The following is a 72,089-nucleotide window of genomic DNA, read 5'->3' as shown; positions in this document are numbered from 1 at the left end:
TAATGTCCAATTGAACCCAATCCAAATTTTATTGCTTTTTTTACCTATTTTGTTCCAATTTTATTAGCCTCTTTTACATTACCATACATTCCTTATTCATTTTTGTCCAAAAGTGATAATTGCGTCCACTAAGTGCAAAATGCGATAAAGAGAAGCGTCAAACAAGAAGTTGTGCTTAACATGAGAGATATGTAATGCCTTGGTAATGAACCTCTGAAGAGATTAAACCATTAAGTATGAAAAGTCTCTTTCTCATACCTTGAGCAACAAACTAGTGTTTAAAACTACTCTTAATCAAAGAAAGCAAAGAAATGAGAGAGGTTACAAAGATGATTATGCAAAGGTGATTGTAGCAACCCTAATTTTCTTAAGTCATTATTTATTATTGTTATTATTACTTTTTTTTTGGCTTTATTAATTGTGTGAATACATGAGAATTTAATGTGATATTTAGTTAATTTAATGTGTTATTTAATTATATATAATTAATCCAAAAATTTATATATTTATATTTGTTATATATATATATATAAAAAAAAGGGTGTTTATATATTGATAAAATATATATCATATTTATATTGTATTTATGTTGTATTTTTATAATATAAATATAATATAATGTTAATAGGTTATCATATATTAAACCTAGGTTATTATAACCATAAAGTGTGTGTGAAGTTTTCCTAGAAGAGCAGCAGCCACGGAAGAGAGTAAGGAAGAAGAGAGAGAGAGAGAGAGAGATTAATCAAACAAAAGAAACAGAGGGTGCACTGTGAGAAATCTGAGAAACACAGAGAAAAGAGAGACGGCAAGAAGAGAGAGGTGGTGAAAAAGGAAGAAAATGGTTAGGGTTTTATTTTGGTGACTTTATTAATTGTTCAGGTGATTCTTTGATCTTCAAAAAAATATTGTGAGTGCAAAATCAACTTCCCTTGATTTATGTTTAATTCGTTGTTTTTGTTTATTTATTTTTATTTATTTGATGTTAGTTTGATTTTGTATTTACATGGAGATGATAGATTGATTTTAATTATTTTGATTAGTTGTGTATGTCAAGTTTAGAATTTTTATATGTATTTATGTTATGGTTGTAATCACACTGATGGTTATGTGAAATTAAAATAAACTTAGAACCCATAGATAAATTCTTTACACTTCACCACAACTCCATGGGTTGTTATTTTATTTGAGTGTTGGTGAGAAAGAGTGTATAAAACCCTCACCATTGATTAGTGCTAATCTATGATTAAACATGTTAAGTGACTGATTGACTGAAAGTCTGAACTAATTGATTGAGTGTATTAGTTTGAATGCAAAACTATCTATTTGACTGCTAAATGATCTGTTCATGTTTTATGTTTTAAACTGCAAATTGAAGGCCTTATCGGCGGCCGAATTCAAAACTGATTAGTGTTTTATACTAATTAGAATTTATGTGATTTTATAGTATGCTTAGTTGAAATTTGATTTGGTATGATTAAATTGGATTAAATAATGTTAAATTACATTGGTTGGCTTATTTACCAAAATGCCATTAAGTGGACTTTGCTAGACCAATAATTTAGTCTTGATTTACATGTGTTGGCATAACATTTCTTCAGCCCTTTTCTTGAGACCCAAAACCGACTAGAGAGAGAGAGAGTTAGGAGAGAATTGTTTTCAACAAGCTTTGGCTAGGAAAATTTGAAGAATTGAAGAGTAGATTGCAAATTGAGCTTCCATTCTTGAAATTGAGGACCTAAGGTAGGAGAATCATCTTCTTGAACTTGTATTTAAGTTGTATCTTGCATGTTTCATGGAAGTTTGGTGATTAGAGTCTAGAATTGGTTCAAAATGTTGAATTGAAGCTTAAATCATGCATGCATGTATACATTGTTGAGTTTTGAGGTTGTTTTCATAGAATCCTCACATGCATGTCCATATTCTAGCTTTGGTCCATGAATTCATCATGTTTTTAGAAGGATTGACTCATTTGTTCTTGTATTAGAAGCTTTGAAGTTGATTAAATTCATGCATGTTGCATGTACATCATGTTCTTAAGGTTTTGTTTGGAAATGGGTTCAATTGAACTACCTTTGGGCTTTGATTTTGCAAATTGATCTTTGAAACATGTCATATTATGAGTTTTAAAGTGTTTTCCAGAAAATTAGCCCAAAAGGATCGAATTTGATGCTTTAAATGTTGAGTTTCATGCTTGGAGACAAATCTGGAAATTCCAGATTTTGGATCCACGCTCAAGCGAAGAACTTCACGCTCGAGCATACACTCTGAGTTCATGCAGTCCGCTCGAGCGGGAAAAGTAACGCTCGAGCATGAAATGCGTGTATCCAGTACTTTGCATGTGTTTACAGTCCGCTCGAGCGAGGGCTTGTGTCTCACGCTCGAGCGGGGGTCGAGCGCCCATCGAGCGTGAATTTCTTGCATTCAGCACTTTTGCACTCCGCTCGAGCGAGGAAAGTCACGCTCGAGCGGAGTTCCTTTCTCTGCATGTCCGCTCGAGTGTAGAAAGTCACGCTCGAGCGAGACCCCTGTTTTTTGAAAATTTTGAAAAGTGTTTTAAAGTACATCTTTACATTATCATTCCATCCTAGGCATTCCTAGGCCTAGTTTAAGGCATCTTAATGAGGTTATTGATGTAGAACCACACCGAGTCAAGTTAGGGACTAAGTTATTGTTTCCCAAACGTGCAACTTAGTGTGTGTTCATCCTGTAACTATGTAGGGTTGGCATCCGAGGACGCTCACTAGCCTATTTGTAACCCAGAACTCTGTAAGTAACAATGTTGTAAAGATATGCTCAATCATGAATATTTTCTGAATGATCTACTGTACTACTTTCTGAAATGATATTTCTTACTAAATGAATGATGTCCTATTGATGAACTGTACTCGTGGTATCCATGGCAACTTACTGTTACTGTACTGTTACTGTACTGCTACTGTCACAGAGATCTCTGTCTGTTCCTATGTTGGAACCACTACTGTTTACTGTTATGATGGTCATCAACTGATTGTTCGGTCTGTTAAGACCCACTGTACTGTTTTTCTATTGGATATACCACTTATAACTGCTATGGTTTCTAAATGACTGTTTAATGACTGAAAGGACATTCATTTTTAACCTCTTTACGCATATGTTATTCACTGGGTTTTAGCTTACTGTTTATATATATATATGTAGATGTCCAGGCACCGGATCGGAGCTAGGAGCGTTGGGTTAAACTCCCTTTTTTTGTCAAGCCAACAACTGTGCCTCACTGAGAGGTTCCAAGTCCTTCAAGCTAGGGCTGCTTCGGGGTGTTTTAGATTCCCCCTTTCTGTCTCTGTTCTGTATAGACTATTTAGACTTGCACCGTACTGTCATGGTAAGGATTTGGTCCCTAACCTGAATGCCTGTATATGATGTATGTACATACTGCTTTTGTTCTGAATGTGAATATGTATGAAAAGTCTTTTTGCATACAGACTGTCACAGCTCATTAGACATCTTTTATTACTGTTTTGGTTTCCACCAGCCCCTGTACCCTGTATTACTGTTATTACTGTTAAGCAGGCCTTCAGTAATCACGGATTACTGGCCGGTTACGGTGTTAAACCCATAAGGGCGGGTTTGGGTCGTAACAAAGGGGCAGTTACTCTTTATGAGATGTGTAATGATTTTGAGATTGATTTTATGGGTAGTCTTGTATGCGGACCTAATTGTGTTAGGGTTTGAGGGGTTTGAAATTATTTTGGATATGGATTGGTTGCGAAAATACTTTGTGACTCTAAATTATGCTGGAAAGACTGCAAATATAGATATTCCTGGTATGCCACGACTTACCCACACTTCTAGCGATGGAGAAGAGTCGGTAATGACAAGTTTTCTGTGCTCGGTAGAAATCCCTATGCAGGATATTAGTGAGGTAGATGTGGTACGTGAGTTTGAAGATGTATTTCAAGAGATACCTGGACCTCCACCTCAATGGGTAGTAGAATTTCGCATTGACCTAGTGCCGAGAACTGCACAAATTTTTAAGGCGGCATACAGAATGGTGCCTAAAGAGCTTGTGGATATGAAGAAGCAGCTGGAAGAGATGCTTCAAAAAGGCTTCATTCATTCAAGTAACTCCCCGTGGGGAGCACTCGCGATCTTTTTCCAAGAAAGATGGCACTCTCCGCATGTGCATAGATTATAGAGAGTTAAACAAGGTGACTATCAAGAACAAGTATCCGCTACCTAGAATTGATGACTTGTTTGATCAATTGAAGGGGGAAACCGTGTTCTCTCAATTTGATCTTAGAACAGGTTACCATCAGATGGGTGTGTTATAGGAAAGTATACCGTTTACTACTTTTCAGACTCGGTATGGGTTGTACGAATTTCCTATAATGCCTTTTGGTTTGACCAATACTCCTGCCTATTTCATAGACTTGATGAACAGAATTTTTCAACCGTATCTAGATAAATTTGTGATTATCTTCATACATGATATCCTAGTGTATTCTAAGAATAAGAAAGAGCACCGAGAACACTTAAAAGTCGTGTTGAAGACTTTGAGGAAGCAGCAGTTATACGGTGAGTTCAGTAAGTGTCACTTTTGGGAGAAACAAGTTTGGTTTTTGGGACATGTTGTGTCCAGTCAGGGGATAGTGGTAGATCCTAAGTTGTTGCGGTCAAAGAATGGAAGCAGCCCACAAACCCTTCAGAGGTGAGGAGTTTTTTTGGACTAGCTGGTTAGTACAGGAGATTTATAGAAAAGTTTTTCACTATTTCAGTACCCATGACCAAGTTGACCCAGAAGAATGTGAAATTCGTATGGACAGATGATTGTGAAAGAGCTTTCCAGGAGTTAAAGCAGCGTTTGACTACTGCCCGGTGTTAACTATACTAGTACAAGGGGAAAAGTTAGTAGTGTTTACTGATGCGACTGGAACTGGGTTGGGATATGTGTTGATGTAGCATCAGAAGGTTGTATCTTATGCTTCTCGACAGTTAAAACCTCATGAGAGACAATACCCTACTCATGACTTAGAGCTGGTAGTAGTTGTTTTTGCGTTGAAAGTGTGGCAACACTACTTGTTTGGGGAGCGTTTTGAGTTATATGCAGATCATAAGAGTCTTAAATATCTTTTTTCTCAAAAAGAGTTAAACATGAGGCTACAGAGGTGTGTTAAATTCATTAGCAGTTATGATTTTGAGATCCTTTACCACCCAAGGAAAGGAAATGTGGTTGCAGATGCACTTAGTCAACCACATGGGATTATAGCTTCTTTGATGATTTAGGAATGGAAGTCCTTGGAGTTAATTTCGATGCATAATGTTCAACCAATAAAGAGTGTTGAGAGGGCATACATTCGTAGCTTGACCGTGCAGCCGATGTTACCAGGTAAAGTTCATTAGATGTAGAATTTAGATGGGTTTCTCATCAGCAAGCTCGATGACGTTGTAGTGGATTTGATCGATGATTGTCCTACTGTTTGGCCTGTGGACTCAGATGGGGGTTTACGATTCAGGGGTAGGTTGTGTGTACCTAACATTGTTGGATTGAGGAAAGAGATTATGGATGATGCTCATAGGTCCCGATATACCATTCACCCTGGTGGGACTAAGATGTATCATGACCTGAAGATGACGTTTTGGTGGGAAGGTATGAAGAAGGATGTAGGAGAGTATGTTTCTTCGATGCTATGTGTGTCAACAGGTTAAGGTGAAACACCAACGAACGTTTGGACTTTTGCAGCCTCTAGAGATCCCTACATGGAAATAGGAGTACATCTTTATGGATTTCGTGGATGGATTGTCGCGGTCTAAGCAAGGTAATGAATCTATTTGGGTGATAGTGGATCGACTCATCAAGTCTGCTCATTTTATTCCTCTCAGTGTTCACTGAACTGCGGATAAACTGGCTAGGTTATATATTCAAGAGGTGGTGCGACTTTATGGCGCACCAGTTTCTATAGTTTCAATCGTGATCCGTTGTTTGTGACAGAGTTTTGGGAGAGTTTTCAGCAAGCTTTGGATGCTAGGTTAGACCTGAGCAGGGCTTATCATCCTTAGACGGATAGGCAAACTAAGCGGGTAAATCAGATCTTGGAGGATATGTTGAGAGCTTTTGTCCTCGATCTTGGTGGTAGTTGGGAAGAACACTTGCCAATGGTGGAGTGTGCTTATAATAATAGCTATCGCACCAATATCAAAATGGCACCTTTTGAGGCTTTGTATGGAAGGCCATGTCGATCACCTACTTATTGGATGGAGGTAGGAGATGCGCCGTTGTTAGGACCAGAGTTGGTGAAAGAGACCACAAAGAAGGTAAACATTATTCGAGAACGTATTAAGACTGCACAGAGTCGTCAGAAGAGTTACGCTGATAGAAAACGTAAAGGGGTTGAGTTAAATGTTGGAGATTTTGTGTCTTTGATGGTCTCACCGATGAAGGGTATCATGCAGTTCAAAAAGAAGGGAAAGTTCACACCTAGATTTGTGGGACCATACGAGATCACTAAGAGGATTGGTAATGTGGCTTACAAATTAGCTCTACCACCTGCTTTAGCTATGATTCACAATGTGTTCCATGTGTCTTTATTGCGGAAGTGTGTGCAAGACCCTTCCCAAATAGTATCACCAGAAGTATTAGAGATTAATGATGATCTCACGTATGTGGTGCGACCGATTACTGTTCTAGACCGGGATGTAAACAAGTTGCAGCGTAAGACAATGAAATTGGTGAAAGTGCAATAGAGCGAGGATGAGAATGATATCACTTGGGAATTGGAAAAGAAAGTTCGGCATATGCACCTGGAACTTTTTGTTTAGTACTCTCTCCTATCGAATCTCGAGACGAGATTCTTTTGAGGTCTGTATATTGTAGCGGCCCTAATTTTCTTAAGTCATTATTTATTATTGTTATTATTACTTTTTTTTAGCTTTATTAATTATGTGGATACATGAGAATTTAATGTGATATTTAGTTAATTTAATGTGATATTTAGTTATATATAATTAATTGGAATATTTATATATTTATATTTGTTATATATATAAAACAAAAGGGTGTTTTTATATTGATAAAATATATATCATATTTATATATATATATATATATATATATATATATATATATATTGTATTTGTGTTGTATTTTTATAATATAAATATGAAAAATGCTTGGGAGCACTAATTAGTGCTCCCACTAATTAGGTGGCAGTGGGTCCCGCCATTAATGATGTGATGTTTTGGTCTTGGAGTTGTATTTTTATTTTTATTTTTTTACTTTTTTAATGCATTAGTGCTATTAGTGGTGATGTTTTTAGTGGGATGAATCATTGTTGTATAAATATAATATAATGTTAATAAGTTATCATATATTAAACCTAGGTTATTATAATCATAAAGTGTGTGTGAAGTTTTCCTAGAAGAGCAATAGTCACGGGAGAGAGTGAAGAAGAAAAGAGAGAGAGAGAGAGATTAATCAAACAAAAGAAAAATAGGGTGCACTGTGAGAAATCTGAGAAACAGAGAGAAAAAGAGACGGCAATGAGAGAGGGAGAGGTGGTGGAAGAGGAATAAAAGGGTTAAGATTTTATTTTGGTGACTTCATTAATTGTTCAAGTGATTCTTTGATCTTCAAAAAAATATTGTGAGTGTAAAACTCACTTCTCTTGATTTATGTTTAATTCATTGTTTTTATTTATTTATTTTTATTTATTTGATGTTAGATTGATTTTAATTATTTTGATTAATTGTGTATGCCAGGTTTAGAATTTTTATATGTATTTATTTTATAGTTGTAATCACACTCATGGTTATATGAAATTAAAATAAACTTAGAACTCATGGATAATTTTCTTACACTCCACCACGACTCCATAGATTGTTTTTTTATTTGATTGTTGGTGAGAAAGAGTGTATAAAAAAAAGGTAAGGATTTTGAGATTTATTTGAATGCCTTAGGCTTGGCATTGTTATGTTTGTTCTCATGAATATATGAGAGATTGTATATATATATATTGTTGCACCGTTCTGAGGAGTAGATGAGTGCTTTGATTTACACGCGTACATATATGCTAACCATCTAGGGAGTGTGGGTTAAACTCGGGACGATATCCCCATGCAAGTTTGGCTTCGGAGCGGTGTTAGGTATACGGGAGGCACATAGGATATATGTATAGGCCGGAAGTGAAGGGTCGAAGTGGTAGAGTTAAGGTACAAAGAATTTCATTATGAGTTTATTAGTATAGTGTGAATTGTATTGATTGTACATGTTGAAAAATAGTAAACAAGTTCAATAAATTACGAAATTTGGGCAGAGCCAAGTATACGTAATTCTAGACAACTTTTGTGTTTTAACTTTTTACTAGAAAGATCGATTAGAACTTGTAATCGGATGATCTTAGTTTTATTTATTTTAGTATTGCAGATTTTAGATGTTGTTTTAACCCACGAAACAAACTCATTTTTATTGGTTTCGCATAAACCGAAGTAAAAAATTATTCTGAACACTTTTCGTGTTTTGAACTTTTCCAAAAAAATCATCTTAGGGTATTTTCTTTTCGTTTTCAACTTTAGATTTTTCGGTTGAATTCCGTCTAGGTTCTTCTATCAAGTTTTTCTCTCAACTTATTCAGTTTATACTAAATTTGCTCACGCATTTTTTTAGGAAATTTGATTCTGTACAACTTTTATTCTTTGAGTTTTGGTCAATTCGAATGATTTAAGTATGAAACCGTGCATTTTTATACTTCTTCAGCAATTTATTTATGAGTAGATTATACTAACTTTATTTTTTGCAGAATGGTGGGTCTTACTAACTTTTTATGTAGGGCTGACCCACCATATTTTTATATTTATTTTGTTTATTAGATACTCAATTTATATTTAATTGTGTACGGGTAAAAAACTAAATGCCACCGTATCTTGAAAAACTATACATTCGTCTCGGTGCGGGTAGAATTACTTGTCTTATCCCGTAACAATAATTAAATGTATTTTTCTTTGTGTCTGGTGGACACGTGGGTGTCAAATCTTGTACTCATACCAGTATACTTGTATACTAACCCGTTTTGTCTCTTGGCAACTCGGGTGCGTTCTGTTTGAGAGCAACCGAGCTTCCTTTGCAGGATTAGTTAGGGCTACGGTGGTGACGAGAAATAACTATAGTTGTCGGACATGTCGTTTGGACTTCTTTTGTTTTCTTAAACTTAGGGTTAATATTAGTTTATGTATTTTTTTTTTTATGACCTTAGTATTTTAACAATTTGGCATGGTTTGTAACTTTACATTATTTAAATTGTTTTGGCTATTTATTGTTACTTCAATGTTGGAGGTATTGGATAGTTATAAATCTATGGTGGATGGTTTGGTTAACGTTTTGTTAGTTTTTTTTTTTTTTTTTTTTTTTATCTCTTGCAATCTTTTGAGCATGGAAATTTACTTAAACCTTATGGAGACGAGAACGTTTAGATTTTGTTTCACCCCTAGGATTTGAATGATGGAATATTGATTGGGGTTGAGTCCTAATTTAATATTTAATTGTCCAAATTTCAGGGTGTGATAGTGATCATGACAAATATGAATATGAGCGAATTACGCTAATGGTCCCTATAGTTTGGGGCTTGTATCACTTTAGTCCCTGACTATTCAATTGTAACATATTTGACCCTGAATTTTGAATCTTGTTCCAAATAAGAACAATCGAAGATACCATTACTTAATTTCAAGGGAAAAATTGTCAATTTGATAAAATGTAAACTAATTTGACAAAAATAAATGTCAAAAAAATATTTTTGAATGTTCAAAAATTATTTCTACCCACTAAAGATAAAATTATGTAAAATTGATATATATATTTTAGACATTTATTTTATTTTTTTTACCAAATTAATTTTTATTATGTGTTTGGATGATAATCATGTAACAGATGGTTGTTTTTATTTTTATTAAATTGGTTTTTATTTTTCCAAATATCAAATATGGCGACAACTTTGATATCATTATTAAACAAATCCATTAAATCAAAAAATCCAAACTAAAAATGTTTTATATATTAAATATATCGATTACACATTAAAATCCTAACAACCACCCATTACATGATCATAATTCAAACACATAACAAAAATTAATTTGGTAAAAAAAAAATGTCTAAAAGATTTATCAATTTTACATAATTTTATCCTTTTTGGTGGGTAAAATTAATTTTAAAATATTTTTTTGGCATTTATTTTGTCAAATTAGCGTATATTTTATCAAATTGACAATTTTGCCCTTGAAATTAAACAATAATTTCTTCAATTGTTCTTATTTGAAATAAGATTTAAAATTTAAGATCAAATGTGTCACAATTGAAAAGTCAGGGACAAAAGTGACACGAGTCTCAAACTATAGGGACTGTTAGTGTAATTCGACAAATGAATATTTACATGGAAATTATGTAAAGAAGGCTATCAAGTCAAATAGATTGGTGTTTATGGCCTAAACCACCAAATTTATAAGGACTTACAACAATACAAGTATGGTATTCAAAGCATAACTAAGTAAACGTACTAAACAGCCCTTACATAGCCCAAAACAGTGTTGAAAATCAATTTGAAAAGCTAGCAAAAGTAAACCAAAAAAAAAAAAAGAACAAAACTAGTAAGCAAGCCTAAAAAAGGGTGGCTAACCCCTTTACTTTTTGGACCTTTAAATCACATATTTTAGCATCTGAAAACTCTGGCAATCAGTAGCTAAAGAAACAAGTGAAAAAACAAGGATATAAGCTATGGGATAAGGTTCAAGAGAGGATGGTCAACCGCCCCACCTTTTTAAATCACAAGTTTCAACAGTTGAAAACAATCCAAAATAGTGTATAAAATGGAAGAAAAAAGTAGTGCAAAGAAAAGAAAAGATGGCAAAAGCTATACCTATTAAAGAGAGGATGTTCTTTGGTTCACAAACCACAAAGTGATTACCCTCAAGAGCTGAAATTTTGGCTCAATAATCTCAGTAAGAAGCCTCAAAATTTTGGTTTAGAAAGTGTATGTATATTGCAAGATAGAGAGGGAGAGTGTTTGGCAAGTTTTTGTCTCTTGGAAAAATTTTCTAACCTAAAACCATGAGGGGTGGTCATCTATTTATAAAAAAACAGGTTTCTCTATCGGAAATATCTGTATTGAGCTAGCTGGTGCAAGGTATGCACATGGGAGAACAGTTGGCAGCAAAATATATGTTGGTCCCTAAACATGGTCGGCCGACCATGAAGAGGGACGGTCGGCCAATAAAAATTGGCCTGTTGGCCATTTTTTGGCTAGTAGGCCTCTGAGTGGTCAGGCTAGAAAAAATTAGGTTTTGATTCAAAGAGGGTGCAAGGTTTGGGCTCTGAAGTTAGAAAACCGAAGTCTTTTACTGAAGAAATTAAACGATTGTATAGCATAGCAATTCATCATTGAGTGTTGACCATAAGGCGCCCAAGTCTTAAGGGCGGTAAAAAATGGGGTATCTACAAGTAGCTTCTCCACTTCTTCCTCAATTGTACATGGATCAAAGTTGGTCTCCTTGATCTCTGAATGACAGGTTTAGCTGACCTGTTCACATTCAATTTGTGACATGTAACCTCAGGGCTGATTCTTGGCATCTCATAGGGTGTCTATGTGTAATAACCCTCATCACTGCTTACCAATAAACATTGATTACCGTCAAACTGAACTGATTATGACTGATAATTGAACTGATTAAAGTACTGAACTGATTGACTGAAAACTGGAACTGAATTGACTGAGTATGTGTGTTAATCTGTATTCTATCTGTTTGATTGTTTACTTGATCTGTTCACGTTTTATGTTTAAACTGCTAATTGAAGGCCTTATCGGCGGCCGAACCAGGAATTGATTGATGTTTTATGATCCTCATAATTAATGTGATTTTATGGTGTATTTATCTGAAAACTTGATTATGTATGATTAAATTAGATTAAATATTGATCAATTGCTTAAGTTGGCCCTATTTACTAAACTAACCCTTAGTGGCCCACTCAATACAATATATTTGAGCCTCATTAGACACGTAGGCAACATTTTGTTCAGCCATTTCCTTGCTCTTGCCGACTTGAGAGGGAGAGAGGGAGAGAAAGCTTGAGTTCTTCACAATTTGCTTAGAAACTTGAAGAATTTGTAGGAGATTTGCATAGTTGAGCTTCATTGCCTTGAATACTAGACTTAGGTAAGAGAATTTAACCTTCTATTACTGTATTTGAACTTGTTCATGCTTAGTTTTTGAACCTCTAGTGATTTGAGCCTTGAATTGGTCCATATATGTTGAATTGGAGCCTAGCTCATGCATGCATGCCTTTATTTTGAAGTTTTGAAGTTATCTATCATCAAATTGTACATGCATGCCCATATTTTTACAAAAGACCATGAACTCATCATGTTTTTGAAAGATTTGGCTCACTGGAGCATGAAATTGAAGCTTTGAATTGGTTTGAATTCATGCATGTTTCCATACTCTCCTTGTTCATGAAAATTGGTTGAAATTGAGTTGAATTAAACACCCTTGGGCTTTGATTTCTCAAATTGAGCTTTGAATCATGTTTTACTATGAGTTTATAAGAGTTTTCCAGAAAATGGACCCAAAGGGATCGGTTTTGATGCTTTTGAACTTGAGTTTGGGCTTGGAGGTGCAATTTGGAATTTCCAGATTTTGCATTCCCGCTCGAGCGGGGATAGTGAGGCTCGAGTGTGGAATCTGGGCATCCAGTATCTCTGCACTGTTTTTACAGTCCGCTCGAGCGAAGGATTGGGCGCTCGAGCGGAGTCATGTGTCTCAAGCTCGAGCGGGAGTCGAGCGTCCGTCGAGCGAAGATTTCACCCATCCAGTACTTTTACAGTACGCTCAAGCGAGGTGTTTGACGCTCGAGCGTGTAACCTTGTTGCATGTCCGCTCGAGCGAGGAAACCTGCGCTCGAGCGGGACTCTGTTTTCTGAAAATTCTTTTTAAAGTGCATCTTTGCATCCTCATCCCATCTTAGGCATTCTTAGGCCTAGTTTAAGACATTTTATTGAGGATATAGATGTAGGGAACACACCAAGGCAATTAGGGATTAAGTTATTATCTTTCCCAGCTGTGTAGCTTAGTGTGTTCAATCTGTTAACTGTGTAGGGTTGGCGACTTGGGAGGCACGCTCTAGCTTACTGTAACCCAGAACTCTGTGAGTAACGATTGCGTAAAGATATGTTCAAACATGATTATTTTCTGAACAACTGAACTGTACTGTTTCTGGATTGAATACTGTTAATTGAATGAATGTATGTCCTATATTCTGAACTGTATTGTGGCATCCTTAGCACCTACTGTTTACTGTTACTGTTACAGAGATCTCTGTCGGTTCCCTCGTTAGAACCACTACTGTTACTGACTGATGGCCATCATTTACTGCTCGGTCTTTTAAGACCTACTGTTTACTGTACTGTTATGCTCATGGATGTACCACATATGACTGTACTGGCTAAATGACTGAAATACTGATTTAATGAATTATTTTTCATTGCTGTAAGGACATTCATTCTTAACCCCTTTACGCATTATGTTATTCACTGGACTTTAGCTCACTGCTTATATATATATATATATGTGTAGGTGTCCAGGCACCAGACCGCAGCTAGGAGCGTCGAGGCTAACTCCAGTTTTGTCAAGCCAACCTATGTGCCTCACTGCGAGGTTCCGAGCCTATCATGCTAAGGCTTAGGGGTGTTTAGGATTCCCCCTTCTGTACTGTCTTACTGTTTTGTAATAACCGAATGGATTGTATAGGCTGAATGTTTACTGTACTGTTATGTAAAGGGTTGAGTCCCTAGTCTGAATGATTGTACATTTTGTGCATACTGTTCCGTACTGATTATGTATATATGTATGAAAGTCTTTTTGCATACAGACTGCCACAGCTCATTGGACATTGTTTATTTACTGTTTTGGCTTCCGCCAGGCCCTATACTCTGTTTTACTGTTCTACTGTTCTGCAGGCCTTCGGTAATCTCGGATTACTGGCCGGTTACGGTGCTAAACCCATAGGGCCGGGTTTGGGTCGTGACACTATGCGAACACTTCTATGTTTTCTCTTAGAAACTCCTCCAGTTTTCTTTCCTCTTCCTCAGCTAAGTCAGAACCGAGGACGAAGAATCGCTTCTCGTCGCTTTCCTGTACTAAAACCTTTTTCAGGGGTTCTTTACTCTTGTCGACAGGTTCTTTGCGGACATCATCCAAGACCTCCTGGTCTTTGCCTTCAATCTATGTTGTCTCTGTTTCCCTCACATTGCAAGTGTATTTCATTGCTTCCATGGAGCAATTTTTCGCCTACACTTGGTTTTTCCTCACTTTTTCAATCCCTTGTTCAATTGGGAATCACAACAGTTGGTGTAGCGTTGAGGGAACAACCCTCATTATGTGCAGCCAAGGTCTTCCCAGAATGATGTTGTCTGGAGAGGGGGTATCTATCACAATAAACTCTATAGTTACCTTCTTGGTCCCTGCTTGCACCTCCAGACTCATGGTTTCTAGCAGCCATGTCGGTGTCCTATTGAATCTGACCATAGGCCTGTTAGATTGCTCTAGATCATCCTTATGGAGGTCGAACTCCTTGTAACATCTGACGTGCATGATGTCACAAGAGTTGCCTTGATCAATTAGGATGCGCCTTACTTGGCAGTCTTCAACTTTCAATGTCACCACCGGAGCATCGTTATGTAGATGTTGTACTATACCTAAGTCCACCTTCGTGAAAGATATCATGGGCCTCCGACATCCATCTGTCATAGGCTTCTTCTACTGGATCTAGTAGACATGCTACAGATGACTTACCCTCTGAGTCTCCCTACAAACTTCATTCTCGTTAACCTTCGAATGAATCACATTGATTACCCGTGGTCCTTCTGCCTGTTATGGTGGTGAAGGCGATGGTGCTACCAGCGCCTGGTCCAACTTCGCTTATTCCTCTCTTGTTTTGGTATCATCAATCAAGTCTCTCAGGTGTCTTTGTCTGACTAAATCCTCCAAGTGTGACTTCAAAGCCCGGTATCCCTGGGTCATGTGTCTGGTTTCCTCATGATAGGCACATTGCTTCCCAGGGTTCCTGCCCATGTATTCCCCCAAGACCTTCTGTGGTGCCTTATAGTATGGCTGATTCTTGATTCTCTCCAAGATCTTATAAATTGGGATCTTGAAAAATGTACTCACTGCCTACATAGATCTCAATCCTAACTCCAGCCTGTTAACACCGGTATTTCCTCGGCCTTGCTTCGGCGAGCCGTTTATCTTTTCTTGTTTTGATACATTCGTTTTCTTCGCATTTCTATCATCTTCTTCCCTGGCATATTTTTCAATATGCACCATTAATTCCTCCATGTTCTTCGGGAGTGTCTTCGCAAGTGATTGCAGAAGTAAGCAATCATTATCCAAGTCGTTCTTAAAAGATACGACTGCGAGTTCCTGGTTACAAGTCGGAATCCGGTTGTAAACCTCATAGTACCTCTTGGTATAGGCCCTAATGTCACACCCCAACTCCAGGCATGACCGGCCGTGGCCTACAGGGACTTAGCCCAAAGCACATGTAAGCCTAAACATGAATCCAAAATCATAAAGAATAAATGTGACAATAGCCAAAAAATAAATAAATCAAAACCCAAACTAGTGACAAATCACAAATATATATGGTAAAACTAGCCATAACCAACTTCCAAAAAACATATACTAAATGGAACACAAACCGCCCATAAAATAAAATAATTCTAAATAAAATCTAACCACAATGTATGCACAAAACCGACATAACAAGCTAAAACAAAATAATGAATGTCCTAGAAGTTCATGCAATTGAGTCTCCGCAATGCCATGGGTCCACTCTAAATCCTTCTAACACCTGAAAATGATAAACAACTAAGTTAACTGATAGCTCAGTGAGTAGCAACATGGATAGTAAATACAGTTTTGAAAACAGGGTTCAATTCCAAAATAATATATATATATATATATATCACAGAAACTAGATTAGCATACAATTTTGATAAAGATAATCTATTTCAAAAAAAAAAGTTCCACAGTTCAACAGTTAAAATACTCTTGTCTCCCAAGAACATGATAAATGACATTTTTCACTTGACACGGATTACAACATGAACACCAATTATTTTCTGGGTACCAAGAATAACAAGTAACATGCCACAAAGTTCTCAAGGCAATAAGCTCATTGGATCCAACATCGAACCAAGAGTCATCCTCGAAATGGCAACTCAGGTCTTTTCTCTAAGACGATCCGATTGAAGATCACTTGGCCTAGCCTAGGTCTTTTCCTTACAATCGTTGAGCACTAGAGTCATAACGGCCCAACCCAGATCTGTTCCCTAGTGACCAGAGTCACCACACACAGTGGAATAATTTCTCTGAACTAAATTATACATATGGTCCCGATAATCAATACAATTCAGTTTCGCAAAACATTGTAGTTCACCATTATAAATATGAGACCATAACAAATAGTTTACAGTATGCCAAGTTTACACATGTTTCAGAAATAATTTAACTCCATTGATAATATAATAATTTATTAAAACAGTTTAGTTTTGAAACAACAATTAAATTTTTCAACAGTTCAGGGTAGGGGAACATTTATAAAAATATGTAGCATGCAACTACTCACTTGAACACGGTATAATATAATCCTCGAATAAAGTATGAAAGTCCAGCTAGTGCTTGAACAAAGTATTAAAACTACACGTCACTACTAATTCAAATATACTAAAAAGAATAACAAACTAAGTAATCCCAAACTAAAGCACACTAACACAGCTCAACCCCACTCACTGTTACTCTTAAATAATACCTAAGTTTATGTTCTTCAAGGCCTAAAATCACCCAAGGCATGGGTTCAAATTGAAACTTAATTAAAAGTAATTTCAAGATAAAGCAGAATTTTAAACCAAGTTTTCCTAATCTATTTTCTAACTTTGAAAATTACAAAACTCACTCCTTTAAAAAATTTCAAAACCTCCAAATATCAACTAATATATCCTAAGTTTCAAACCCAATTGGTGTTACTTGATTTGCTTATCAAAATAATTATTTACAATTAATTATGCCCAAACAGATTGTTTTATGTAGCACTTTAAAGAAATTAATGCTTCTCTTAGTATACACGAGCAATCAATGCAAGGCAAAAAATGTAAAAAACTAGACTCGTAAGGTTCTAATGATACTAATTTGATAATTTTCAGATTTATACCCAAAGAGAATGACACTTTTGAAGTTACTGTTTTACACCAATTTTCTGGACAAATTTGAACGCACCAATTAATATAGATTTTGACTCCCAAAAATTATGAGAAAATTAGGATATGCAATTCAGTATGTAATTAATCTACTGTAAAAAAATTTAGTTCTAAATTCATTCTTTTGATATGATTTCTTGATTTTTAAAGTTGGTGATTATGTGCAGAATTCTAAAGATATCCACCATTTAAGCACGAGTTCTGCTTCTTAATTTGCTTTAAGATTTCCTTAAAACGGAAATATATACACAAAGATTGTTATAGTACAAAAGGTAAGCCAAGACTAAACTATTATATGGGTCACTCATGCACTAATATTTGCAGCCCCAAACAATATACACAGCACCATAGTTACATCCACAACATCCACTTGTACTTGCTTGCAAAAGAAATCAACTACACCCAAAACCTCCCATCACCAACCACTAATTTTTCACACCACCATCCATCATCCTCACAAGACAATGATGTCAGCAATTAAATGACTACACCATAACCTTATCTAAAAGAAACAATAGCATACGTGAATATATATAAAATACTTACTTGCTCTTTGCTTCAATCTCCTTCACAAGCAACCCTTCTCTCTCTCTCTCTCTCTCTCTACCTTTCCCTCTCTCCCCCCCCCCCTTTTTCTGCTCATGGCTGCTGCTATATTGGTGGTGAACAAATAAGAGAGTAGGATTTGTGTTTATTTTATTTTATGCTAGTGGTGGGCACACATAATGCATGTGAAGGTCAAAGAAATAGATAAATTTACAATATATATATATATATATATATATGAGTTATATGCAACTCAAATGGTAAGAGCCTTATTTATTAATTTTGTGATCTAGAGTTCAAGTCACACCCTCTTCTCTATTTTTTATTTTTATTTTTTATAATAAATCTTGCCTCTAAATTAAAGATTTTCACCGTAAATTTATTTCGGTTTAAAATTAATTAAAAGACCCTCCAAATATTTAATTTGCACTTTAAGATTCACCATCAAAATATTTGAGATTGTAAAATTATTATTATTTAATTATTTACTTTATTTTTATATTCGTCATCGCTGATCTTTAAAGCCAGTAGGGAGTCTACCCTCAGTGGCTGCTATCTGTTTATAACAAATCTGGCCACAAACATCTCGGCTAGGCCTTCCCAATTCTTCATACATCCTTTCAGCAGTTTGTGGAACCAATCGGATGTTATTTTTCCAAATGACGATGGGAACACCTTACATAATAACTATTCATTCCCAATTCATAAAGCCATTGAATTTAAGTATAAACTGACATAAAAGTTTGGGTCAGACTTATCATCATAGATCTGAAACCCTGGCATGCGAAACCTTTTCGGTGCTTCGAACGCATCCAACTTTACTGAAAATGGTGTCTTCAGCTGGGCGTTGGATGTGATCTCGCCATCATGTCTCTTCTTTTGGAGGTAATTTCTCAAGCCCTCCTTTGTTCATTCAGGAGCTCAACTGTCAGTCGACTTCAACCTTTTCAGCGCGCTACTTCCTGTGTGAGGGTGCGTTCTCTTGGACTTCTCTACGTTTTCTGCATCATCGAAACAAAGGCCCTACCCGTGGATCTACCAAAATCTCTTGACATAGGTCTCATTGGTTCGTGGTGTCCTCTAGGACTCCCCATTCCTTAACTCTGTGCGCCAGGCATTCATGACTGCCTATGTGAGTTTCCCTGTCCCTTGCCATATTGCGGGACAGTTGGCACTATCTTCTATCCTTCCTTCTAGACACTAGCTTTGGCTGCTGGGGCCAGTGTATCTTGCAAGGGAAATGTTGGTTGCATTGCATTGATCTGCATCATAAAGTTTACTACTGTTTGAAAGTTTGTTAACTTGTTCACTATGTCCTTTAACTCTTCATCATTTCTCAGGCATCTATCCTTCCATACCTGAAGATCACCGTCATGGTAGTACTCATCTCGGTTACCTTTCTTGTTTCCATTTCGACCCCTGGCAACATTGTTCGCCTCAGGATCTACCTCATGCACTTCTTCATTGTTGTTTCCCCCTCTAGCATTAGGATTCATGTGTTCCTCCTCCTCACTACGAATGTCATCCTTAATTCTCACTTCCTATCTATTGTTGCCCAGTTATTCTATACTAAGTTTTCATAAATGCCACCAAATTGTGGGTGTTGATTTCCGACCACACAACCAAACAAGAAATTTAGCTAGAGAACGCGGCAAAATATATTAAGCCAACTGCCTGCCAACAAGAAGATAAGAATACCGCGGTGGCTCATCCACTCGGAGGCACTCCGGCGATCAAGTCAGTCAAACAATCTCTCAAAGATACCAAATAAGTACTAAACTCACAGAATAAAGCGTACCTTAGGCCCACGAAGGTCTCTCACTTTTATAGCCAGTAATGCCCTAGTCCCCTAAAAGTCTCACTTCATAGGACTCAAGCACAATGCTTATCCCGGACTCTTAGCTAGATAGGGATAAACTCCTCAAGAGCTTTATCCTTATCCAAACTAAGTGTCTTCTTTTATCTAGAACTCTTGTCTCTTATCCAAATATCTCAGATTCCAGCATTATCGCACCGAACCTTGGCAAACATGACTCGTCCACGTGACATCTCGGCCGATATCTCGAAGGCACCTTGGCCACGTGGCGTCATTATCAAAATACTTCCCCACAAATACTAATATTGTTATGTTACCTAACAAACGCTTATATGACACATTATAATTATGAAAACTTCATAGATGCAATTTAATTATGCTCGAAAGAAAGTATAATTTTTATAACTTATACAAATTTATTTGTTTTAATTTTACCAATTGAATTATGATACAAATATATATTAATAATACTTGCAACAAAACATCAATACAAGTATTTAAAATATATAAATATATATATATATATATATTTTAGACCAAACCAAACCAAGCTGTAAGTCCCATCAATGGGGTCGGCTACATAAATCCATTTTCTCCATTTGACTCTATCCAAGGTCATATCATTAATCAAATTAAGGAGATTCATATCTCTATTTACTACACTAACCCACGTCAATCTAAGTCTGCCCATTCCCCTAATACTTCCATCTACCGTCACTGTATTGCATCTTTTCACTACTGCCTCTGTTAGTCTCTGTTGTATATAACCAAACCATCTTAATCTATTCTCTCTCAACTTATTTTCTATCGGTACTACTCCAACCCATTCTCAAATATATTCATTCATAACTCTGTCTTTTCTAGTCTTACTACACATCCATCTAAGCATCCTCATATCAACAATACTCATCTTATCTATATGTTGTTTCTTAGTTACCCAACATTCCGTCCCATATAACATCGCTGGTCTAATAGTCATTCTATAGAACTTTCTTTTTAGTCTAGTGGATACTCGTTTATCGCACAGTGCCTTAGACGTACTCCTCTACTTAAGTCACTCCACCTTAATTCTATGAACCATATCAGCTCCAATCTCCCCAGCCATTGTGATAATCGATACTAAACAACGAAAATATACACTCTTAGGTAGCGCTTGGTCCTAAATCTTCACTTCTCCTCTACTTCTATTGTTACTGTTATTAAAATTACACTCCATGTACTCTGTCTTAGTTTTGCTTATCCTAAATCCCTCAAAGTCTCCAACTTAGTGTAAACTACTACTCTAATCTCATCCACTAACACGATATCATATGCAAAAACATATACCATGGCACATCATTCTGAATATTTCTCGTCAACTCATCTATAACTAAAGTAAAAAGATAAGGACTTAGGCCTTGTTTGATTGTTCGGATTGGATATAAGGATTTTAGGAGGATATGTAATACCTAAAGATAAAGATGGGATATAATATGTTGTAAAATATGAGATGGATTATATATACTGTGGGGTTACTTATACTATTTTTGGTTAAGATAGGATATAGAATAGGATAAGAGGAGAGTGATTTTTTTACCTTTGGATGAAAGATGAGCTATATCTGACAGTGGGGAATATACAATACTATAGAGGGTGGTATTGCATATCCCCCTTTTTGTATCATATACTATCTGGACTCTCTATATCCGGAGCAACCAAACACGGGATATAGGGAGACAAAAAAAAACATGTAGAACCCATCTCATATTATATCCAGCCCCACACCCATATCCGACCTTTATATCCGGTAAACAAACAGGGTCTTAAGGTTGATCCTTAGTGTAACCCTATAGTAATTGAAAATTCACTTGTCTCTCTAGCCGACGATCTAATAGTGGTCACTACACCTTCATACATATCTCTAATCACATTAATGTAACCTTCTGTCACTCCCTTCTTCTCTAACACCCACCAGATTATATCCCGAGGCACTCTATTATATACTTTCTCAATATCAATAAAAACCATATGAATAATTCTTTTCTTTTCTCTATACTTTTCTGTTACTCCCCTCAAAAGATAGATGCTTCTATTGTTGAGCTACCAAACATAAACCCAAATTGATTCTTTGACACCTCTGTTATATCTCGCAATTAACGTTTCATCACTCTCTCACACACTTTCATTATATAACACATTAGCCTGATTCCTCTATATTTGTTACAATTCTGGACATCTCATTTATTCTTATAGATTGGCACTAAGATACTCTTCTTCCACTCCTCTAACATTTTCCTAGTCAAAAAAATCTTACTAAATAACATAATCAACCAAGTCACCCCCTTCTTACCCAAACATTTCCAAACTTAAATAGGGATATCATCGGGTACTAAATTCTTATTCGATTTCATCTCTTTAAGTGCAATCTCGATTTCAAATTTCCTAATCCTACGATAAAACTTGTAATCTTGATTTTCCTTATTACTGCCTACTTCCTCCTCTTTTGACCTACCTCTATATTCCTCATTTAACTACTTCTCAAAATAGTTCTTCTACATCTCTTTAATCTTTTCATCCTTCACCAACACCTTAGAGTCCTCACTCTTGCACTTTACTTGATTAAAGTTTCTCGTTTTCCTCTCTCTCTTATCTTAGCAAGTTTGTATGTCATCTTCTCTCCCTCCTTAGTATCTAGTCTAGTGTTTAGGCCATCATAGGCTTTCAACTTAGTCTTTCTCACTACTTTTTTGACCTCCTTATTAGTCAATTTATAGCTTTTAAAATTTTTCTCAGTTCTGTCATTCTACCACTTTTTAAAGCATTCTTTTTTTGTTCTCCTCATACAATTGGCCATTGAGTTACACATGGTGTTAGCATCATCTTCCAAGTCCCAAATACCTTCTTTATATATTCCATTCTTAAATATTTCTAGTTTATTCCCTTTTAGGTTCTACCATCTCATCATACGATGCCCACTATCCTTCTTGGCTTGGTATTGTCCTTTAAGACATAAATCTAATACCAAAATCCTATGTTGAGATGTTAAGCTCTCTCCAAGAATCACCTTACAGATGCTACATTTTAGACGGTCTACTTTTCTTACTAGAAAGTAATCTATTTGACTCCTAATTGACCCACTTTTAAGGTCATCAAATGCTCTTCTCTCTTCTTATACATAGTATTGGCCACCATTAGGTCAAAAGCCAACACAAAATCTAAAATACTCTCTCTAGCCTCATTTTTATCACCAAAATCATATCCACAATGCACCCTCTCATATTTTAGTTCATATATTCCTACATGGCCGTTGAAATCACCATCTATAACTAATTTCTCTTCTACGGGTATCTCCTGAAATATCTTATCCATTTGGCCTCAAAAATCTCTCTTAGTCTAATCATCTAATCCTACTTGGAGGGTGTATACACTAATAAAATTCACTATATTTTCTCCAATAACTAGTTTAACTAACGTTCACTATATAAGCATTTAATCTTTTATTATTGAACGAATTAGTTGGTGATTTGCTTATTTAATGATTTTTATACTTTTATGAAAAACTATGCGAAAAATAGAGAGGTAATGTGATAATTTATAACAAATAAACAAATAAGCTACTTATCTAGCTTGTTCCCAAACTTAATATTGTCAAAATATAAAATAATTTATCCATTTGATGGGACCTTTTTATACTAGCCTTGTTTGGGAAGTTAGCTATTTTAATTAGCTATTTGACTTTTAGCTATTTTATCCTAACTAGAATAGTTGTGTTTGGAAAGTTGGTTAGCTTTTTTTTTATAATTGATTTAATAGTTCTAAGAGAAAAAATGAAATAATTATGGATTAAATGTGATATTTTGTTTTATTGAACATTTTAACCTATTTTATCTTTTAATAGACTATTTTAGCCTAACCCTCTTCTCAAACACCCCATCGTATGACAACCATTATTATAATTTAAACTTTCATGAAAAGTCTTAAGTGGAGTCTACAAATGCTTAAATTATTTTTATACGTTTTAATTACTAAACTATTACCCATTACAAATGGTTAAATTATTATTATTATACGTTTTGATCACAATAGGCATCATTTTATCTTTTTTGAGTCATATCACTTTTTTATTTTTATTTTTTTGTATATTTTTTATAAAATGTTAAAAAATACATTTATTTAGATCATCCCAAATAATCTCTTAATCAAGATATTTATTTAAGATCAAAGGTTAACGAAGCATCCTATTTTTATGGGTGCTCAAGCCAAAAGTCCAATTTTGAATTTTTATTACTCAAAGATCCACGCTCATAACTACTTTGTCCATAAGGACATGATTTTGCGCAATGACCAAACTACCCTCCATATGTATACTTTGTTTCCAGATCAAAACCCTAGTCAATCTCGAACTAGTGCCTCTCTTTCTCACTCTCTCTAGAGTCTTTTTCTCTCTCCCTCCCATCAGCGCCTCTCCACTCCCTTTCCACCGCTTTACCACTGTCTTCGCCACTCCATTACTCTCAATTCAACCGACCTAGACACCACTCGTTGCTTCACGCCGCCTCTAGCATTGTGGCAACCACCGCCAACGATGCGGTGTTGACTTTATCCACCACCTCTACTACCGGTGATGTCTCTCCTCCTTCCACCGCGAAAGTTAAATTGAAGTAGAGAGAGACAGACATACAGACAGATAGACAAACAGACAAATACAATGACCAAATAAACTCAAATCTGGTGCGATCATTGGGTTTGATAAAGCTTTAGTCGGAGATCTGGTCTGGTTAGAGACTCAATGTCGCGACAACCAAACCTTCCTCACCAAGCTCTACCACCGGCGCCGCAGTCTTCCTAGGGTTAGGGTTTTGCACCATCATCTTCCCTCAGATCTATCCTCTCCATCTCAATCTCTATATATGTATATATATGTTGTGGTTGTATTTGTGTTTGATAGTTAAATCAGATCTTGGTTTTTGATTTGTTTGTTCATTGATAGATGCACATATAAGGCTTTTAAGATTTGTGTGTTGTTTTTCAATGGTTGAATTAGATCTGATTTGATTGTTGATTGATAATGGCTTCAGATAGGTGGTGATGGTGGTGGCTTCAGATTGATAATGGTTTCAGATAAGTGGTGGTGGTTGTTGATCAATGGAAATCAAATTCTTTTCTTCTTCTTGTTCTGTGTTGAAAATGCAGATTGATCTGACTCGTAATGCGACTATCTATCATTATATTTGTGTATATAATGAATTGTTGCTTAATGTGTAGTCTGATGATAATAGGGTTTAGAACATATAGGGTTTGGTTTGGATTGCAACATATAGGTGTTGGTGTATGTAAATCTGTGAGTCTGTGTATGTATGAGATTGATTTGGAAAAAAAAAATTGATGTTGATGATAATGATTGCAATAGATAAACAAAAAAGTTAACGCAGATTTTCAACATATAGAAAAAAAAATGAATAGATAGATAGAATTTAGGGGAAAAAATTGACCAGATAGATATAAAATTGAATAGATAGATAAAATTTAGAGAAAAATTGAACAGATAAAATTGAAAAAATTTGAACAGATAAGAAATTTTTTTGAACAAATAGGAAAAAAATTTGAACAAATAGTCAATGAAAGTCAACAGATAAAAAAAAAGTCAAGGAATAAAATTGAAAACAAAATGTCCTTCAAAACCAACAAAAGGACTTCTCATCAAACTATTTCACAAAAGGTGAACATCTCACCAATAAAAAATATACACTAGACTTAATGCCTTAGACACTCTCTAACTTAGATTTATCACCAATTTTCTCCATTTTTATTTACTTTAAATTTTCTTTTCCTAGTTTTTATCAACCTTGATTTCAGTTCTAAGCCCTCATATCCTGGAATTTTGCTCCTTATCCATAGGGATGCATGAAATTTTTTGGCTAGTTTGAATGATCTTTTTGGGGATGAATTGCACTACATTCCCTTAAGATTTAAAAAAAATACATCAAATCTTATAATTATGGCATAAATACACTTGCATAAGTAGATTTAAGTGTTGATCATTAACATATTATACAAGGCACACAAGACTATTAACGACCACAATTATTTTAAAAGGAATACCACTGGAACATTATTTTTGACAAGCTCACATAAGCTTACATATATGACTGAACATTATTTTGAGAAACCAATGAAATAAATAATAATAAAAAATTAGGACAAATTACACTAACGGTCCCTATAGTTTGGGCCTTGTGTCACTTTAGTCTCTGACTTTTCAATTATGACACATTTAACCCTGAATTTTAAATATTGTTCCAAACAAGGACAATTGAAGATACCATTGCTCAATTTGAAGGGTAAAATTGCCAATTTGATAAAATATAAACTAATTTGACAAAAATAAATGTCAAAAAGATATTTTTGAATTTTAAAAAATTATTTCTACCCACTAAAGATAAAATTATATAAAATTAATAAATCTTTTGGACATTTTTTTTTTACCAAATTAATTTTTATTATGTATTTGGATGATGATCACATAATAGGTGGTTATTTTTATCTTCATTAAATTAGTTTCTATTTTTCTAAAAGTCAAATATGGTGAAAACTTTGATGTCATTATTAAACCAATTTATTAAATCAAAAAATCCAAAACTATAAACATTTCATGTATTAAATATATCAATTACACATTAAAAAACTAACAACTGCCCATTACATGATCATCATCCAAACACGGAATAAAAGTTAATTTGGCACCCCAAAAAAAAAAAAAAAACTAAATGTCTAAACGATTTATCAATTTTATATAATTTTTATCTTTAGTGGGTAGAAAATATTTTTAAAAATTTAAAAATATTTTTTTGACATTTATTTTTGTCAAATTAGTTTATATTTTTATCGAATTGACGACTTTACCCTTCAAATTGAGCAACGGTATCTTCAATTGTCTTTATTTGGAACAAGATTTAAAATTCAAGATCAAATGTGTCACAATTGAAAAGTCAGGGACCAAAGTGACATGAGCCCCAAACTATAGGGACTGTTAGTGTAATTTATCTAAAAAATTACTTTCATCATCAAAGAACTCGGCTTGGGAACTGGGAACTGAGGTACACGGTGGGAAGGTGTTACTATTGATCTACTCTAAGGTGTGTTTATTTGGACGGATTAGATAAGAAGGGATTATAATCTATCGGACTGTTAATCTTGGGATACATTGTCCCCGAACTATTTGGTTGGACTGGATTTGTATCCTATGTTTGTTTAGTCATGGGATTAGATGTCTAAATTGGATTATTTTTAGTGAATCTAATGTTTGGTTGGACAGACTGGATAAGAATAACTATTCAAAAGACTATTTTACCCTTGTAATTTATAATTTTTATTTAATATATAATTTTAAATTTGTAATCTATAATTTATAATTTAACAACACTAAAAAGTTTTAATTTATAAGGCCATAATTTTTAATTTATTATTTTAAATTAACAATACTAAAAAAATAATTTTATTTATGTGCGGGGAGCAAATATTCAGGCAAGCCCGCACTCCTTTCTTCCAAGCTCCTGTCTGTCCGATAGACCTGCGAGCACAACGGCGATGAGCTACCCAGCGGTGTATGGCCGGAAAACCCCTCCGACGATCAAGTTAGACACACACACAGGGATCGAGAGAGAGAGAGGACTGAGTTATGTTTAGTGTTTATCTCACCAAAATGTCATCTGTCTCAACATGGGGGGCGTAGACTCGCTTATATACCTTCTGCGCCCCAAATCTACTCCCATTTGTCTTTCGACACGTAGTGCTGCTATCCCATCTGTCAGCACAAATCTTGCTGAACACCACTTAACCAAACTGCCAGCCCACTCTACTGGGAGCTCGGCAGCCGGGCTGAATCTTCTCGGCTATCAACGGCCGTGCTGTGCAGCTGGCCAGAGCGCTCTGCTCGCCGTGCTCAATGAGGACCGAGCTCGGCTGCATCCCGGCATAGTCGAGCTTGGGACAGTTCATGCTGGTTTGCCGCCGGCCCTCCTGCCGGGCTAACTCATGAACCGTGGAACAACAACGCCGTTCCTGGCGCCAGACATCTCACTTGCCCGGCCTCTATACCATGAAGCCAAGTAGCTCGATCCAACCACGCCTTGCCTTAACCGAGCAAATCCTTGCAGGGCACGGGCCGCGCTACCTCGACCCAATCTTGTTCAGCCCAAATCTATCCGGCCATTACCACGGCCCAATCCAGATCATAAATCTCCCTCTCAATTGCCCCTTAATTCCGTCCGCACAAGCGTGACTGGGATTACCTATTCTGACCAGGGTAACACTTCCTCGGTCCTTGGTTTGCAATACGGTGACTAGGCTAGTTGACATGCCTGTCTTCAAAACTTGTCCGGTCGACGTCTTGATTCACCATCCTGTCTTTTCAATATTGACGCCGCCGTCAATAGGGACACGTGTCGTGCGCTGATTAGCCTCGAACAGCCAAACATCACGTCCGTTCAGATTCAAATTTTTGGCGGTCTTCCTCCCCTATATACGCCATTTCCTTCTTCATTTCGTCTTTGCTGATTTTCCTTCATCCTTGCTGATCCAGAGCTTCTGCCCTTCCTTTCTTGCCATTACTGAGTTCGTGTTCGAGAAAGTAACCACTGCTCTCAACTGGTAAGTTCTTCAACCCCTTTTGTTGTTATTTCACTTGGTATTTCGCATATTAGGGCACTAAATCCGTAGGTTTTAGGACATAGGCACCCAAAACCGTCCCTAACCCTTCACTCTCTTTGTTGTTCTTCATTTTCTCTTATGAACACTGAAGATCTGGGGCGGACCGAGCTCTAGATCTTCCTTTGATCCAAAAAATCATTCAGACCGAGCAAATAAGCAGTTTGTCCCAACCTTAGTCGAAACCGAGGTAACCAAATGACTTGGCTGTTCAACCGGGCTAACATCTGGTCTGCTTGAGCGACCGGGATCCTTGGTTAGCCTTATCGACCAAGGTGGTTTGGAACTCTTCATGACCGAGCTAAAGTCAAGCTCGTTTTGCGCGACCGCGCTCCCTCTTACACTTGTCATCCTTTTCCTGCAGAGTCCAAGGGGGACCACAGACCATTACCAAGGCTCTCAAAGACCGAGCAGCCATCAATCACCAATCTGTGCCAAACCTCCTCAGCCGAGCTAACTTAGTCGGCCACACATTGGGCGCTTCTGCTTCCTTGTGGACACTCCAACTGCCTTGGCCGCTTTTCGGGAAGAGTATGGTATCCCGGCAGACGTTCATTTAGAGCTCGGCGCCATAGACACGAACCCTTGGGGTAGACATGACCAATGCCCCTTCACCGTGCTATCCATTATTAAAAGAGGACTTCGCTTTCTGGTCAATCCTTTGATGACCGAATTCTTGCGCCGGACCGGGCTAGCACCCACACAAGTTTCAACCAACACTTACCAGATAATAAACGGGGTTCAGGAACTGAACAACCGGCTTGGAACCAACTTAGGTTTAGCCGAGATACTCCGCCAGTATACCCTCGGGCACACAAGCGGTGGTCTCGCTTATTACCTAAAATTTCGGCCGGGCAGAGAAAAAATAGTGACCGGCACCCCAGATAACGACTTACACAATGACGACTTCTTCTGGGTGTCTAGCAATTATGAAACAGCCGACGTACCAGGCTGGTTTATTAGCAAGAACTTCGGTTCCACATGTAAGCCGTGCTAACTTGCTTGATCAATTGCCTTTGTTCCATATTCTGTATTTTAACATTTTTCTTCTTTTCTTTACAGCGATCCAAACCTTACAAGCCAACTACCACTACCCCAACGAAGAAGCCATCCGGACCGTGCTCCGCTACCGCTACCGGGATTGTAACGAGCTACTCGGTTACGTCCAAACATATAGATACTCAGCTCCTCGCCGGAGTAAGGTCACTAACTTCCTCCGTGCTCCGTCACCTCCTCCAGACCTAAGACTACCGAACGTGCCCCTAATCCGGTTAACCGAAGAAGAAGAGATGGCAAAACGAAGCCGTATCAAGAACCTCCTCACAACAACTTCCACCAAGATACCGAGCGTCATCACCCGCTCTCCAGCTGCCGATCAATCCAGCGGGGCCGTGGTTGCGCTAGCGTCTCCTGCTGCCAGGCAAGCTAGCCAAGACAACCGCCGAGCTGGGAAACGGCCTCGCGCAGACCCCTCTGCCAAGCTAATTGAAGAGCTGACTACCGAGCAACCCGCCGTCACCGTCGACCCAACACCGACATGGCAACCGCAGCTCAAACACCGGGGTAAGGAGATCCCGGCAACAGCTTCCGTGAAGGGCGACAAAGAACATCTTCTCGCCTTTGACCTCTCCAAGGCCCTTCTCCTACCAAGCGACGTGGTCGGCAGCGACCATGTTCCAGACACCCAGTTGGTGAAGTCGGCCGTAAAGTCCATAACCAGGGTAAGAGTCTCAAACTTCTACTCAAATTTTCACAAGTGTTTGCACGGTTTCCTCTTTGATCAATCTTTCTTCTTGCAGGCCATCCAGAAGCAACACTTGGTCATGGAGCGCATTCATCGACTGCGGCAGAAGGTGAATGACACAACCAGCCAAGTTCAAAGCCTTCAAACCAAGCTCGGCCGAGCAAAGTCTTCACTGTAGATAGCAAATGCGGACAACTCTCAGTTGCTTGGCCAACTTGGTGACGCTGAGAAAGAGAGGGATGCGCTCCAGGCCGAGCTGGATGCACTGAAAAAGTCCAGGGAGAAGGAGCTGGAGGACGCAAATAATGCCAGCTTCAAGAAGGCCAAGGATAGCTATAAAAAACAAGTCTTTGCCACCCAAGATATATACTTCAAAACGGGTTGGAAGTCTGCTTGCGATCAGCTCGGCCAAGGCCTAGGACCGACGTGTTTGCCTCTCCGCCGGCTGTCTTCCTACCGACCTATCTCGTGCCGTATGCCAACGACGTCTTCAACGCGTTACAGGCTGAGGCCGAGGAAAGACTAGAAGGAGAAACCGAGGCAAATGCTGAGGAACAGGACCGCCAAATGGAGGAGCAGCCCGGCCAAACTGAGACCGATGTCCAAGACCAATCACCAACGGTCAACTTGGATGCAACCGAGGATGAATTCACTAACCTTTCCCCCTTGGCTTAGTTTTCTTTTTCTTGCTTTTTGTCTGAGCATGTAACCGGGCTAAGTTCCCCACCTTTTGTACTTATTTTCACATCAATGAAAAACCTCTAATTTCATCAAGTGTTTGCACGGTCTTGAAGCTGAGTAACTTTAACTGGACAAAATACTTCGGCAACACTAACCATCTTGCATAACTTAATTAACCAGAAAAGACATCTCGATTGCAAGCATATAATTGAATAAATCATCAACTGTTTCAACCGGAACAATGCATCTCGGTTTGAATAAATAATCAGCATAGTCAACCAGAATAAATCATCTTGGTTGCAATCTCAGAGTTGAACAAAACATCAACTCGTTCAATCGGAATAAACAATCTCGGTTGAGAATCTTCAAAGTTGAGCAAATCATCAACGCGTTCAACCAGAGTAAATCATCTCGGCTGAGAATCTTCAAAGTTGAGCAAATCATCAACTCGTTCAACCGGAGTAAATCATCTCGGTTGCAATCTCAATGTTGAGCAAATCATCAACTCGTTCAACCGGAGTAAATCAACTCAGTTGCAATCTCAGAGTTGAGCAAATCATCAACTCGTTCAGCCGGAGTAAATCATCTCGGTTGAGAATATTAATTAAAAAGCAACAATTAGAATACTAAGGCAAAGATGAGACACTTCTATATATTGACAAAAAGAATATTACATTCTGAAGTGTAAGGCAAAAAATTCCTTTGCACGAAAAGAAAACAAAAGCTAGAAATAATACAGTTTGAGGTTGGCCGCATTCCATGGCCGGGGTATTCCTCTACCATCCAAGTCCTCCAAGTGGTATGCCCCGTTGCCCGCCAAACCGGTTATCTTGTAGGGTCCTTCCCAATTTGCCCCTAGTTTGCCTTCACCTGGCACCAGGGTATTGCCCATGACCTTCCGCAAAACCCAATCACCGACTTTGAACGGTCTGGGGTGCACCGTTTTGTTGTATTTTCTTGAGAGCTCTTGTTGGTAGGTAGCCACATGGATGAGAGCCTTTTCCCGACGCTCTTCCACAAGGTCCAATTCCAGGGCGATGGCTTCAGCTCAGGCTCAAAATTTTCACTTCTGAGGGTGGGTATTCCAACTTCCAAAGGTATGACCGCCTCCATGCCATATGCCAAAGCAAAAGGGGTTTCCCCGATAGATCTTCGCGGGGTTGTTCGGTATGCCCAAAGGTGTTGGGGAGTTCCTCAACCTATTTTCCCTTGGCTTTTTCAAGCCTTTTCTTCAACCCATCAAGAATGGTCTTGTTTGGTTCCTCGGCTTGACCGTTGGACTGTGGGTAAGCCGGAGTGGAGTTGTAGAATTCAATCTTCAAGTCTTCACAAAATCCTCTGAAAAGGCGTCCGTCAAATTGGGTGCCGTTGTTAGAGATCAGAATTATGGGGACGCCAAACCGTGTTACCACATTCTGCCAGACAAACCGCTTGACGTCTTTCTCCTTGATTGTTACCAAAGGCTCTGCTTCAACCCATTTGGTGAAGTAGTCTGTGGCCACGATGAAGAACTTTCGGTTGCTTGGTGCAGTTGGGAGTGACCCCACTATATCTAGCCCCCATATCGCAAAGGGCCAAGGGCTGGTGAGGGAAAGAAGTTCCCTGGCTGGCTGGTGAATCTGGTGGGCAAACTTCTGGCACTTCTCACACTTGCGAACATACTTCTATGCGTCGGCTTGCATGCGCGGCTACCAGTAGCCTTGCGAAATAGCTCGGTAGGCCAAGGACCTTCTCCCTATGTGACTGCCACAAATGCCTTCGTGAATTTCGTACAAGAAGACTTCCACGCTACTCGGGTGCACACACTTCAGGTAAGGACCGGTGAAAGACTTCTTGTATAAAGCGCCCGATGGAGAGAGCCAAAACCGCTCTAACTTCACTCGCACTTTATGTGCTTCCTTCTTGTCGGCTGGAAGGGTCCGCTCTCTGAGAAAAAGGATGATAGGGTCCATCCAAGAAGGACCTAGCTCGGCACAGAGTGCTTCTGTCTACCCGGTTTCCTCAATGCTGGGCCTCGGAAGGAATTTAATCAAAAGAGGATTGGGGGATGCGCTGTCGACCATAGAAGCAAGGCCGGCCAACTCATCTGCTCGGCCATTTTCTACTCGGCCGATCTGTTGGGCCCTGATCGCCTGAAATCGCTTGATGTGGTCCTTGACCAGAGCTTGGTACTTCATCATTCGGCCATCCTTTGCTTCGTAAACCCCAGAAACTTGGTTAATCACAAGCTGGGAATCACTGTAAACCATTAGCTCGGATACTTGCATCTGAAGCGCGTTCTTGAGCCCGGCCAAGAGCGCCTCGTACTCAGCCTCATTGTTGGATGCTGGGAAGCCAAGGGTGATAGAATGTTCAATAGTTAGTCCGTCTGGCGAAATCAGAACTATGCCCAGCCCGGCACCATGACAGTTCGAGGCTCCATCAACAAAAAGTTTTCACATTTCTCCAACAAAGAGCTTCCAACACTCTGAGGGGTCCTGAGAGGCTTGAAGGTTAATGGGATCACTGTTGCTCGACTGTCCGGCTTCCAATTCCATGCTGAGCGATTCCACTTCAGCCCCCCTTGGTGATTCGGCGCCAGACTCAGCAAGTTGATCCATAATGCCTAAGTCCGTAGGTAAATCGCCAGGTTGCAGTATTATGCCGGCCGCAGGCTCTGTGTTGAGCGGTTCCATTTCTTCCCCCCTCGGTGATGTGGTACCGGACAGAGTAGGTTGGTCGGTGATACCCAACTCCGTCATCACATCGCCTGGCTATGATATCGTACTAACTGAAGGTGCTTCGGCAGGGCGTGCAAGTTCCGCGTCGCCAATACCGCCAAGCTGTTATATTTCGGTCGGGCTTGCATTCACCTCTTCATCTGCCGAGGCAATATCGACCGGGCATACCGGATCAGTTCCAGGTGAGAATTCAGCAACGAAGTCGGCCAAAGTTTGGGCTTTTATGGCAGTGTGCGACTGGAACTTGACGTCAAACTGTCCCAACTCGACCGCCCACTTAAGCATTCGACCGGAGAAGTCCGCCCGCTCGAATAAAGCTTTGAGGGGGAACTCAGTCAGAACAATTATTGTATGCGCATGGAAATAGTGCGCCAACTTCCTTGTGGCCATCATTAATGCCAACGCAAGTTTTTCCAACAGCAAGTATCTCGACTCTACCAGTAACAAGGTTTGCTGACGTAGAAGATGGGGAGGTGCTTGATTCCTTCTGACCGAACAAGCACTACACTGACTGCATGCTATGAAACGGCCAGATAAAGGTAAAGTTCTTCGCCGGGCTTCGGTGTTACCAACAGTGGCGCCGAAGATAGATACTTCTTGAGCTCAGCCAAAGCCCGGTCACACTCTTCATCCCATGAGAACTTTGACTTCAATGCTTGAAAGAAAGGACGGTAGCGATCTGATAATCGGCTTATAAATCGATTAAGCGCGGCGGCCATTTCGGCCAGATACTGTACGTCATTAGCCGAGCTAGGCTGCTTCAATTCTTGTACGGCTCTGATCTGTGTGGAGTCTGCTTCGATGCCTCGGTTCGTGATTAGGAAGCCTAAGAATTTTTCGGATCCCACGCCAAAGGCACACTTAGACGCATTCAGGCGTAGCTTGTGTTTTTTGAGAATGGCGAACATCTCGGCTAAGTCGGACAAGTGGTCTACTTGATGTCGGCTTTTAACCACCATATCATCAATGTAAGCCTCCATTGTCCGGCCCAGCAAAGGAGCAAACATCTTAGTCACCATTCTTTGGAAAGTCGCCCCGGCGTTCTTCAAACCAAAAGGCATGACTCGATAGCAGAAGAGTCCCCTTGGTGTAGTGAATGAGGTGATCTCTCGGTCCAGGCCATGCATGGCAATCTGATGGTAGCCGCGGTAGGCATCCAAGAAACTGAGCCTGTTATGTCCAGCCGTTAAATCCACAAGCTGGTCAATTCTGGGCAGAGGGAAGCTGTCTTTCGGGCAAGCTCAGTTGACGATCTTGTAATCCACACAGACTCGCCACTTCCCATTTTTCTTGGACACCACGACCGTGTTTGAAATCCCCTGAGGATAATGCACTTCCTGAATTGCGCGTGCCTCAAGCAAGTTCTTCACTTCCTCTGCAACTACCTCGGCGTGATGCAGCGCCGATCTCCTCATTCGCTGAATGACCGGCTTGGCTCCAGGAAAGATGTTAAGGTGATGGAAAATAAAACTCGGATCGAGGCCGGGCATGTCGTAAGGCGACCATGCGAAGACTTCGATATTAGCTATCAAAAACTCAACCATCTCGGTTCTTTCTCGGGCGGTATCCGAATTCTTTGTATCAATTCGCACTTTCACCAATTCATCAACGGCTTTGTCCTCGGCCTTAGTACCCACATCATCAAGGACTCTCCAGTCTTCCGGTCCTTCAATCATTTAGACGAAGCCCTTGGCAGCCCGGCTCCCGTTCACTATCACGAAGCATTGCTTCGACATGACTTGATCGTCCCAAATCTCCTCAATTGCCCCCATAGCCGAGGGAATCTCATTGCCTGGTAGTAGGTTGACGCCACGGCTTGCATAGTGTGAAGCCATCCTCTTCCAAGGATCAGGTTATAAGTAGATGGCACCTGCAACACCCAGAACTCCATCTGCTTAACCACGGATCCCGCTTTGACCGGCAGGATAATCTTTCCCAAAGGCCACTCCGGTTGTGAGTTGAAACCAACCAGTGGCGAAGTTGCCGGAGCCAAATCTGTATCCCGGAGCTTGAGCTGTTTGAACGCGTCGTAATACATGATCTCGACCGAGCTTCCCTGATCGATCAAGATCCGTTTGACATCGAATTCTTTGACGCGGAGTGTAACCACTAGGGCATCGTTGTGTGACGTCTGAATGCGCTCTAGGTCCCTTGAGGAGAAACTGATCACATCTTTCTCTTCGGTCTTCCCCCTCTTGATCGCAGGCTGAACCGACAAAACTTCCCTCATGTGTTCTGCCTTCTTAATCATACCGCGGAGCTCGCATACACGCGCCAGTTCCACTATGCCGTGGATGACATTAACAACCCCTTGTGGAGGCGCATCCCGGTCATCCGGTCCCCGCGGATCAACCGGAGCTTGATTTGCCTTCACGCCTTCATCAATGTAAAGGTCCAGGTGTTCGGCTGCGACTAGCTCTTCCAAGTGCTGCCTCAAAGGCAAACAGTCCTCTGTCCGGTGGCCGCGCTCCCGGTGAAACGTGCAACGGTACCGCGGATTGAAGCCCTTCTGTCCGTCGCCCAACTTTGCAGGAAACCGAACATACTCCTCGTCACGGATTTCACTAAGTACGCGATAGATTGGAATCTTAAAGACCGTGGTGATACCTGTCCTGGCCTTCAAATTTCTGTTTGCATCGGCTACGTCATCCCGGGGGTAGTCATTCCGGTCATTCCGACGTCCCCTACCCCGATTTTTGCGATTTGAGCCATGGTCCGATTCCTCAGTGCGGTCATTTGAACGGCTGGACTCTTGTCCAACGTGCACTTTGCCAGCCGACCTCTTGTCCGTTGCTACCGGAGTTGCCTTCGCGGTAGATGCTGACGCATCATCCTCCACTCGGATGTGCTCATTGATGCGCTGCATTAGCTAGCCCATGGATGTCAGCTGGTGCATGGTAAGCGAGTCACGCAGTCTATGTCCGACCGGGAGACCACACTTGTATTGTGTGATTGCAAGGTTGACCGGGCAATCCAAGATCTCATTAAAGGTCTCCCAATATCTGGAGTTGTATGCCTTCAATGTGTCGCTCGGTTCCATCTTGACACTCAGTAGGTGATCAACTTCCTTTGGTGTTTTGGTGTTGGTTTTGAAGCGCGTCACAAAGGCTTCGGCCAACTGCTGCCACCTTTCAATGCTCCCCTCCGGCAGCCTCTCGAACCATTTCAAACCCAGCTCGCCCAAACTCGACGGGAAGATCAAGCACATAAGAGCGTCATTGCGCCTATGTCCGGCCATGACCTGTCGGAAATGACTTACATGCATGTATGGGTCGGTTTTTCCGTCGTAGAGCGTGAACTTTGGCTGGTGGAAGCCCACCGGAAGCGATGTTGTCTCTATATCCACAGAGAATGGAGTGGCACTCAGCCTCTCCAAGTCTGTGTCTACAAGAAGAGGCGCGGCTGGGCGGGGTGGAGGCATTCCGACCTCCTTGCTGGCGTGAACCCCATAGGATAGCCGCTGGAACGCCGGCACCCTCTGAGCCTCCCACCGGCGAGCCCGTTCCTTCAAAACTACCCGCAAATCCTCTGAACGAGCGGAATAAGAGTACCTCGACGTCGTCACCGGACGTGAGGGCTGTGCTATCTTGCGCGCTGGATTTCTCTACATGCACGTCGGAATCTCCAACCTTGTAACTTCTAGTGATAGAAATTGAAGGAGTGTGCCGCTGACTCTGACTGCCTGAACGGCGGGATTGGGTGCGCTCACTGTGGTCTCCCTTCCCAGCTACACCTTTCCCTTTGACATGCCGCTTCAACTCCTCCATCTCCGCCGCCATTCGCCGAATGACGGCGTCCTGGTCCCTTAGCTTGTGTTCCAGACGTTTGGCGTGCGATTCTCTCCGCCGCCGATGACCGTCTGGACTCCGTGAATGACCATAACTTCTTCCGCGCTTTATCCCGCACGTCTCTTGAGTGTCCTCCAGGAGAAGCCTCCAGGTCCGCCATCGAAGGAATGATGGTGGGATGTCCTTTTCTCCGTTTGCCCGACTCCGGGGTAACTCCGTCAACGGCAGACAGCGGAATCTCTTCGTTGTTCGTCATGGATGGCGATTAGATGAGCCTGGAAGACAAGGTTTTGTCTGCAAAGTTCCCACAGACGGCGCCAATTGTGCGGGGAGCAAATATTCAGGCAAGCCCGCACTTCTTTCTTCCAAGCTCTTGTCTGTCCGATAGACCTGCAAGCACAACGGCGGTGAGCTACCCCGCGGTGTGTGGTCGGAAAACCCCTCCGACGATCAACTTAGACACACACACAGGGATCGAAAGAGAGAGGACTGAGTTATGTTTAGTGTTTATCTCACCAAAATGTCATCTGTCTCAGCAGGGGGGGCGCAAACTCGCTTATATACCTTCTGCGTCCCAAATCTACTCTCATTTGTCTCTCGACACGTGGTGCTGCTATCCCATCTGTCAACACAAATCTTGCTGAACACCACCTAACCAAACTGCCAGCCCACTCTACTGGGAGCTCAGTAGCCGGGTTGAATCTTCTCGGCTATCAACAGCCGTGCTGTGCAGCTGGCCAGAGCGCTCCGCTCGCCGTGCTCAATGAGAACCGAGCTTGGCTGCATCCCGGCATAGACGAGCTCGGGACAGTTCATGCTGGTTTGCCGCCGGCCCCCCTGCCTAACTCATGAACCGTGGAATAACAACGTCGTTCCTGGCGCCGGACATCTCACTTGCCCGGCCTCTATACCATGAAGCCAAGTAGCTCGGTCCAACCACGCCTTGCCTTAACCGAGCAAATCCTTTCAGGGCACGAGCCGCGCTACCTCGGCCCTATCTTGTTCGGCCCAAATCTGTCCGGCCATTACCACGGCCCAATCAAGATCATAAATCTCCCTCTCAATTTAATATATAAGTTTAATTTTTTAACAATACTGAAAAAATTATAAGGCCATAATTTTTAATTAAATTTAATTTATAATTTATATTTTATATTTTATATTTTTTTATTTAATATATAATTTTAAATTAACAACACTAAAAAAATAATTTATAAATGTTCAAAATACTATTTTACTTTTTTTCAATTGTTTATTAAGCAATAGCATGAGGGTAAAATAGACATTTTACACATTAGTCCCATAGGATACCAATCTCATAGAAATAATCTCACCCCTCCCCCTAGGATTCAATAATCGTTCATATGAGGGACTATTAATCCGGAACAAAAAAATTGAACCAAACTAGTCTAATCTCATGAAATAATCCCTCAAAACAAACACACTCAGTAAACAATCTCTCCACACACTGAATTTAATTACATTTGGGATTGTTGGATTTAGTTTCTTAATAATGGGTGATACACTGATGAATTTGATATCTCAATGAAAATCCTTTCATTTTTGTGTGTATATATTTGTGATTTTTTTTTATTTATTGTTGTTAGATTTATTGTTGTTATATTTGTGTATATCATCAATTTATATTTATCGTTAATTTTGCATTTTGTTTTGTCCATTGAGAGTTTATGTCTGGTTTAATTTTGCATTTTGATTTGTCTGTTGAGAGTTTAGGTTAGGTTTCAATGGTCATTCATTTTGAAGGTTTGGCATGTTTTGCGGAAAATTTATTCATTTTTATTTAAATATTAGGTTAATGTTTGGTTATGAAAATGAGACTTGGATAGATTGTTTATATTACACTACCTTATTTCACAAATGAAAAACGATAGTGTTATACGTATTAATTGATATATTAATTAGTATATTAATAAATATTATAATATTATTATTTTAAAATTATGACACTACTTATTATAGACTCAAAACTTCTAAAATTATGTTATATCATCTGTTAATATATTAATTAGCATATTAATTGGTACATATAGCAATTATTGGTGTGTTTCATTATTAGCTAAATATGATCTAATATGTTAATGGGGTGAAACGCCAATAAATCTCAAGATGTAATCTTTTGAACTGTTTAGTTTTTTATTTTTTTTATGAACCCAAATGTCCCATTAAAGTGGAAATTACATAAAATGATGGTCACTTACATGTTTGAGTTTAATTTTTTAAGAATAAAAGTGGGTTTCTCAAAATATAAAATTATACATTTGGGCAATTTACACTATAGAAGTTTTGGATTTTCCCTCATTCTAAAACAAATTCCACATTACGAACACAAACCTAACACTCTAATGTAACACGTAACACTTCAATGTAACATACTAAAAAATTCTTTAGTGTACTTTTCCCAAACATAACAACGTAACACTCAAAAAAAAATTGTGTACTTTTTCTAAACGTAATGCTTCAATGTAACACAAAAAAAATTTCATAGTGTATTTTTCTCAAACATAACACTTCAATCAATATAATCTCAAACGTAGCATTCCAATGCTACATATGTACTTTTTTCAAACGTAACACTCACAGTTTGAAATTATACATTTATCCAAAACTTACTAAGGAATATTTTTACATTTGGCAAAAATACACTAAAATTTTTATTTTTATTTTTTGGCGTTACATTAGAGTGTTACATTAAAAAAAAAAATTGGAGTGTTATATTAGAATGTTACGTTTGGAAAAAATAAAATAAAAATACACTAATATTGTATTTGGTTAGGAGATTTAAGAAGAGATTTGGAAAGAGAAATGTAAAAGGTATGTGAAATGTAAATAAAATATACCTATATTTCACCTAATTTGATAGACATTTTCCCTTTCCCTTTTCAAATCCCTCCCTAAATCCCTCAACCAAACACAGCGTAAGGATTTTTTTGTGTGTTACATTAAAATGTTATAATAAGAAATTTTTTTGCGTGTTACATTAGAGTGTTACATTAAGAAGTTTTTTTTTGGAGTTTTACGTTTGAGAAAAGTATAGTAAGGAGTTTCTTTATGTGTTACATTATGGTAATACACTAAGATTTTTTTATTTTTATTTGAGTGTTACATTGGAGTGTTATGTTAGAGTATTACAGTTTGAAATTATACATTTGGCCAAAACTTACTAAGTAGTTTTTGTACTTCTTTTGAAATGTTTGAAAAATCTCACATCCTTTTTGGAATGTTTAAAGAATCCTATATTTTAAGTTATTTTTGTATTCTATTTAAAATGTTTGCCAAATAAAAAAAAAATTACATAAAAATTCATCTCAAATTTGATTCTTATATATTATGTACTTTACTTTTCTAGCACAAAAGAAAGAAAAAAAAAAAAAAAAAAAAAGATAAAGAACATAATAGAAATAAAGATATAACCGTAAATTTAATTTTTAAATAACATATTAAATTTACCTTTCCAAAATCAATGGGACTAATTAGTCCATAAGAAAATCCTTAGAACTAAATGAATCATCATTCTTCAAGATGGGATTTATAAGTAAATTTTTCATGTTAATATGTACAAAAATATGAAAGGGATATAAAAAATAATATAAAATTAATTACCTAAAAGTCTTATTTACAAATATTATGGTAGATCAAGTCGTATTTACAAATATTATGGTAGATCAAGTCCTATTTACAAATATTATGGTAGCTCAAGTCCTAGTAAGATTTTTTTGAACAAATAAATCCTAGTATTATCAGTTTTTTTCAATTTTTAAAACTAAAACAATATCAATTTTGAATAATAATGTTTCAGATAATTGTTACTGATAAAAAAACAGAGCATGGGATTAAACATTTTTGCCCTTCTACTTATTGGTTTAATTCAACTATCTAATAAAATCAAGAACATTATCAGTTTTTTTTCAATTTTAAAACTGAGAACATTATTATTTTTTATTTTTAAATTATTTTTTTCAGTTTTGCACATCAATATTCCATCATCATGCTCCTTTATAGACACAAAATTTTTAATTTTGCACAAAAAAATAATTTAGTTTTTTTTAATTTTTTCAAAAAATTTTGCACATAATTTTTTTTTTTTAGTATTTTCAATTTGAAAGTTAATATTTTAAAATTTTGAAAATCAAAATAAATGTCAAATCATCATGTTCCTTTATAGATAATCATAAATGATGAACAATTATTGTTTAAAATACAATTCCAACTATTAAAAATTTAATGGGACTTGAAGGTTCAAAAAATCTTAGTTAGGACTTAATGGAGTATGAGTTCATAAATTAGGAATTGTGTGTAAATGCCCCAATAATATGATAAGGGTAAACTACCAATAGGACGTAATCGTTGAACTTAATTCTCATCAAGTCCTATTAAAAATAAATCCTAATAAAATTGTCGCTAAAAATTATTTTTTATGAGAATTGTTTGCATATGTAGTTAAAAATTGACAATTAGTGACTTTTTTGTCATAATTTTTATAAATTGTCACCAAAACTTACAATTAATGACTTTTTCTGTGATGAATTTTGTTTTTCTATGATGAATTTTTCAAACTATTACTGAAAGTTAAAAATCAATGACTTTTTTTTGTGTCAGTTTTTTTTTAACTGTCGCAAAAACTTATAATGAATAACATTTTTTTTGTGACATAATTTTCAATCTGTTACTAAAAATTAGTAATTAGTGACTTTCATAATAATATTTGATGAAAAACGTCATTAATTCTCACAAAACTTATTGAATAATAAGTGTATCTAGGAAGACCTAAACGTAAGTCCTCTAATAATAAATATGAATAATAAAATAAAAGATAAAAAAAAATGCATAAAAGGATAAAAAACTAATATAAAGCCGTACATTTATTATCTTTCATACTTTATAATAGTGGGGTTAATAGGCATGCACATTTATTACCTTTTATAGTGTTTTTTTCTTATTTTTAATTCCTTGACTTGCACAAGCTAGTTAATGATAATAATGGAAAACTAACATAAAATAAAATACAAAATTAGGGCTAAACATAGATTGATCATATAATCAGCATTATTAACAAACTAAATTCAACAACACTGATACGCACATGAAATGAAATTAAAGTGGATGCGTAGAGGAGAGAGATGTATGTGTTTACTTGTAGAAGATCGAAACATGAATGAATGAATCAATTGTAGTTGAGTTCGAGTCCCATGCCATCGTGAATTTCGTAATCCTTGAGAGTAATGTGGTCCTTGTAAATGGTTTACCACTTCTGGATCCTGATCTGCTCGGCTCAAGTTCCAGTCTGGGCAGCAACAAGCTTCTTGAGATCGCCAATGGCGTCGTCCTCGTTGCACTTCTTCAAAATATAATTATAAATTATAAATAAATAAAATATAATTATAAATTATAAAAATATAATTATAAATTATAAATAAATAAAATATATATAAATACTTAAATAAAAATAAAAATTGTTGAATAGTATTTATTAATAATATTTAATAAAATCATAATTGATAAGAAAAGTCACTTGTTTTAAAGAAATTAAATTTTTTGACATTCCCTCCAAACAAATTGATTGAATGTTAGATTTAATTTTGGAAGAAAATAAAATTTTCAACTCTCCTTCCAATCAATATGATTCAAATAATTTGATTGAATCCACATATAATTTTGTTGGCTCTCTTGAAAAATCTTTTTCTATAAATAGCAATAGACATTCATAATCTCCTCAAGCTTCCAATAAGAATCCTCCTTATGAGAGGAGACTCTTAAAGTAAAAATTTTTAGTTAAAATTTTAAAATATATATATATAAGAAAGAAATAAAAAAAAAAAAAAAAGTTAAGACATAATTTTAAATAAATAATAAAAATAATAAAAAGTCGACCCTCAAAACTCGATTCTGGTCGCCAGTTCGACCACCGGATCTACCGATTTTTTAATTTTACACCAGTTTTGGCCTTGGTCAGGATATAGAAGGTTTTTTAGACCAGAACAAGGCTCGGTCCCGATCCACTTCAGGTTTCTAACAATGGATGGAAAGAGACGTAGAGAGAGGAGAGTTTGGGTAAGGTTGATTTATTTCTTTTTACACCAAGTGAGGAGGAAGCATTTGATCTTTCGGATGCTAATCCGGAAACTTGGTAGTCTAGCTTTGACATTCGAAATATTGTAACATATCAAAATTTAATTTTGACAATTGACAACATGCCAAAATGGCAAAACCCATGAAGATGCACCAAGTTAATTGGTAAAAATTTTACATCATACCATGAATACTGTCACCAAATCACAAGCTGAGTGAGGCCTATCAAACACACAAGTCATCTCAGAATGAACACACATTACAAAAGAAATGAGAAAACCCACAAATCAGTAATTGCAAGAAAACAAAACCTTGAATAATAATAATAAACAACAATTAAGTGTAACAAATAATGGAACACTAATAACCAACACATAACCTAACACCATCCAATTTTCGACCGGAAATAGAAACAAAAATATACCCTGTACATAAATGTCTGTTGCATAAGCCCTTGATCAACTGACTGTTGGGGTTAAAATATTCCAAACACAATATCAATCCACCATTACTACTACTACTCCAGAACTGCAACCTCTTGATCAACCCTCCAATAGTTTGCATCATTGAACTCCTTTATCCCCGATCCGCTCTCCTCAGCATTATTCTCCTTCTCTGCCATCTTTGGGACAACGTTCCTCTTCAATGGTCCCGCTTCCCCAACAATCCCCTCCTTCAAAGCCTGATCCATTGCCTTTTCAGTGCCCTCCAATTCCACTCCAACAAATTCTACATCCTCTTCAAACAAAGACGGCACTGCAGCAGCAGCAGCAGCAGCAGCTCTCTGACTCGAATCTGGTCCCGCAGGCCCATCACTTGTGTCCACGGCAGTTGAGGTACCATTTGGTATGATTTCTTCTCCACTTGTTGGAGAACTAACATTCCCTGCCTCTGCCTCAGCTGGATCGGTGAGATTAACATTTACAGGATCTTCAAATGGATTTACACTTGCACCACCAACTTGAAAATCCGATGACTCACCCCACCCAACCCATTCAGGTAAAGGCCTGTCTCCAAATGGGTCCTCGTCTGGTGTCTCAAATCGGAAGAAACCCATATCAACAGAAGAACTAGCGTTCCCATTCTGTGGGATCAAGTCTCCATTTGTGGGGGAATTGTTTCCGGCAAATCCATTCAAGGTATTTGTGTTGGAACTCAATGTGCCATTAGCGGAACTTTTGCTTTCAGCCAACTCCTCATCCTCTCCAACCACCACCTCATCATCACTACTACTGTTACCGTTACCTGACGTTCCATTCAAGTTGATCTCATCCATCATCTCCGTGAGGGTCGCACCCATAGGTGCATCACCAATTCTATCATCTTGGAAAGCAAACCAGTTGGAATTTGTGAAGAGACTGCGGCAACATAGGAAACAAATTTATTACATCTGGAAGCATGAATAATTGCTCAAAAACACTATACAGGCCAAATTCTAAGTTCTCATACAACATCCAGCCGATAGAAGTATGCATATTAGCATGAATAATTGCCCAAAAGAGCAATAAAGGCCCAATTCAAAGTCTTCATACGATAACCTCATGATAGAAGTAGTCTCATAGAAATCTAACCACAACGTGCTAAATGTATTGATCTAAACAAAGACATTCATTCCTGATTCGACAGGCAGAGGCAGCAAATTCCTGACCTTCAAAATGCTTTTTCAAGTTAAAATTCTCAGCTTAAATTGTATCAACCCTGGACCAGGACAAATACTTTGGACTCACACACCTATTCATAGGAACGATATTCTATGCTAATGCATTTTTCTATCCCTTGCCAATCTTGTTTCTAGCTATTCAAGATATCTAAAGCAACGTGAACAAAACTTTCAAATTAGCATTCAATATCTTTTGGAGTGAGGGAGGACATGAGAGAGGGTGTGCAAGCACTGCAAACAAGAAACCATAACAATATCCCTCTGAATCTTGGACAAGTAATCCTAGTGGAACCAAGTCATATACAAACTACTATCCTGCTTGCAAGCTGAGAACTCATCAGTCAATTGGAACTCCATTCGTAAATGTAAGTCCTACAAAAAAAGAGTTGGAAAACTCACCTCCCTTGGTCGTCACCTAGCCTGAGAGATGATATCACAACTTCGGCAGATTCATCATCAAAGTAGACATCCTGCAATTTGTAAATCAAAATAAAACAACTCTGTTTAATACATTGAAGGATGGATTAAAGAGTTCATATGTCAATTATTGCCAAGTATTCTGCCTCCAATTCACTAATGTCTATTTATGTTAACCAACCTCAATTTCTTCTCCATTAATTGAGAGGGGTCAAAGGCAAAGGAATAAATTTGAAAATCTTACCTCATCATCTCGATCAAGCGCCCCATTGCCCTGCAACCAATGATAAGGTACATCAACTTAAAGCATCTGAAGAGTTTGTCCATCCATCAAAAAAGTAAAAATGAAATGAACAGGAATTGTAAAAAAAAAGGTACAAAGTGAATCCATCAATACCACATCACCATCTTCATTATCATATATGCTGTATCTAAATGCTTGGCTTAGATTGTTTGCTAAGGCTGCTACATCATAATCTCTGTCATGAAGGTCATCCTCATCGCTATCCCTTGTCCTATCTTGCAATGCAGTTGGGCGCCTGTATATATCAAAAATAAATATAAAATATATATATATATTATATATATAAACAGGAAATGAAACAGGCCAATAGATCTTGGTCTTAGGGGCAGCAGGAAAGGGAAACATGCAGACAAGACTTATCTATTTTGGTGGTGGTCCCTATTTTGATGGGGGGTTTATTTAGTTCAGTAATTTGTGGGATATCAGAATTTTGTCAGAGAACCTAGTCATGTTCAGCTGGCTCTCTTATTCTATTTTTATGAAAAAGTGAAATAAAACTCAAATAATGTTTGACTATTAGTTTCATCAAAGCAACAAACGTAACCTTTTACCTAAAAGGCATGGACACCTACACGACACGACACTTGTTAGATAATTTCCAACACCTATCAAACACGTCCAAACATGTATTTTTAACAAATTTCTAGACTTGGACAGAGTTTCAAATATTTGGGGAATACATGTCTGTCACTTAAACAAACATGAAAAACATTACAAGTTTTAATGAAACAACTTTGAATGCAATGATAAAAGAAAAACAATGTAAATTTAAAAATTCTCTCCTCTACACTTTAAAAATCATGATCTTTAAATTAAATATTTATATATATGCATGACATATAATACTTGTTATCATGATATATGTCATATAATAAATATATAGAACTACATATTTTGGACATCTCCCCTATATGTCGTATTATACATTTTTTGAAAATTTCTGTCTTGGCATGTCGGTGTCTGTATTTTATCGTGTGTCCATGTCCGTGCTTCTTAGTCCTTTTACTATGCACAAACACCATTTATCACAGTTGCATTAAAGCACAATCATACAGGGAAGAAGCATACCCACAAGCCCATCGGTAGACATTTTCTACCATATTACGCTCTTGTAAAACAGTAGTTTGCCAATCATTCCATTCGCTATTTTCCTGAAGAGCACAAGTGAGCCATTGTTTTAGTAAAGTGATGTGTCCTCCAATCAATAGATCAAACAAACATACAATTGCTCAGTTTAACCAACATAAGAAAATTCAGTTTCTCTATCTCACCAATGTTAGACTCAAACTATATGAGAAACACTTACAAGCAAGAGTTTTGAAGGAACCAATAATGACACAGAAATCAATTCAGAGCTAAGAAACATTGGACGTAAATATACACCTATTACAAACACATAATGAAGTAAGACCTAATGACTTGAGAGAGAAAGAGACATCTTCCAAAGCCCAAAACTAAGAATCTAGGCCCAAAACACATGCACACTGTCGTGCGGCTTGTGCCCAATAGAAAGTGTCCATCATAATTGCCTCGTTCATTAGTTTCTTAGCTCATTCAATTTTAGGGTGCCACGAGATATTTCAGTTACTTGAAAACTAGGAGCTTTTCAGCTTCAGTTTACTGATAATTTCATTTCCAAGGAACTAGAGTTGCATATCTTTTACATTCAAAAGTTCTTAGGGAGCGTTTTCATGCCACTTTGGACCCCAAAAAATGGACAATCTGGCAGTGGAGTCATAATATTACTACAAGATTCGTCTCTGCTAGAAGTTTTTCTTCCTCGCCTTAAGAAGTTAGGCTGTCTTTTGGAGGGTTTTTAATTTTGGTTTCTGTTTTCAGAATTACACATCAAAAAACAGGGCTGAAAATTCATTTGGATGGTGGTTATTCAAAATTTTCCCCAGAAAATAGGGTTAAAAAGAATCAACTTTCAAGGAACAGCAAAATGCTGTAATTTGTTCCTTATTTTTGGTTTTCCAGATAGGGGGTACTAAAACAGATGAAGACACCATGTACTCACAATTTTCATTCGTCATAAAATATGTTTACGAGAAATTTTTTTTTAAAACAACACCAAGCAAGCACTTCTATTCTATAAACTTTCCATTTTCAAAAGTTTTTTTGTTTAGTGTTTGGTTGGATCCAATTTGGAGTTTCTTGAGCTAACTTATATTATTTACTCCAAGACTTGCGACTAATAAAAACTACAATCTATTTGATTTCTTTTTTTTTTTTTCTATTGCCATCGGGGTGTCCGGATCAAGGCTAGACTAATCCCCAGGGGTGCATACACCTCGGCAAGGAGTTTCCCATAAGAGCACCATGGTTAACCCCAGTCCAATGGCCCCAAGGAATTGATTTCTAGATGGGTTAATCTTGTTTAAAAGGGTTTTGAGATGCCGATAGTACTCTAAAGTCCAAAAATACAGCATGTAGTACAAGAAACAAGATTTTTTATCAGAGTACAAGGAATGAGATATATTGCTGAATTTTTTAGTGATTGCTTGCCTATTTTCTTTGCTGCAGTCATCTTGGCTTCATAACTATCCAGAAATTTTTTATTAAAAAAAATCCAGAAAATTAGCAACAATAACAATAACCATCAAATATCATCTATTTTAATTCAAAAATTCATTTGGCAACCATTTTTTAAAGAAACTTCATTCAGCAGGTGATTACAATCCCTTTTTCCACAAATTCATTAACAGGCAATTCTAAGCCCCATCCCAACTAGGCAACCACTTATTTTAAATTTTCCTGCATTACAAGAAACTGCATGTGCCCTTTTCTGTAAGTAAGAAACTTCATGTGCCATTAAAACTCGAATGGGGGTTTATCACTCTTGACGAAAGGTACTGCAATATTTAAATGTGTTTGGCTTAAATTAGTTTTGGCAGATTTCAAGCACAAAAGTGATTATTTCCTGATAGCTTAAGCAAAAGAGTACTTGAATATAACCAGGTTTTATGGTGACTAATCTTTAAAAAGCCTACAGTAATTAACCTTTAAACAGCCTTGCTAACAGCTAAGAATCAGCAGAGATTGAATTTCCCTAATTGTAAACCAAAAATGAATAATTAAATGTTTACTTATTAGTATTATCATAAACAATTACAAAAAAATGTAAACCAAACATAACCTTAGAAATGTTATCAAAAGTAAAAACTTGTAGAAATATATGTAGAAATATAGTAGAATCTAACATTATAACTCAAAACTCAAAGAAAGGCATATAAAACATAATTTGTCCAGCCTATCACTCACCTGAAGAAATTCCTGAATGCGGCTGTTGCTGTTTCCCAACTGAATAAGCTTGTTCGAAATTCGTGTGATGTGCCCAAGGTTTCCTGCTCGCGGTGGCCGTTTCCCAGTGGCAGGTAAAGTTGGCTACATAATCAAGGTATTCATAATATCACATATGCAAATGCAAAGAGGCAACTTTTAAGTTTTGAGTATGATACTAAACAGATGGTATCAAATAAATTAAAAAAACTTCCAATGATATTTCTCCATTTCAAATCACATCAAAAGTAGACAATTGAAGCTAAATGCGTACTTTAGTGTTTTCTGTCTCAAGTTCTTAATTCTAATCACTGCTGGAAATTAAGAAGGATTGAGTTATAAGAACCAGCAATGCACTAGGATCATAATTCATACAGCTCTACAGGAGAATGCTACCAAACAATGGACATTCTTCGCCAGAAGAATGCTTCTATCTACCTGATTTAGATCACTCAAAAGAATGGGATGTTTATCCGTTTGGAGAATTTTTCCAATCAAATTACACTCTTGAAGAAGATGATCGACAATTGTATTATTTTTGCTGTCCAAGCATGAAAGTACAATACTCTCCACATGATGATGTAATGAATTATTGAAAGGGTACCTGCATCAATCAAAATAATACTGATGTTAGCAATATGCATGTTTAGCAAAAAAAATCATTAAAAATTATATGAGATATTACTCAAGTAAAGTCGAAGCCTTTTCTGATCCACTTAGTTACCTCACCACAAATAATGAATTAAAAACACAAATTGAAGCAATAACTTACTCAAAGAAGAGATCAAGGACTCTGTGAATTGTCCCAGAGCTGATCAATTCCTTCTCAGCAACTTCATTGCCAGTTTTCAGTAGCACCGCAATGAACTCCACAATCTAAAATTGGGTAATGTAAAATTTAGAATAAAAACATGAAGGGTGAAAAATAATCAAGGAAGTCTGCTAGAAGAGCAAACAAATACAAGTCAGTGAAGTTTGTTAATAAAACTTCAGTTAATAAGATGAGATGGGGACCATGAGGATTCATGTATTGCTTCTTACTTTCCAAGCTAAGCATACCCCTACAAAAAATGGAAAAGATAAAACATTAAACTGCCATTATTGGACAACCTTTAGGCGATGCTTCCCCAGAGGAGGCCTAAGTTCACCATATGTTGTAGGCAAAATCTTCTCGTCAGATGAAACATTCAATAGCATCAGCAAATCACCTGCATGTCAAGATGTGCAATGCTTATAACATTGTTGTGGGAAAGCAACAAATAACGTAATTTGTCACAACAAAAACACATCTCAGCAAATACAAGTCCTTAAAAGGGATTGAGCATGCTTGCTCTAAGCAACTCACGTGGCATAAGAATTTCAATGGATCAGGATGGTATTTAAAATCCTGCAGTTCTAGGTTTCAATCAAGAGGGAATTTCAGAATTCTTGTTATGCAAACTAGATGCCTATCTAGCTACTTTAAAGTATTGCAAGTTCTCGCTCATGTGCATTCTATGCTTCTAGAAATGATTAATTATTTCCCAAGAGAAGAAAGGAGAGAGGGTAGTTAATGTCATGTGCAGGACCATCGCAACAAAAATCCACACTGACTAAATAGCCAGACATACACGAATTGCCCAAAAGAACATATATTAGTATTATGATATCTCTCCAACATAAAAGCGAAAAAACCAATAGACAATGCCCAGTAGAGTGTCAAATATACAAACTCAAGTCAAATCACGTTTTGCAGTGTCAAGTTTAGTCTAAAAACTGGCAAAAATATTCTGGAAAACAAGAATTCAGGTATCAAATAATATCTTGGAACAATGGACTCCACAAAATGAAGAGAATAGGTTTGACGCTTGTTCGGTAGGATTCTGCTGAAAGGAGTTAAGATCCATCAATCCAAGTTTAATAAGCAATTCAGTACTTTCCTTCTGCAATTTTAGACTCATGAAGCCAAATGAAACTTCTTTCTTTCTTTTTTTGATTGGAGAAAGTCAGTTGTTATATTAAGCACCTACAGGAGTTGGCCTCCCCACCCATTGCAAAGCACCAAGTGCTTGCTCCCTTAATTCAACTCCTCCTAGGAAGAGTTGAACCCATGACCTCCCCTTAGGGACTAAGCCCTTAGGAAAGTCACGGCGGCCAACTAGTTTAGGCCTAGTTGGTTAAATGAAACTTTGTTGTAGCAACCAATTCATCATATATGGTGAAGGAGTGAGAAACTTTACACAAGACACCTATGATTATTCACTTGAAACATGCAGTAGAAACAAATGACTTGAAGATCTATATACATATTATGTCGACTCAAACATTTCTCTATGTGATAATCTCTTCCTCATCATAAAAAAAAGTGGGAGGCCAGTACCCAAAACACATCAAGGCGCAGGGAACTTGCCACCAATGTCGGTAACGAGTGTAGATATCATGTGTTTCAATTCATGAATTAACTTCAAAGTTAATGAAAACAAAATTTAAAACAATGTTCAACAGTTTCCAGCACCAATTCACATCAATAGAATGCAGATGGTCTATCATAACATATGAGCTCATGATATTACACAGAACAAAGAAAGTAACCTTAAACCAAAGAAAAGAAACTTAGAAATATCAGTTTCAGAACAAAGAAAGGAAAAAAAGTTTCCCATTTGAGACTAGTACATAAACATCCAATCTGTGCACAAGCTATAGCCATAAATTCATAGTCTAAATCCAATTTGTGCACAAGCTATAGCCATAAATTCATATTCTAAGTATTTGAAGTGGGTAGAGAAACAAATTTAACGTAAGGTAGAAAAGACCTTGACATCACAAGCAAACATACACAAATTTTATGACACACTTACCAAGCTTGGGCAGCATTGCACCAACAGTCTCAGGATTAACAGGTGTAGGTGACTCGTACATGTGTTGACTTCGGAAGGAATGAAACATGGGAGAAGGAATTGATCTTTTTGAATCCAACAAAGATATACATACAGATAAAGAGTGGACAAGGCCCGATTTTGAATTTGAGTCTTCCAGTGCATGATCAAATATCCTAGCAACAAAACTGTAGAAAAATAAAAATATCAGAACCATTTGGTGGGTTTCTATCCAATTAAAACTAGCAAGAGACCAAAAACTAGTTACAAGGAGATATCAAAACCAAAACCCTACAAACCTTGGGCTAGAAAGTTTAGCAGCAAGAGTTGAGGAGGCATTACGAGTTATAGCACTTAAAGTCTCTGCTGCATTAGCATGAACTTCAGGAGGACTCTGTTCAATTTTAACAAAGTAGTCAACATGATTTGTTGCAGAAAGAGTGACATGGACACCTAATGAATTGAAAAATACTGTTTACATGCAAAAAACTATACCAAGCAACCATTCGAACACAAACGCCAAAATCAAACAATAAAGGTGACAATATTTGTAGCTACACCTCCATGCCAAAAACATGGCTGCAATGTCAAAAACATATTTCCAGATAAGTGGCTGATGAGAAAACCACAAAATCAGTTAACTGAATATGCACAAAAAATCAACATGAAAATGGTTTTGGAATTCCAATGTTGACATTGCACACTTCTTAACCATCAAAGAGCCATGCCAGTCTTCCAAAACACAGTTCTAGAGGAACATTTCCTGGCTTCGCACTCAATCCAAGTGGGATGAGGCTTTAGAGGAGCTCCATATATATGCACAAAGGTTCCACTCTTCACCAGGGGCAGATGGAGAATGCAAGAACATTCAAGTCAGAAGATTTCCTAGGAATTCATCATCATTCAAAAACACTCCACTAAAGACAATGAATAGTGAGGCTTTGCTATATAAATGCAGAAGAGTACAGTGACCAGTCAAACATATAATGCCCATCAATCCAAAATTCAATGCTCACAGATTGACATGACCCATTTGAGAAAGTAATATTGCAAAAATATAAACTCATATTTCAACTTTACTTACAGGTGGACTCAGTTTATCAACAATCATTTCTAGTAAATTACTATCAGCCAACCACTGCATCACATCCAGAGAATTGGGATAAATATGATCCTCAGCGCCTACAAGTCGAATCAAAACCTGTGTAAAGAGTTCATCAGTAAAGAGGACCGTTAACTGCAAATCAAAATCAATCCATATGTACATATTATATACATTGTTGGGAAGAGGAGAGGATAAGTACAATTCACAAATTACATGCAAGTTTTTAGAAACAGAGAGTAAACTAACCTCCATGATGGAAGTAATACCAATCAAATCAACCAATTGCCGCAAAACATCCTGATGGGCCTGTAAAAAATCAAGAAAACAATTAAGAGAAGCTTTACGAGATAGAAACACACACACACAAACAAAAAAACAAAAAAAAGGCACCCAGGCAGGCAGGCAAACAAACAAAACAAATCATCCATTGCTCGTAAAAACTGTACCTAGCATCTCATTGTGATCTGTTTCTTGCATGAAACAGGCACACTCACACTCAATTTATAGATAGTCTTTTTACCTAGAAGGCCTTATTTAAGAATTCCTATATGCCTTTTGAGTAGCTAGTAGTTCAATAGCAGTGACTCCGAGGTTCCTAGCTGACTCCTCCTTCCCTTCTTAATTTGTATTTCCAGACACCGTGAATCCATCCCTAAACGGCAGCCTAATTCACCACACCTATAACCCTAAACTCTCATGTCATTCGTTAGATGGAGTGGAGGCCCAAATTCATAGATCAAAGACTTCTATTTTGAAGGAAATTCCATACTTGAGCCACTTTTGGATTTTGATTTGCATTCATTTGTATTTCCATAGGGATACAGCTTTGTTGTCTCATCTGACATGGATAGCGATGGCCCCTTTTGGTGCTTTATAATGATATACATTCTACTTATCAAAAAGAATATTTCCAAAGCCATGACTCAAACCAGTTAAGCTTCCATGGCAACTCCAGAACCAGAATTGAAAGCCCTCACCAATAATCTCCATTTAAACAAGGCTACAAAACAAAGGGACGTCTCAACCCAGTTCCCCAAAAATATAAAACAGTGAAGCACAATGGATAGGGTCACAGTAGGGGCTCTCCAAGGCCAAAGGATACTCAAGATAAATGCTTGTATAGGTGCTTTCGAAAACTTACATCAGAATATAATAAGTTCGACAACCTGCTACAGTACTATTTAAACAAAGCACATTCCAACCTTTTTCCAATCCACAAAGCCTGCAACTACTCTTTTCTTTTTTTTAACCCTAAAGCTAATTACTTTTCATAATTAAATTTAAAAACACAAACCAATTCAAGGTAACATCCTTTTTATAAGTAAAAACTTATTTAACAATAATAAATAAATAAAAACACGCACCCCCCAAAGGGAAGCCTAACCCATATACCCATATACAAAAGAAAACCCATGTCAATTGTACATCAAAAACCCACTACAAAAACCCACTACAAAATCCAAAAAATGGTTCAAAGATGGGTCAACTAGCCCTGGGAACCAACAGAGAGATTGGGAAGTTTCTGAGGGTGGTTGCCCCTCTACAAACAAAAACAATGATCCTTCTTTGATCATCGGAGCCGATGATTTCACATCCAAAATCAACAGCCCTCTCCCTGCATGTGTGTGTGTGCACACTCACCAGTGAAAGGTAGGAATCCACTCCATCTTCTTCTTGCGGGAATTTTTATTTTATTTATTTATTTATTTTTGGATGCTGTTGTGGATTAAAAAGAACATCAAGAGGCATTCCCTCTGATGGGATTTGCCCTCCAGGACCACTAATTGTATAACTTCTCCTCCAAAAAAAAAAAAAAAAAAAAACTAGCCCTGGGAACCAACTGTGCAGCAAAGATTAAAAAAAACAATGCTCTTAATTCTAAAAACAGGACTCTCCACACCAACAAAAGTTCTATTTTGCTCACCCCAAATTAACCACAAAAGTGCTAACAAGAACCAAGCTGCAAGGCTTTTTCCTTCCCTCCCAGCCTCCACACCAAGAATAAAGAAGCTCCTTTCACCTTACCTAGAGACACCCAAGCAACACCAAATAAGAGAAGGATCATCACCCACAACTCCTAAGCAACCTCACAATGAATAAGTAAATGGTCAACTATTTCCTCATTAGGCTTACACATACAACCAGTGTTCTCAAAATTGTACGATACGTGATACATATCGTATCATATGAAACAAGATATGTATCGCGGACTCGTAGTATTGGTGACTTGAATCGTGAGATTTGTTTCTGTATCGTACAATTATGTATCATATCGCGATTAACTCGTATCACACAATTAATTAATTTACATTCTTCTTCACCTTTGGCCCCATTAGCTACTTTTCTCACTATCAATCATCATAGCTCACACTCATTGAACAGTCATGAACTATATTATCAAAAAATCCCATACAAAGGAGACCCAAATTCACATAAACTAGAAAGAAAAAATGACTCTCATACTCCTTTTGCTACAAGAAATTAAACTATTATCATGAATTTAATTTGATTGAATTTATATATACCTTATTGACCAATTTGGTCATTCAGTATATGATGTAGTAGTTTATGTTTTGTAATATATTTATATATTATATGAAAATACTTATTTTTTATCTATATTTATATATGTTAATGTATCTTACGATACATGATATATAAAAATGATATAACGATACACAATACGTATCATGATTTGACAACACTGCATACAATACCTTCTAATCAAGTTATCGATGGTAAGTATCTTAGCATGAGCCGCACACCAAACAAAGAAAGACACCTTAGTCTTCTCACCTATGTTTTACATGCCCATTCCACCTCATATAGATCTCTCAAATTGAATAGGAAACTTATGCTTCTGATATTTCAAAGCAAACATCCTAAAAATATGAATGCGTGCCTTGCCTTTGCTAGCTCACCTTGACTGAGCACATTTCAATTCATTTTGATGCAAGTATCCATGTATTGGTATCATGGCAGACAACATATTCTATGCAATCCTAGCACAAGAACACCCACACTAAAGATTGTATTTCTTGGATTGAGATAATGTTTGATGGGCAGAATAATCAAGGGGTAAATTACATCAACTTAGTAGAAATGGTTATGACAACTAAATTACGAAGTGCATAATAATTTTCAGTCAATAATCCATACAAACCATAAAAATTGCATCAACAAATTCATCATATATGCGAGTAGTTGTCTATTCTAGAACTTGAGATAGAGTGAGCAGATCTAGAAACTAGGTCTCAACACCAAATCACAACCGCTATTTGGGATAGGCAACACAAATTTCTATTATTGAAGATAGGATGCCAAAAATTTGCAACAGAAGAAGAAATGCAAAATACGGACAACATGCACAATACATAGACAATTTAAAGGATTTACATTTACTCACCTTAACATAATTCATAAGTGGGACCGTCTTCCGTAACAATAGGCATATAACAACCTACAATGATGCAAAAAGTTAAATCATGCTACTGGCTTTAGCCAATACACAAAATGAACAAGCATTGACCAAGAAACTTGATAAGTAGTAAATTTATGATATATCCAAAGTGTACCTTGCAGAAATACCCAGCCAGCGAGGCACTATGTGAGCGGTTTGGTTCCAAGAAGGAGAAAAGTAGGTCCATTAGCTGCAATTGAAATAAGAATACGATATTAGAAGAATAAACTGGTACCAAACAACTTCAGAACTAGTTATGAAGTGCAGTTATTTATAATAAAAAACACATACCTTCTCTTCCTCAACCAAAGTCTTGAAAATAACATCAATTTCACATGTAAATACCTCACAGGCGATGAAGGGGAACCTAGATAATAAAATAAATCCCATAAATAATAAATATATTTACCTTAAAACAATTGCAGCATAAAAATAGAGGGAGAGAAGAAAAAACTTATTCTTCCATCAAATCATAACAACATACTTGAAGATTCGTTTGCTTTCAGCGTCCTCTGGAGGCTCTTCAACAATATACCGCAATAACAGCTCCACTTGAGCTCTATCTCGTAAACTGACAAAACATTTAATTTATGAGCATCTTGAAGAATCAAATTCTGCATTACTAACAAACATGCAGTTTGTATAAAGCACACTGACTCCAACTTCCAAGGATCATAAAGCTGTATTTCTTTCTAGAACTATAATCAAGGAAAAATAAAATGACAGCCAAAAGTTTGTAATTGATTAAAATGTGTCCCCCCAGATGATGGCATGCAAAACCTTAGGGAGTTGTAAAGAGTAAATAAATTACAAATTAATGAGACGGCTGTTCAAAGCTTTGCATTCTTGGATAATCTCTTCTTCATCCAGAAGCTCTTCCAATGTGAAATTTTCCTTGTCTAGTACTGCATCAACCTGAAGGGAAAGCGGGAACAAAGGATAATAAAAATGATCAGTTAAGAGTGAAACAAAAAAAGAGGTAACCCACAACCAAATGCTGGCTAATAAACCATCAATTTTCAAACACCGACTATAGGAATCAAACATTATAAGTAAAGAACTACCTATAAGAAGATAAAGGTTAAAGCATAACCATGTTCCTCCACATATACAACAATTTAAAGGAAGAATACCACAAAAAATAAATAAATAAATAAAAAGGAAAAATAAAAAGAACATTGCCAAAAGTGCCACCTCCAAATCTACCCACAAAGCATGTGGGGGAAAAGGGCCATGGAAAACTCACATATAAAAAACAAATAATCCAACAAGATCAGGGCCTTGGAAAGTAGTAAGAAAAATGTCAAACAAATTAGAAAAGTTATCAAATGAATAGTGATTATAATGTCATCCATCAAACTAAAATCTTAAAACATAAAGCAAATAACTTCAAAGTCAAAAACCTTCAAGCTCGGTTGGCTGAAATGCATGTGTAGGAAATGAAAACTAATTGTTTAAACTTCCATTCTTGAAATCTGAGAAGTTTATCCACTCAACTAGTGCTAATAAGACTTCTTTGACTTCATCAAGCTGGGTTCTCCAAGAACAGATAAATATTGTGACGAGATTTTCCTGAAGTACTTAAAATAAATTTCAGTAGTGAGATTCAAAAATTCTCTATGTTTTTTCCTTTTCCTCTGTTTTCTCATCAACCAATCTAGAAGTAAATGAATTTTGTTAGAACTGAAGCTGCATTACCCAAAACTTAGTCATCAAAACAAATTAAATCCCCACTAAGTGAATTGTCATGAAATTAGTATGCAAAACACCCCCATTTCCAGGGGTATGTTTGTGAACAACTTTATCTACCAATTGTAACAAATTTATGGGTTTTAATGCCTCATATTTGGAACAGAAACCAGATTACCATAATTCAGCTCAAACAAATACCAGAAATAACTGAATATTGGGAGAGACAACAATTTTACAGATAATTAAAATTAAAAAAAAAATTGATTTGAAATAGAAACTTCAACCATGTTTCAAATCCAATTTGAATTGCACAAACCAAAGCAGCAGCGGTGCATTAAGCATTTTGAGGAGTGAAAAAACTTACCGGAGAAGAAGCAGATAGAACAGGGAGTTTCCAAAACATATTGAAGATAGAGAGAGGGGAGAGGAGAGGCGAGCTTGAGTTTAGATCTGTAAACCCTAAGTTGATTGAAGAGTTGTGCAGAGACAAAGAGAGAGAGAGAGAGAGAGAGAGAGAGAGAGAGAGAGAGAGAGAGAGAGCTCGAGATGCAAGATATGGTTTGAACAGCTGAGGTGTGTTTTGAATTTTTATTTGGAGGTAAAAACACAGCAAAAACCCTAATTTGCAGAGAGTGAGATCGAAGCCGCAAAGATCGATAGATAGACAGACACGAAGCCCTCCTTTCCTTTCCTAAAAATCTCAGCTGCAAGACCTATGCTGATGGGGAAAAGGCTTGGGGGTGCGAAAAGTACAAAATGAGGTCCGGATTTCCGGAATACACAACAAAAAATCAAAAAATATTTGGCTAAATTGCATTGTACCCCCTTTTACAAATATGAAATTACATTATCACCCACTTATTCTTTTAAAATGTCACTAACTTCCTTTGTCAATGGGAGCTTCTATTTACATATTACCATTCCATCAATGCTATGGATACAAATTATTACTCAGTTTGTACCTTATAGAATTTTTGTTATTTTCTCAATTTACACCACTTACTTTTCTTAATATTTTCATTTTTAACTTTTATTCTTAACTTTGAGCCTAAAATCATCTGTCACTAGTGTTTTATTCATTGTCAATATTGATGTTGCTCCATTTATTTCTCATTGACAGCTCCATTCGTCGTTGCATCTTCATTGACTCACTTATCTTCTCCATCACTTTATTTTCAAACCTTAACTCCACAAACCCATCATTACTGCAACCCAATCACCTCTAACTACCACTTTAGCCTTCCCCCACCGTTGTGATATTCCATCTATTTTTTAGCTTCATATCAAGAAAATAATTCTATCAAATTTTCTTCTAATTAGTCAGTGCCACATGGATCGCCATAATTCTACTATCCAGTAACAGTTTCAAATATAAAGGACTTTTTGATATCGTGTTACATATCTTTGATGTTGTACACATAAATTGCATGCTCTCTCAAAGGTCATGATGATGGATGCAGATCATGATGATTATTATGTTAAGTTAGACGTGTGCTTTCTCGACCAACTTGTGAGATCGACACCTTGACCTTCAGGATAAGTCATTAGGCCTGACATATCTTATCATTTATTAGGCCAAATGTCTTTAGTCTCTCCTGTCCTGCCTAATAGATTATGAGTTTAGGTTACATATATACATCAATTCTAAAAGATAAAAATTTGTATATTTATAATAAAGGAAAAGACTATGATACACAAATGCACCTTATAACTAAAGAATAAAATGATATAATTTCATACGTTCTAAGCCATAATTTAAATAAATAAATAAATATCAAAACCAAACAACACGTGCAACATAACCAAACATTTCATGGGTCATAACTAAAGAAAACATAATCATAACTAAAGAATAAAATAATATAATCAAATGTGCATATGGTACACCTCTTTCAAGTGGTGTGTATAGTAGAATTTCCCTATAATAAATTATCCAACTATGTTACAAATACAAAATTTTATACTTAACAAAATTTACTAACACACTCACAAGCTTTGATGGAATTCACTATCATTCGGTGTAGGATACACATAAACTTGTGAGCATATTAATAAGATTGTTAGTATTTCCAATTGTTGGTTATGGGGCCAACAATCACCTTATTAACTCGTAGTCACGTATGGGTGTGGTGTCAGTGATTGACAACCTATCTTGTTGGCGTTTATGATGCAGCCTTTCATGGCGATATGGCGTTTAGTGCGAGGCTATGCGTTGGCAAGTGTGAAAAAAATAAAGTTTCACATTCACTGCTACCTACGAAGTTTATTGAGATAGAAGCGTTTGATCTTAACAATTTGTATTAGAGAGAGGTTACGAGTTTAAATCCTCTAAGTGTTTTGATGTCATGTATGGGGGTTCAAGTCTTTCAAGTGTTTCGATGTCATGTAAAGGTGTGGCATTGGTGCTTGACAGCACATCTCGTTGACACTTATGGCGCAGTCCCTTATGCGTACCTATCGCTTAGTACAGAGTTCTGTGGTGGCAAGTTTATAAGAAAATATTGTTGCACCTTTACCATTATTTGCGAGTTTTGATGAGATAGCAAGCATCTGATTCTAACACTAATCAGTGTGTTTTGTTTGAGTTTTTTGGATTAAGTTTTTTAAAAATTGAATTTTTTGGTTTTCATATTTTTTTTTTGTTTTTAGTGAATATTTTTAAAATTTTAAACAAATTTTTTTTATTTTTTTTGATGCACCTTACTTAGATGTATCTAAAAAATAAAAAAATTGTGAAAAAATATTTTTTAAAAATTAATAAATACATAAAAATACAAAAAATGTACTGAAATTTTTTTTTTGTTGCTATTTAGTGAGTTTTTAAAAGATTTTTTTCATAATTTTTTTTTACTTTTTAGGTATATTTATATTAGGTATGTCTAAAATTTTAAAAAATTGCTTAAACTATTAAAAAAAATCAATAAAAAAAAAAAGAAAAAAAGAAAAAAAAAAGGTAGAATTTTCTAAAAAAGTATTTTTGAAAAACTCTAACCAACCAATGTATTATTTTCTAAATTATCATGCCAATAATCAAGTTGGGCAATTGCCACCCGAATAACATTTTTCAAACTTTTAAACATGTTTATAAATCATAATTTTAGTGATATTTATCAATTAACTATATTTTTTTTTATTTAAAAATCCTAGTGAATTAGGTGCACCTTACGTCAACAAATAATGTATTTTCTCGTATAAAAAAAAAAAAAAAAAAAAAACGCAGATATGTAAGCAAGATGAGTCAACAAATAATAATCAGTGTGTTTAGTTTGGGATTTTTGGAATAAGTTTTTTAAAATTTGAATTTTTTGATTTTCGTATTTTTTTGTTTTTAGTGAATATTTTTAAAATTTTAAATAATTTTTTTACTTTTTTAGATGCATCTTACTTAGATGTATATAAAAATATTTTTAAAAATTAATAAATACATAAAAATATAAAAAATATATATATACTGAATTCTTGTATTTTTTTATATTTTTGGTATTTAGTGAATTTTTAAAAGATTTTTTTATAATTTTTTTATTTTTTAGGTGTATTTATGTTAGGTGTGCCTAAAAAAATGCTTAAAATATTAAAAAAATTTAGCAAAATTAAAAAAATACGAAAAATAAAAAAATAGAATTTATGAAAAAGTGTTTTTTTTGTTCTAAAATAAAATACAAGGCTGATTTTACCAACAATATCTGCCACTTTTAAATTAAATAACCGCATGTCATTGAGACATGATTATTAATAAATAGTAAGTGATGGATGCTCAAACTTTAATTTGATAAGTATATACTTCTAAGGAAATATGCAATTATCTATAATTTTGATAACGAAAATGTAAATGCATGTGTTTAATAAGCACAAAAATTTGACTTTTAGAGGGAAATTTGGCTATAAACCCCCTTTATCTTCCTTTCATTGTTAAAAAGACTAAGAAAAAAATTAAACTTTCTAAACCCCCTCATAATTATCAAGTATTGCATAAAGGACAAAATTTATTATTTAAATATTTTATCAGACTATTATACCCTCAACTACATCTTCCCACCTTCTCTATTCACTCTCTCCCCACCTTCTTTGTCTCTTTTCTCTTATTCTAAACACTGCTTCTCTTCATAGCTATGTTAGAAGCCACCCGTCAATCTATCTCCCCTGTTGTCGCCGTCCATCGGTCTCACTCCCTCTATTGCCGCCACCCGTCGATCTCTTTCCATCTGTTGCCGCGATGCTACTCCTCTTAGCTCATCTGCCACCCCACCGCCGCCACCTTCGAACATCGCGGTTGTTCTTTTTTTTTTCTCTCTCTCTCTCATCTATCTCTCTTCCTACCGTCGTTCGCAGCTACGACGACATTAATGGCGCCATTGTGAGCTTTAATCGACTGCTAACATTGACGATCATTGAAGGGTTAGGGTTTCGAACTCTCTTACGAAGTCGATAAGAGATATAGAGATAAGAAAAGCCAATTGGAGCTCAATATCCGTCTCTTTCTTAGATCTCTCTATTTTATTTTTCCTCACCTCTCTCTCAAAGGCCAGAAAGCAATCTAAGTTGTAAATGTTGTCTTGTTGGTTCCAATTGGGTTTTTTTTTTATTTATTTATTTGTTAATAGATCTAAGAGTAAAATTTGACTCTGGTTTATTCATTTAGTATGTATTTTATTTGTTGTAACAGTAAAATTTTACTCTAGTTAAAAGCATGTTGATTTACTTAACGATATAAAATTTTACTTTGAATCTAAGGCCTTGTTTGGGAACAGACTTTTTTAGTAACTTTTTGGCTAAAATGTGATGTAAAAAAAACTAGTATGTTTGGAATGACTTTTTGACTTTTTACGAAAAGATGTGCAAAATGTAGAGACAAAATGAAATCTTTGACTTTTTGGTATAATTTGTTGACTTTTTAATTTTTTTAGTAACTTTTTGACTTTTTGGCTAAACCGGTCGCTTCCCAAACAAGGTCTTAGTAAACTTTACTCTAATTTAAAGTAAAATTGTACTTTTAGAGTAAACTTACTTTGATTAAAAGTAAAATTATACTTTCAGAGTACAATTTTACTCCGAATCAGAGTAAAATTTACTATGATTCATAATAAAATTTTACTCTAGGTAAAAACATGTTGATTTACTTAACAATTTTTACTCTAAATCAGAGTAAAGTTTACTATGATTCAAAACAAAATTACTCTGAAATACACTGTAAAGATGGCCTAATAAAAGAGTTGATAGATACAGGGTTAATATAGTAAAATAAACAAGTTTTAAAATACTAGGGAGTTTTGAAAGTACCTATATAATTCTTGTCATTTTAAAAGATAAATTAAACAGTGAGGGGTCTATCACTAAATCCTCCATTATTTTTAGAATCAATTCCAACGATATGTTTCTGAAAGCACATGTTTGAGTCAAGCCAAGTGCTCTAATGAGCCAAAATGCCCTGTTTGGTGTAGTATTTAGCCTTCGTTTGGAAAGTGGGTTAGCTTTTTGATTTTTTGACTTTTTTGGCTATTTTAGCCTGGGCTAAAAAGCTTGGTTTGGGAAAGGCTTTTTGACTTTTTGGTTTTTTTTTACTTTTTTGTGAAAAAATAGTGTAATGATTATGAGTTGAATGTGATGTTTTGTTTGTTGTGACTAAAATAGCCTATATTGTCTTTTGTGGCTAAAATACCCCCAAACTTCCTTGCCAAACGGAGCCTAAGAGTTGTTTATATTTTTTTCTCTTTTTATTTTTAAAAATTTGTGTCAGAGTTTTTATTGTAATTTATGTTTACAACTTATAAAATAATATGCAATGCCTGTTTGGTGTGGCTTATGAAGATGTGTATAGATTATTAGTTGTTTTTTGTGTCAAAGTGTTTTATATAATTTATGCTTACAACTTATAAGACATAAATAAATTAAATAATATATATATATATATATATTGATTAAAGGGGTTTTTTTTTTAAGGTCCCTCGTATTAAGATTTTATAGCATAAAGGACATCTAATATTTTCATAATGTCTAAGGTTCCTCAAGTTGATCCAGAGAAAATTGGTCCAAAAAAAATTAATCCAGAGAAAATTCACGTCACAGAGAAAATTGATCCAAAGAAATTATGGGAATAATTTATCTAGACTTTAAAATTTCTCTGGCCTTCCCTATCAAAAGAAGGGGAAGATTGTATTCTGGGTGGGTAATGGAATTCCACAAAGAACAAAGCATTTTGATTTTGCTTCAACCTCCTTTTTTCTGAGTGCAGTATGTTCTATAAAGTCAGCTTCAAAACAAGCCCTTATATGCAAAATGTGAAGGTTAACCCTATTCAACCAGCAAAGAAGAAAGCAACTAGCAGATAAGCAAACGACATTTACCATATTGTGTTTTGACTCAATTAGAGAAAATTGATCAAACCAGAGAAAATTACAGTTCTCTCTTCTTTTCCAGAGAAATTCTAAACCAGAAAAATCCAGAGAAAATTAAACATCACAGAGAAAATTATTTTTTGACTCATTCAGAAAAAATTGATCAAACCAGAGAAAATTGCAGTTCTACTCTTCTAGAGAAATTCTAGAATTTCTCCCGAATCAGAGAGTCATGGGGTGGGCAGTGTAACATATTAATCAAAGCTTGGTTATACTGAAACATGCTGATAGATGGTAAACTTAACCCTTTATTGGGAAAAACCTTAATAATTTTAAACACATGCTCACAGACATTGCCCATTTCTGCCCAATTGCAATCACAGATTGCAAACTCTGTACTTGGGTTAAATATAACATGAGCTCTTTTTCGATCTTCCTGGTCAACAACTTTTGCACATTTACCCTCCATGACAACATCAGAGAAATTTACCAATCTTCACCCCCTAGCTTCATCTTCAACGCTTTCACATTTACCAATCTCATCAGCTTTTTCGCCTTCGCAAACGACATACTACTATTATTATTACTATTATCTCCTCCTCCTCCGACCACATCACCACCACTTCCGCCGCTGCCTGACTCCGTTGAAAACGATACATACACCGCCCTCAGCCCTAACGCTGCATTCGCCTTCGGTTTGTACCCAACCGCTGATGACAGACTCTGTTTCAGGAAAATACACAATCATCTCCACATCATCTCTCTCTCTCTCTCTCTCACACACACACGGTCAAATTTGTTTTCTCTCTTTATATATATCTATCTATCATCTGTTGTTTCTATAACGTCAAGTAACTGATTTGAATGCCTTGGATCTCGAAGACTAGTGGGTGAGAGGAGAAGAGAGAGAGATAGAGAGAGAGTTGGATCTTGGAGTGTCGGTGGAGAGACAAGGAGTCAAATTTTTCTTATATATGTTTAGGGATCTTAGACATCAAAAAATAATTTTGTGGATCTCTTCCATTACGAAAAGTGGGAGAGGGACCCTAGACTAATTTTTCCTTGATTAAAAGCTTTTAATTTGTTAGAAGTTGTACAAAATAGACTTATAAGTTCAAGGAAAAAATAGAATTTTCAACTTATGGCTTTAGCTTTTAATTTACAAGAAGTTACACAAAACATATAAGACCCAAAAATATAAGTTGAAAACTCTAATCAAATAAGACCCAAAAGTATTTGAGAATTTTAATACTAAAAATAATAAATTCAAATCTTATAGACTTGATTAATAGTTTAAAAGGTTAAAGACCTTGGGTCTGGTAAAAAGATCCTTACCACTTCAATAGCAAAAAAAAAATAAAAATTAATTTATTTTATAAAAAACACTAATGTCTCCAATAATACTAATTCCTTCTCAAGTTAAAAAAAAATTGTTCAGGGTGAATATTAAAATTTCTAAACAAATCTTATCAATCGAATTCATATAATTTTAAAAATAAAAAATTAACTCTAAATGGTTAAACTTGTGGGTACAACTTGAGATTTAGAGGTGTGCTCTCTCAAAGTCTCATAGATAAACTCTTAATAGGTGCTCTTAACTCTTTGGAAGGCATAATTTATGTGTGTTTCGGAATTAGTCGAAATGCACGTAAACTGATTCGAATATTTGATCATCAAAAAATAATTTAAAAACTTTAAACTAAGGGTTGGTTTGGCAACCATTGAAAAAGTCAAAAAGTTACCTAAAAAGTTAAAAAGTCACCACTATTCACAAAACAAAAAATAATAATAATATACAAATATTAATACAAATCAAAAAAAGCCCCAAGATTGGTACTGACGTGATGATGGAGTCAGTGACCGGGAGAAAAAAAATATATAGTAAAATATTCACTAAATTTGATGGTAAAGTTGAGCCCGTGGGGGCCCACCATGAGTCCCGTTTTGATAATCAGAACTGTTGAATATGTAGAACTCGTCTAATACTATATGTCTGTAAAAAATCACATCTATCAGATATCGCTAACTATATGATCAAATCAGTTTTGTATAAAAATGGATAGTGTTATAGTTAACAGTTAATAAAAAAAAACTAACACGATCAGATATCTATCGATATCCAATCAACATGATTTTTTACAAACACATAGTACTCGACGAGTTCTACACATTGAACGGTTCCGATTAGAAAAACGGGACTCGTGGTGGGCTTTCATGGGCCAAACAACACCATCCAATCAAAGCCCGAGAAAGAGACAATATTTTCTCATCTACTCACCCAGCCAGTCACCACTGCCATTCCGTACGGCCTCCTACCCTATCTTCTCCTACACACTTATTTATACAATTTTTAATACACATTTTTTCATAAAAAGTCAAAAAGCTAACTCAAACATCCATATTTTTTTTCTCAATTTTTTAGTTTAAAAAGACAAAAAATACACTTATTTATGACACTCCAAACAACTCTATTCCAATTATTTTTTCAATAACAAAAATGTATTTTGAAAGTTGGAAGCGGTTGATCCAGCCGCCGGGTTGGGTTCATGACAATAAGGGCATGTTTGATTAGGTGGATTAGAGAATGAGATTGTAATTATTAATCCGTGGGTCTAATTATCCTATGTTTATTTTAACATTTTAGTTTAGGATTATTAATCCAATGGATAATTAATCTAACAAATTTATAAGATTATTAGTAATGAGGTAGGGGTGAGATTATTAATACAATAGATATTAAATACTATATTAATTTAATAAGATTATTAATATTTTACTATTAATTTTATGAATATCAAACATGACCTAAGATAGTTAGACGTCGTTGATTTTGAATTTTAAGGATTCTAATCCGGTGTGCCTTGACTTGTATTGTATTAATAAAAGATTTTATTATCCAAAAAATCTAAACTACTCCTACAAGGGTCGGAAAGTCCACTCCAATCACCAATCACTAATTTTGATGTGGTCAGATGTTAAGACGTCACCAATTCAATTTTATTTTATTTTATTTTTTTCATTACAAATGAAAAGTTAGGGGTGGTTTGAAAGATTCTAAAGTGTATTTTTTTTTATAAAAAAAATATATATAGAAATATAGAGAAAGTGTGTAGAAAAATTAAGAGGAGATGTTGATTGATATAACCCAAATGAATATATTTATACAAAAAATTGTATATTTTTTTAATGAATACCAAACATCTACTTAAGTTCACTTTCAATTTTTGAATCTCTGGCAAAAAAATTTAAAAAAAATAGAAAATTCAAACATAGTCAATTTTTATTTTATCTTTACAAAAATAAAATTATAATTGTTTATTATTTATAGATTAGAAAGTTTGTGATTGGGTTAGGAGTGTTAGTCAATTTTTATTTTATCTTTACAAAAATAAAATTATAATTGTTTATTATTTATAGATTAGAAAGTTTGTGATTGGGTTAGGAGTGTTCGGTTATATATATAAAGAATAAAATTGAAATACTATGATCAAGGGTAAATTAGGCATCATGTTGATATAAGTAAAAATCATTACTTGTTAAACATCATATGTGTAGTGCATATGTAATATGAAAAAATTACATTCAAGTTGGAATAACTTAAAAATAATTATATTTTTGTGGGAGTCAGGAAAAATATATATATATATATATATATATATATATCAGTTTATTAGGATTAACCCAAACAAGACCTACAATGGGTTCAACCCAAACAAATATCACACCCCCTATCTATATAAAGGGAGGGTATGCCTTTTCCCCTACACTTCACACACAATACTCTTTACAGTTCTTGATCTATATTCTTCATTCATGGATTCTAATTTCATCATCGGAGTGTCCCCAACCGATAACCCAATTGGGCGGCATTAACCATATTTATCTTTTGCAAGTTTATGGGACTATCTTCGTTGAATCTCAACAACAGTCCATGTAAGGGATTATTCTGGGACTCACAATTGGCATCGTCTATGAGAATCGTCTGACAGAGTTCAACGAAGTAAATAGCAAACATGTTATAGCACGTAAAACTTCAACAACACTGTGATGGTGATCTACCTTCTCACTAAACTTATTTTTAAAATAATTTTCAAATGAGTTCTTGAATTGTATATACACATGTGTCTGCTTACGAGCTTTGTCAAACCATTTGCTTACATACTTTGTCAAAACATCTGTTTATTGTGAATGTTGATGGAAAAGTTGTGAAACAACACAATTTATGGATCTACTTTTGTATCTTGATTTTCTCTCTCAAAAATTGGGTTTTACATTTTTATTTATAAAAGTAGCTTTTCGGAAAATAGAACAAAGAGTGCTCGGCTGAACCCACCCTTGGGTCTTTATTTATTTATTGTCTCATAAAACTTGTTTTGAGTTGCTTCTTGGCACAATGTACATACGTCCTCATAAATTGTTGGAAAATCATTGTTGATTGTCAATATTAATTAAAAAAACAAAAGAGTGGAAAGCAAGACAGACTACAGCTCTACAATTGGGTTTATACTCTCTCTCTAGAATTCAATAACCATGTTTTGAGGTTTCAACAACAATGTCTTCTTTCTAGGAAGATATCCGGTAAGAAAAATAGAACACCAAGGCTATTTGGCTCCTCCAGTAATTCATTATTGTATTCGGCAACTTCGCTCCGCAAGCTTTGAGCTCAATAGCCCATGCACAGTCATTTAATTGCCACAAATAGCCGAATGACTAAATTGCCAAACTCAGCAAAACCAAATTCATCTTGCTGAATTGTTGAGTTTCCAATCAAACATGCAGCAAATAGCAAATAGCCGAATTCAACAATATTTCTCGGCACCAATCTGGGCATCAGCATAGAACTACCATCTCGGTTTATCGAAATCCACATCTAACAATACCAAAGAATTCGCATCGACTCAAGGAGTCCAAAGCCACTAACCAGAGGAGCAAAAAATTAACTGATGCTTGCCTATAGTTGCGCAATAGCGCATATTTTTAACCAACTGCAATTTTCAACGTTATCGAAAACAAGTTTTGATTATACCAGTGTGAAATACTTATTGAGACTAGTCCAACACAACAAACTGCGTCAAAATTGGAGCTTAAACGCAGTTGTGCAAGTCGATCAAAGTTTGCTAAAAAATTCATCCATTTTTGCCGAAGGAGATGACCAGAATGGCAATGACAAACAGAAAAAATTATCATGTGCTTTGCGGCTAAAGAACAACCTATTGATCTGAGCTCTCTAATCCATTTTGGCTACAACAATGCCATCATACGTCTGATTACAAACGAACAAATAGTAGTTTCCAACTATTTGGAGTCTTTTGAACACATCCGTACAATTTGATTTTGTCAATTCCATACCCAAAATTTGTCAATTCTTTGCCTCATCTCTGTCGCAACTTAAACAATCCTTTTGCCGCCCAACCTGGAGTTTGATCAATGCCAAATTTAACAATTTTGTTGTCTTTCCGCCTATATAACAACCCGCATCATTTGACAATTTTAATCCGAATTCCTTCTGAATAATGACTTTCATTCACAAGCAATGGGGCATGGAATCTGCGTCAACCATTTGACCTTGGCTTACTCCTCAGCAATGTTGGCCCAAAATTTACTCGGCAATTCCTTACAAACCGAGCAATGCTAATTGGCCCAAAATCTACTCGGCAATTAAATAGTTGGCTCAAAATCTATTTAGCAATTCCTTACAAGCAGAGCAATGCTACTTTTTAATGCTCTTCCATCTTATCGTCTTTTTCCAACTTCCATGTATTTGTGATTAACAAGTCTACCTCATTTTGTACAGGCCATCACTAACATGAGATGCATTATTCAAAATCCTTGTTGTGTTGGCAATTGATCGCCACTTAAAATCAGCAAAAATCTCCAAATATAGCGTAATCTTCGTACTCGGCACGGAGTGCTATCAGCAAAGGCCTACACCCACGCCCAGGGGTTATAATACTGCAGCTTACACCTATGCCCGGGGGTTAAAATACCATGGCCTACACCCACGCCTGGGGGTTAGAATACCGTGGTCTACACCCACGCCCGAGGGTTAGAATACCGCGGCCTACACCTATGTATGAGGGTTATAATACCGCGGCCTACACCCCCGCCCTTATATACATATAGTTATTCATACAATCATTCATTCATTCATTTTTATTCATTTATTCAAAGTGTTCTTTATCAAGAAACTTAACATTTATTTAAACAGCGTAACTCGACAATAAAAACTCTCATTCATTCTACCGTAAATAATGAAAGTTTTGGGACAATTGTGAGAGTCAGGAAAAAATATATATATCAGTTTATTGGGGTTAATCCAAACAAGACCTATAATGGGTCCAGCCCAAACAAATATCATACCCCCCAATCTGTATAAAAGGGGGGCATCCCAGAAGAGAGGGTATGCATTTTCCTCTACACTTCACGCATAATACTCTTTACAATTCTTGATCTATATTCTTCATTTATGGATTCTAACTTCATCATCGGAGTGTCCCCGCCCGGTAACCCTGGTTGGGTGGCATCAACTATATTTAACTTTTGCAGGTTCGTAAGACTATCTTCGTTGAATCTCAACAACAGTCCATGTGGGGGATTATTCTGAGACTCACAATTTTCATGAAGATTGCAAGTCAGAATAAGTGAAAATTGTATCCAATGCCATAATTTTCATTAGATTGCACATAAGCTACTTCCATGAAAATACAATAATTTTGAATTGTTTTCCATTTAAATCTAATTTTAAGGAAGGCTATGTATTTTTGTCAAATTAATGGGCCCATATGTATTTAACTCAATAACTATGTGAGGTGAATGTAATTACCCTTATATCCTTTTTATTTTTTATTTTTTATAGGTGACTTTCTTTTTTTATTTTCTTTTCTATAGATGTGTGAGATGAGTAATGTTATAGATTCCAAAAATTCTACTAAAGTTTTACCAAGTGTTAGATATGGATTGACTTTTTGGTTATTTTAACTTGGGTTAAAAAGTCTCGTTTGAGATAAGCTTTTTGATTTTTTTAACTTTTGTGAGAGAAAAAATGAAATAATTATGGATTTGATGTGACATTTTACCCTATTTAACTAAAATAACCTAATTTGGGGTGTTTTGGGAACAAGTTTAAGAAGTTTAGTTTTTTGACTTTTTAATTTTTTTATAAAAGTCATAAAAAAGTTTTAAAAAAATCAACTTTTTATCAACTTTTCAAAACATTATTTTGTCTTATATAATCATTTTAATCAAAATATTCTTTATAAACAAGCTCATAAGAGCATCTCCAATGGAACTCTCAAAATACTTGCCAAAGCTATAATTTAGCAATAGTGATACAAAGTGGGTCTCCAATGGCATGCTATTTTACTTCCCAAAGATGGCATATGCCATTTTTGTTCTCAAATTTGACAAGTAAAATAACAACTGCAAAACATGCCACATCAGCAAATATAAACATATTTTTTCTAGTTTTTCTAATTTTTTTCATTTTTTATATTTGCCTAATCGAGAATAATATAAATATATAATTTTTTTTATAAATAGTTAAAAAAAGGTCATAAAAGACAAAAAATAAATAAAAATAAAATTACAAAAAAACTTATATCCAAACAACACCTAGAAATTTGAAGGGAAAGTTGGTTGA

At 36.3% G+C, this 72,089-nt stretch overlaps 1 protein-coding gene and 1 long non-coding RNA gene across 2 annotated transcripts; both read right to left on the bottom strand.

Annotated features, from left to right (window-relative positions):
* Positions 1–15,643: 15,643 nt before the first annotated feature.
* On the bottom strand, positions 15,644–43,565 carry LOC145807577 (uncharacterized). Its single transcript, XR_014350797.1, has 2 exons — positions 42,409–43,565; positions 15,644–15,871 (listed from the first exon to the last, which is right to left on the bottom strand). It is a non-coding gene; the product is annotated as an uncharacterized LOC145807577 (long non-coding RNA).
* A 72-nt stretch (positions 43,566–43,637) lies between these two features.
* LOC114273040 (uncharacterized) lies at positions 43,638–58,883 on the bottom strand. The gene is made up of 19 exons (XM_028214770.2): positions 58,483–58,883; positions 57,238–57,341; positions 56,911–56,997; positions 56,718–56,793; positions 56,542–56,616; positions 56,373–56,426; positions 53,213–53,272; positions 52,946–53,062; positions 52,161–52,255; positions 51,844–52,049; positions 50,117–50,214; positions 49,779–49,882; positions 49,445–49,610; positions 48,989–49,111; positions 46,793–46,875; positions 45,818–45,959; positions 45,665–45,694; positions 45,403–45,473; positions 43,638–44,701 (listed from the first exon to the last, which is right to left on the bottom strand). Exons 1-19 carry the CDS (start codon positions 58,519–58,521, stop codon positions 43,861–43,863), a joined length of 2,571 nt encoding a protein of 856 aa, XP_028070571.2. The 5' UTR covers positions 58,522–58,883; the 3' UTR covers positions 43,638–43,860.
* Positions 58,884–72,089: the final 13,206 nt, after the last annotated feature.

This window comes from Camellia sinensis, chromosome 14 (genome assembly GCF_055761805.1).
Source record: "Camellia sinensis isolate YWXY chromosome 14, ASM5576180v1, whole genome shotgun sequence".
In the NCBI taxonomy this organism is placed as follows: domain Eukaryota; kingdom Viridiplantae; phylum Streptophyta; class Magnoliopsida; order Ericales; family Theaceae; genus Camellia; species Camellia sinensis.
This window is presented reverse-complemented; position numbering and strand designations above follow the sequence as displayed.

What these genes read in the sequence shown, in the direction of transcription:
- LOC114273040 (XM_028214770.2), bottom strand. Translation starts at nt 58,521, where the DNA reads ATGTTTTGGAAACTCCCTGTTCTATCTGCTTCTTCTCCG. An exon ending in GCTAAACTTTCTAGCCCAAG is followed by an intron (nt 52,050 to 52,160) that starts GTTTGTAGGGTT and finishes ATTTTTCTACAG; the next exon opens with TTTTGTTGCTAGGATATTTG. An exon ending in CTAGGTGACGACCAAGGGAG is followed by an intron (nt 44,702 to 45,402) that starts GTGAGTTTTCCA and finishes ATGTTGCCGCAG; the next exon opens with TCTCTTCACAAATTCCAACT.